Source organism: Myotis myotis, unplaced genomic scaffold (genome assembly GCF_014108235.1).
Source record: "Myotis myotis isolate mMyoMyo1 unplaced genomic scaffold, mMyoMyo1.p scaffold_m19_p_6, whole genome shotgun sequence".
NCBI classification, from domain to species: domain Eukaryota; kingdom Metazoa; phylum Chordata; class Mammalia; order Chiroptera; family Vespertilionidae; genus Myotis; species Myotis myotis.
In genome coordinates, this window is record NW_023416368.1 from 13,856,741 (window position 1) to 13,927,439 (window position 70,699).

Below are 70,699 nucleotides of genomic sequence, written 5' to 3' on the forward strand. Positions count from 1 at the left end.
AGATTCAGAGACAAAAAGGGAGCATGGGTACATAAGGCATTCTGAGCTAGGGATGAGGCAAGGTGCCTTGGGGATCATTGTAGCATGATAAGAGCAGATACTTAGTAAATAGAAATTTCCCCTGCCATATAGGTGGGCCAAGAAGAGATGATGGCCCTGGCACATAATTTCTTGAGATGACTTGCTCTGAACCCCACATTATCAACCTCACTATTGGAGGGGAGGGGCTTTCTCCTACTAGGACCTCTGGGAAGCACCCACAATGCCTCCCAGAGTTGTCCTGTTGAGAGATGGGAGGCTGAAGCCTTTATCCACTGGTCACATCCCCTGGTAGTGGAAGGCTGCTTCTGGGGCATTCATTCCCTGACTCCCAGGCTGTGCTTGTCTGAGGGCCAAGCTAGTTCCAGCTGCAAGGCTGCAATGGAGGCGGTTCTGGCAGCCAGAGGCCAGGCCGCTCTTCCCAACACAGCCGTGGCCAACTCGGAGGTAGGCTGACCCCCGGGCTGGTGCTGTCTGCTGCCTGACCCACTTCCCCCGCTAGAGTCTAAGCTCTTGGTGAGTGGAGACTGCACGTCTCTTCACTATGTATCCCAAGAGCCTAGCACAGAGTCTGACAGATAGTAGTATCAGCAAACATTAGTTACAGGAACTTAATCCTTTCATCACTCTGGGGTAGGTGCTGCTGTTGTCTTCATTTTTAGATGAGAAAATTAAGACTCAGTCTTCCTTACCTGGGTCGCCCAGCTCACTGGTGATATGGCTGAAATATCAACCCAGGCAATCCGACTCAGCTTTGAACTAAAAGAAATTACTGGAGCTATCGTTACTGAGGAATGTTATTAGACATGATCATCAAATTTAGCACTGGCCATGTAATGTTTTCAGGTACTTTTTAGAGATTGCCTTACATGGCATAATAACTTTCCTGTTGTATTAGACTGTCATTTAGATGGTTAATAAGAATGGAGAATGCAAATGGATCAAAGGCCTTGCAGGGTAAGAGAAATCCTTGCATCTGGCCAGGCTTGATCGAAGGTTCCTGGAGGAAAAGGGAGAGCACATGCTCCATTGAAAGAGAGCCTCTATGAGATGATGTATTGCAGACCTGAAACCTATATAATTTTATTAACCAGTGTCATCCCAATAAATACAGAAATAAAAATTAAACAGAGCCTTTATTGCAGTCCACAGTTGGTGCCTTACAGCAGGGTCGGCAAACCTGTTTGTGTAAAGGTGCCAATAGTGAATAGGCTTTGTGAGCCATATAATCTCTGTGGCAGCTGCTGGCCTCTGCATTGTAGTTATGGACTATGCAAACAAATGGGTGTGGCCGTGTGCCAATAAAACTTTATTTACAAAAACAAGTGACAGCCCAGATTTGGCCCACCGGCTGTCATTTGCCTTATGGGAAGGCAGTAGTCCAGATCTTCTGATTCTTCAAGAGGAGATAGAAATCAGGATTTTATGTGAAATTTCCTGATTCTGAAAACATCGTATAGGCCGCCAGTTGGCGCTCACTAATTCAGCAACTTGCCCTATTGCCTCGGAGGATGCTATGCGATCTTGGTTTGTATAAGTGACTCTATGATGTTTGCACAACAAAATCGCCTAAGGATGCATTTCTCAGAACGTGTCCTTCCTTAAGCAACTCATGACTGTAAGTGAGAACTTCAGCCTTCAGGTGCTCAGATCTAAAATCTCCGGGTCTTCCTGGTTTCCCTTCTTCACACCCCACATCTGCTCAGAGCCTATCAGCTCTAACTTCCAAATATGTTCACAATCTGGCCCCATCTCACCTCCTCCACCATTTCCACAGCGAGCCTCCAGCTGGCCTCCCTTGCCCCCCACTGTCTGTGTACCCCGCCAAGGATACCACCATGCTAGTAACACGTGAGTGCCTGGTGGTGGGAGGAGGGTGGGGTTGCTCAGGTTCTTAACATTTTAATAATGTTTTAGTAGCATTACAAGGAGTGTCATCCCAATAAATACAGAAATAAAAATTAAACAGAGATTTAATTAATTAAATAAAGATTAAACTTGTGTAATCAAAACATTTTTTTTCTTCAAATATGTGTTTATTGATTTCAGAGAAAGGAAGGGAGAGGGAGAGAGAGATAGAAACATCAATGATGAGAGAGAATCATTGATTGGCTGCCTCCTGCATGCCCCACACTGGGCATTGAGCCTGTAACCGGGGCATGTGCCCTGACCGGGAATAGAACCTCCTGGTTCATGGGTCGACATTCAACCATGGAGCCACACCGACAGGACAAAACATTTTTAAATATACGAAATATTTTTAAATACACCCTCTCCCACACTCCAGCCTCAGTGTCCCCAGGTGCACGGCTGCTACCTTAATCCTCAGCTCTTCAGCCCTGGGTCTCTGCACACCTGGAAGCTTTGGGAGCCCTTCATAGTAGGTGACCTCAAGGAGTCCCGGGGTCTGAGAAAAGCAGTGCCCTGCTGCTGACAGCCAGGACCTCCTCGCCTGAGGGGAAGGGTCCCATGGGCAGCCCCTGGCAGGCTGTCTGGTTGCTTTTTACTGTCCGTCTCAGTTTCCTTCCTGTTCATTGTCAGGAGGGGAGCAGGCTCAGGGGCTTTGAAGTTAATGGCTGCTTTTATTTCCTCCTCCTGGAGTCTGGGCAGCTCTTAGGGTCTCGCTCCATTGTTCCTCACAGAATCCTGGTCAGGCTTGAAGGCTCCTTATCACACACCTATTCCAGAGTTCACCAACTAGGGCTGATGCTGGGTGTGGCCACAAGGCGTTAAAACAAACAAAAAAAGGGCAATGCAGGAGATATCTCGATTTATTACTTCTTTGGAAAGTCTAGCAATCTGGCAATTAAGGGCCCAAATTCTGACCATCAGAGGGGCTGAGAAGTGGCTCTTCACTTTGGCTGCACCAAGAGCTTTCTGGGTGGCCACAGTCCTCACACTCCCTACTGTCCCTGGCACCTTGGTTGGCATAGCCATTGGCCATCAAATATGTGCTTGTATGTGCATGTGTATTCAGTTCATGTAGTAACAGTAGAAATGCTGCACAAAACTTACACCACATCTACAACAGCCCTATTTCCAAACAAGGGCACATTCTGACATACTGCATGCTAGGCTTTCAATATATCTTGTTGGAATGACACAATTCAACACATAACAGAAGGCAGCAGCATTCTAAGAAACCATTAATGTGAAGCATCAAACCCAGCGCCAGGCCTTTCTATGCACGGGCCTGTGAACTAGCCCCTGGTAGAGGGAGATTTATTTTTTATTTATTCCTTTTGAAACTTTAACATTTTTCTTTTATTTATTTATTAATTTTTAGAGAGAGAGAGAGGAAATGGGGGGGGGGAGAGAAAAAAAACATCAATTTGTTCTACTTATTTATGCATTCATTGGTTGATCCTTGTTGTGCACAGACTGGGATCAAACCCGAAACTTTAGTGTGTTGGGACAATGCTCTAACCAACTGAGCTACCTGGCCAGGGCTCCTTTTGCAGCTTTTTGATCTTATACTTTTTTAATTGAAAAAAGTAATATTGGTCAACTTTATAAATGTCCTAGGCTTTGAGTTCTATTTTGTTAAAATGTTGCTTTTTCTATTCTCCCTGCCTGGCCCTCAGACCTAATCAGTAGAGTTGTATCTCAAGAATTTCTGGTCAAGGATCATAAAGGATTGGGCCAATGTTCCCTTGACTTTGCAGAAGACACAGGTAGAAACAGCTTAAAAGGATGGGCTTTACCAGCGTGGTAAACAAGGCTTACATCTAAGTTTATGGCCCAGATGTCGTCCTTCTGTCCCTATAAACAGAGCCAGCCTTCATGGTTTTGACCCTAATGGGGCAATGCAAACCATTAAGACAGCAAGGAAAGCCGACTCCAAGTGTATGCCTCCACTTCCCCCGAAAAGCTGAGTGCTTGAAGAATCACATCACTGACCCCCCTGTCACCCGGGATATTTGCAGCAGTGCGGTTATGGCAGCAAAGGGCTGGAAGCCACCTGAACGCCAGCAAAGGAGATTGGTTACACATATCATGATGGAACTATACTCCGAGACTTTAGGGTAACTGCGCAGCTCTGTGGGCACTGCCGTGAAATGACTAAGAGGAAAGAACAAGGTGCAGACAGATATGCACGGTATGCTATCATTCGTGTAAAAGGAGAACAAGCATGCATGTCCATCTGGATAAATGCATAGGTCACTTCCGGAAGGACACACAGGCGCTGTTGATCCTTAGAGAGGAGAATGAGGCCTGGGATCAGGGTGAGAACATGTCCATTTATTATTTAAATATATTTTTATTGATTTCAAAGAGGAAAGGAGAGAGAGAGAGGAGAGAGAGAGAGAAACATCAGTGAAGACAAAGAATCATTGATTGGCTGCTTCCTGCACGCCCCACACTGGGGATCAAGCCCGCAACCTGGGCATGTGCCCTGACTGGGAATCGAACCATAATCTCCTGGTTCATAGGTTGATGCTCAACCACTGAGCCACGCCGGCCATGCCAAAGCATGTCCATTTAGCCGTATATGTCTGTAATGTGAGAGCTTGTATTCTATGAGAAAAACAAAAGAATAAGGAAAATTGAAGTGAGCAGTTGATAATATTAGTTTGACTTGTCCTTTGAGGAAGGTTGGAAATGTCGTTGGATACCTGGGAAAGTTGTAGTTAGGTAGGGTGGTCTTGATCTAAATGTTTGGTGCCCAAGCTGTGAGCTTAAAAGATGGGTTGGTAATGGCTCATAGTAAGCACTTGATAAAGGTTTGTTTTTGAATGAAGGAATGAACATACAGATACTTCTCAGGCTAGCTGGGGATTGAGTGGGTGGGAGAAGTAACTTCAGTCACACTGTCCCCGGCTGTCCACCAGAGGAAGCCTCTCCTGCTAAGGGCACTGCCCCCATTCCACCTGTGGATAGTGACTCACCACCAAAAACATCAGAGCAATTAAAATTACTGGGGCAACATTGGTTAATAACACTCTATAAACTTCAGGTGCACAACTTGACAATGCAATATCTGTACACTTTATTGTGTGCTCACCACCCAAAGTCTAATTTCCCAAATCATTATTCATCCTCCTTCAGTTCCATCGTATTTGACCCCTTTACCCTCTTTGTCCTCCTCCCCACCCCCCTGCACAATGTATTTTTATCCTTCAGAGATCCTGGGAAAATGAGACTCCTAAAAATGATACCCAGAGGACTGGAGAGGATGAACAATGTTTAGTAGAATCTTTTCAAAACAGTTCCTGGGGAAAAATAAGACAAAGTTTCCCCGTCCCTCTCTCACCTACCAGAACTTCTGAGAGGACTCCAAACTAGTGAATAATAAAGGGCTTTCTTCATTCAGTACAAGAAAGAAATAATACAGCTATGAAAAATAAAACAGCACCGCGAGTTATGTGACTCAGTGAAGGCCACACTAGTTAAGTCTATCATGTGATAGTTTTAAAATAGCATTCGTTCTTTTCTGATTATGAAAGTAATACGTTTCTTGCAGAAAAATTAGACAATGCATATATTCTAGAATAAAAAGTAAAATAAAATATCCTATAATAAAAAAAAAGTGTCCCATAATACTACCACTCTGATTACACAGTTAATATTTTTATGGCCATTCTCCAGTTTCTTGTGTGTGCGCGCGTGTGTGTGTGTGTGTGTGTGTGTGTGTGAATGTAGTATAATTGGGATCAGACTCTAACCTTTTTCACTTAATATATTGTGAACAGTTTCCCAAATCATTATTCATTCTCTTTAAAAAAAAATGTGTGTTTTTTAAAGGGCTAAGTCATTATTTAACCAGTCCCTATTCTAATAGCTCATTATAATAAAAAAGCATTGTGATGAGACCCCTGTAAATAGATCTTTATACTCGTCTTATTTTTTGTACAATTCTTTATTGTTGAAAGTATTACATATGTCCCCCTTTTCCCCCCCATTGACCCCCTCCAGCTCTCCTGCCCCCCCCCCAGGCCTTTAGCACCCTATTGTCTATGTCCTTGGGTTATGTCCTATGTGTCTTTGGTTGATTACCTCCCACCCACCCATTCTCCCCCACCTTCCCTCTGAGATTCCGCACTCTGTTCCATGCTTCCATGTCTCTGAATCCACTCTGTTCATCAGTTTATTTTGTTACTTAGATTCCAAATATGAGTGAGATCATGTGATACTTGTCTTTCTCTGACTGATGTATTTCACTTATCATGATTCTCTCCATGCTGTCTCAAAAGGTAAGAGATTCTTCTTTTTCACTGCTGCATAGTATTCCATGGTTTAAATGTATCACAGCTTTTTTATCCACCCATCTACTGATGGGCACTTGGGCTGTTTCTAGATATTAGCTGTTGTAAATTGTGCTTCTATGAACAGAGGGGTGCACACATTCTTTCTGATTGGTGTTTTGGGTTTCGTAGGATATATTCCTAGAAGTGGGGTGGGTCACTGGGTCAAATGGCAGTTCCATATTTAATTTTTTGAGGAAACTCCAAACTGTTTTTACGTAATGGTTGCACCAGTCTGCATTCCCACCAGCAGTGTACAAGGGTTCCCTTTTCTCCACATCCTTGCCAGCACTTGTCATTTGTTGATTTGTTGAATGCAGCCAGTCTGACAGGTGTGAGGTGATACCTCATTGTTGTTTTAATTTGATCTCCCTGATCAGTGACTTTAAGCATTTTTCATATGTCTCTTGGACATCTGTATGTTTTCTTTGGAGAAGTATCTATTTAGGTCCTTTGCCCATTTTTTAATTGGATTGTTTGTCTTCCTTTTGTTAAGTTGTATGAGTTCCTTATATATTTTGAATATTAACCCTTTATCAAATATATCATTCCAAATATGTCCTCACATACAGTGGGTTCTCTTTTCATTTTGTTGATGGTTTCTTTTGCTGTGCAGAAGCTTTTTATTTTGATGTAGTCCCATTTGTTTATGTTCTCCTTAGTTTTCTTTGCCTTAGGATACATATCTGTAAACATTGCTATGAGAGATATCTGAGATTTTTGCTGCCTATCGTTTCTTCTAGGATTTTTATGGTTTCACGACTTACATTGAAGTCTCTTATCCATTTTGAGTTTATTTTTGTGTATGGTGTAAGTTGGTGGTCTAGTTTCATATTTTTGCATGTATCCATCCAATTTCCCCAACACCATTTATTGAAGAGACTCTCTTGATTCCATTGTATGCTCTTGCCTCCTTCATCAAATATTAATTGAGCATAATGGCTTGGGTAGGATTTCTGGGTTCTCTGTTCTGTTTCATTGATCTATATGCCTGTTTTTGTGCCAGTACCAGGCTGTTTTGATTACAGTGGCTTTGTAGTATAACTTGAAATCTGGTATTGTGATTCCTCCAACTTTGTTTTTCTTTCTCAAGATTGCTGAAGCTATTCAGGGTCTTTTTTGATTCTATATAAATTTTTGGAGTATTTGTTCTAGCTCCGTGACATACGCCGTTGGTATTTTAATAGGGGTTTGCATTGAATCTGTAGATTGCCTAGGGTAGTATGGACACTTTAATGATGTTGATTCTGCCAAGCCATGAACACAGTATATTCTTCCACTTGTTTATATCTTCTTCTATCTCTTTTTTCAACGTCCTGTAGTTTTCTGAGTACAGTTCTTTTGCCTCCTTGGTTAAGTTTATTCCTAAGTATCTTAATTTTTTTTGTTGCAATGGTAAATGGGATTGTTTGTTCAGTTTCTCTTTCTGAGAATTCATTATTGGTATATAAAAATGCCATTGATTTTTCGGTGTTGATTTTGTATCCCTCATCTTATTTTTTTAAACTTCCAGATGCAGCATGGTTGGAGTAAATGATACATTTTTTTAACTTTTTGAGTTACATTGTCTTTCAGAAAGATGGTATTAATTTATATTCCCAACAACACTGTATATTTGTCAACCCTGCACATTATGTTTATAGAAATATTTGCCAAAGCTGCACCCCACTCTTTCTAAAAATACTTTTAATGTCTTTGCTAGTGAGTATGAGCATTTAAAAAATATTCATTCTTCCATGGTGTGTGGGTTCATCCGTTTCTGCATTTGGGGTGTTAGTGTTTTATGTTTTGATTTATAAGATTTATATAGTAAGATCAACCTCTGCCACATTTGTTAAAAACGTTCTCCAATTTGTCATTTGCCTTTTTGATGGTATTTGATATATCTGTCTTGCATATTTATTCAAATATGTATATTCATCCTGCCTATGGTTTCTTCCTATGCCTTAATATCTGGGCCTTCTCCTCTGAAATAATTCGCCTATTTTCTTTTAATTGTCTTGTGATTTTTGTTGTTGTTTAGTTCTCTGGGTTTGATAAGGTTAATTCATATACAGTAATCCTCCCTTATCCACAGGGGATACATTCCAAAACCCCAGTGGATGCCTGAAACTGCAAATACTACTGAATCCTATATGGATTATGGTGTTGTTTTTTTTATGATAAAGTTTAACTTATAAATTAGGCACAATAAAAGATTAACAGTAACTAACAATAAAATAGAATAATTATAATAATATACTATAATAAAAGTTATGTGAATGTAGTCTGTCTCTCAAAGTATCTTATTGTACTGTACATATAGGGTTGCTACACTGGACAAAGGGATGATTCACATCTGGGCGGGATGGAGTGGGATGGCGTGAAATTCCATCACATTACTCAGAACAGTGAGCAATTTAAAACTTATAAATTGTTTATTTCTGGAATTTTCCATATAATATTTTTGGATTGTGGGTAACTGAAACCATGGATAAAGGGGGACCACTGTATTGGGATCCACTAAATGGAGGCCCCACCCACATCAGAAATCTAAACCTAAGTCAACCTGAACTTACAGGGAAACTCTTTCAAGGAAACCTAACATACGCCAATCACAACCGTCCAACTCAGCTTTAGCTAGCTTACCTTACTCTAGAAAATAGGACCTCCTAGCCTTATAACGAAATCCCAATCTCCTAGGCAGTCATGTGTTGCCTCTTTTTAACATTCAGTAAGATTGGCCCTTGCCCCAAATCCCATGGGCCCAGTGCTCCATTGCTTGTGAGGCACGGTTCTCCCCACAAACCATGGATTGTTTTCCCTTGCAGAAAGGACATTAAAGTCATTACTAAATTGTTTTAGTTTTGTCATTGGACAGCATCATATATTGATTGATTTTGGTAATGGTGTAAATAAATTCTTGATTGTGTGTTTCCCCTTCCCCAATTAATTTCCCCAGCCGAACTTACTGAAGAATTTTTCCTTTTCCTACAAAAGTGAAATGCCACATTTATCATATGAGTAATTTTAAAGTTAGCTGTATATGTTTCTAAGCTTTCAATTATTCCACTGATGTTCATTCATCTATTCTTGTATCAACACCACACTTTCAATGACAGCTTTGCAATATGTTTTAGGATTTAGTAATATAGATCTATCCCCCCATTTAAAAAATACCTTCGCTTTTCTCACAGATATTCTTCCATTTGAGTGTTAGGAAGTTATGTCATCCCTTTCCCATCCACCCACTACCATTAGAATTTTATTGAAAGAGTGAATTTGGATGAAGTTGGTAGTTTTGCCTTCTATTTCTTCAAGCCTTTCTTAGGTTTCAACTTTTATAATTTCTTCATGAAGAGCCTGCACTTTATAGGAGGTTTATTCCTAGGTATTTTACACTTTTATGAGAGTTCCTAATTTTTCTGTTTACATTAAAACTGCCGTTTAAGCTCCCATTGAAGCGTACCAACGGTGACTTTAAATTTTTTCCCAGGTGGGTATCTGCTTGCAGGAAACCAGTCAGAAGCTAAAGGCTCTTTAGTAGCAGCTACTTACTGAGTGTTCGTTCTACGCTGAATGGCGATGATCCCTTTACACGAACTGTCCTATTTGGTGATAGCTATCTCCAGCATTTTACACAGGAGAGTTCCCAGGCTGAGAGGACAGTGAGGAACTTGGCAGGAATCGCCCAGCTGGTAGGTGGATTTGAAACAGGTCTGTGACTCTCCAAGAGTATCACAAAAAACTATCAGCCAGAGGACGCCAAGGCTGTGCCATCAGAGGCCCGGATTCAAAGGAGCGCTTTTTCTAAAACAATCAACTACGTCACAAAGACAATGCTTTCCCCCCACCGGGCCCTCCCGAAGGCCGGGTTTTCCTGCAGTGTACCGGGTGGATGTGCGCTCTGCAGCAGCACGATAAATACTAGTTGATTTACTGAGACTCTTAGAATTAGGGACTCGTCGATTACCAAGAGTTGCCTTTCTCGGGCTTTCCCAACTGTCCGTTTGGAAATCTACCTCCCCATCGCAGGACAGGTCTCCCCTCCCCCAAAAAATAGTCAAGAAGGAAAGGAAGGAAGGAGGAAGGGAAGCAAACAGAAAAGAGAGGATAGAGAAAGAGAGAAAGAGGGAAAGAGAGAGGAAGGGAGGAAGGAAAAAAGAAAGACAAAAAAAGGAAAAGAAGGAAGTAAAGGGAGGGAGGAGGGAAGGAAGGAAGTTAGGAAGGAAGGAAGGAAGGAAGGAAGGAAGGAAGGAAGGAAGGAAGGAGGGAGGGAAGGAAGGAGAGAGGGAAAGAAAAGAAAAGAAAAGAAAAAAGAAAAAGGAAGAAAGAGGGAAAACAGAAAAGAACAGGTGGAACCGACGCACGGTCTGCTAGAGCAGCGCACGCGGGAGCCAGAACTTTCCGGGGCTTTCTACCCGCGCGTTTCACGCGTGGTGCGCGCAGGTGGCGCTGCGCTCCCCGCGCTCCTCACGCAGCCCCGCGGGGTGCCCAGGAGGCCCCCGGGAGTCTCCGCCAAGGTGAGGGCGAGCTTTCCACCCGGCGGGGGAGGAGGGCGGGCAGGAAGCGGAGCCGGCGCTGGCGAAAGAAAGACTCCGATTCCCAGCCCCCCGCCCCGCGGGGCGCGGGCGCTGGCAGCGCATGCGCGCGGTCCGGCCCCCAATTCCCCCAGCGAGAGAGGGAGGCCCCCGGCGGCCGGAGGCTGCGAGCCGCGGCGGGACCCGAGCGCACGCAGGGGCGCGGCGGCGGGGCGAGCCGGCTGCGGAGGTGGCCGTCGGGAGCGTGGAGCGCGGGGCGCGAGAGCTCAGCCGCGTGCGGGCAACCGGGGGGCCGCCCCGCCTCGGCCCTGGGAGGGGCTCGGTGCCCGCAGCACCCCACGCCCGGAGAGGGATGCGTGAGTTTTCGCCCCGGCTCGAGGGCAGGATGTGGGAGCAGGACAAAGGCTGGGCGGCGGGGGAGGAGTTGGGAGCAGCGAGCTGGTGGCCGCTGCCGGAGCCCCAGCCTCGGCTGAGCGAGCGGAGTGGGCAACTTGCTGTGCAACTTTTGCAAAAGGGAAGATAAAAATTCTGCAAGTTGTTGCACGGCTTCAGGTCTCCCCCAGGTCCCACGAACAGAGGGAAGGGACACCGCAACCTTCCCGGGACTGGAGGCGACCGCCAGCTCCGCTGAGGTGGGCAGGAGGGGGCTCCCGGCCGGGGGCAGCGAGGAGTGGGATGCCCGGGGTGGGACGCAACGGGGAGGGTGGCTGCGGCGTCTGAGGTGCCCGTGTCCACGCAGGGCGCGCCCTGAGAGCCCAGTAGCCTCGGATCGCGGCGCTGAAGACAAGACGCAGTGATGGATGAGCCGTGGTGGGAAGGGCGCGTCGCCTCGGACGTCCACTGCACCCTGCGCGAGAAGGTCAGTCCCTCCCCGCCCTCGTCGCTCTCCGGCTGGGGCTTTAAAGTCCCCTTCGCTCCGGACTCCGTCTACTTAGGTTACCCCGCGGGCGACCTAGGAACTCCGGGTGCCTTTCTTTGCTCCCGCCCTGAGCCTTCTCCCTGCGAGTCTGGGTTGGAGAGGCTGCGTTGGATTTTCTGATTCGGCGCCCAGAGCTCCCAGCCAGCTAAAACCCGAGCAGTCACTGTACTCCATACGGGGGTGTTTCCCATAGTAGTGCCCGAGATTATTTTAAAAGGTGAATGAATGAATGGCCTTAAAAATATTTTAATGTGCAATTTAAAAGCGTGTATCTAGCAGGTCTTGCATAGGATAAATGATGCTGATTTCCCGTGTACTGTCGCGATGTAGCAGCTCTTGCAGGGGCTGCTGGGTGGAGGAGGGCAAAGGGTGTAATACTGTCAACAATAAAAAAGTTAAAGGCATGTACTAAAAAATAGAAAGTTACGTAAAAGTAGTGATTCAGTTATAAAGAAGGACCGCATAAGCTTTAAGACATCCCGATCTCAATGAGTGGCTGTAAATCTCGGAGGATGTGAGGAGAAAACAAACACTCCCCTGCAGTTTGCCTCTGGGGGCAGGCGGGGCAGGTGAAACGTGATCCCTGTACTCCCCTCACCTCAAAGGCAGAAGTGCTCTGAGGAGGTGGAAAGTCCAGGTAGGCTGGAGGTATGGCCACACGGTGTGTCTTGCCTGCCACCCCTGGGATCTGCGATGAGACTGGGACCCGTGGAGTGGGGAACAGGTGTGAAATAGAGCGGATGGTTTCCTAGGGCTGCCTGACAAAGTAGCCCAGGCCAGAGGACTTAAAATAACATGAATGTGCTCTCTCCCAGTTCTGGAAGCTTGAAGTCCAATGGCCAGGCCATTCCAGTCCTCAGCGTTCCTTTGCAGACCTCTCACTGCGGTGTCTGACGCTGTTGCCACCTGGCATTCTATCTGTATGTCTGTTTTCTCTTCTTAGAAGGACACCAGTCATTGAGATAGGGTCTATTTTAATCCAGCATGACTTTGTCTTAATTTAACTCATTACTGTGCATTTAAAAAAGACCCCGTTTCCAAATAAGGTCACATCTGAGGTTCCAGGTAGACATGAATTTGGGGGACACTATTCAACCCCCAGTATAGGGAGGGAGAGATCTTCTCAGTGGGGTCCCTGGTTCCCTACACAGACAGGCCCCACATCCTGTGCATTTGCACCTGGTGTCCATGGGATTCTGCTTACAAAGTCACCAGCTCTTCAGGGATGTTTCCTCATTTGGGAGTAGCTGTCTTTCAGCCAATTTACTTTTTCTTATTTTCTGGACCTGCTAAGTCCATCTCCGTCTTGTGTTGCTCGTCCAGGCTGTAACTTTCCTTTGCTTCCCTTGGGCTTTTCCCTGGGGTAGAACGGTCAAAGTGTAGCGTATTCTGGGCATCTGGAGAAGAGACCCGGTCTTGGTGGTTCCATTAAAAAGCAGGGGCAGTGGGGTGGTAGACCAGGCAGTAATGGTCCTTTTGTAGAGGTGGTGGCTGAACGGATTAGCGAGGGCTGCCCTGGAAATTGGGCGTCCTTGCTTATCATGGGCTCAGGTGGTTGCTCATAGAGTGGGAGGAATGGCTTTGACCTCATTTGCCCCTTTCCAGCAGGAAGGATTTCTAAGAACAGTATAAAAACTCAACCAGCTCAGTTACCTGAGAATCCTGTCTTTTATATGTAAGTGAGTGTGTTTTTTTCTCTCTTCCAGCCACTCAGAGGAGCAAGGCGGGCAGGTCTCATTAACTGTGCCTCACCCATGCCATAGTGCCAGATTAGTTCACTATCTTGAGGGCTTGTTCAGGTTTTACAGGTTAGAAATAGAAAACTAACTTGGGGTTGATGGTCCGGGCCCCCTGTGATTTGAAGCTGGTCCTACGGGGTGAATCCTGGATTCGTTTGGTTATAATGTCTTACCTTCCCAGTATATTGACTGTTTTTCTCCTTTATTTCTTCTCCCTGTTCAAAGAACATGCTTCTCGAGAAAAATTGGCTTAATGGAGAGAAAAGCAAAGATTAGGAGGAACCCAGTATCCACACTAGCCTCACCTTTTTTTTTTTTTTTTAAATATATTTTATTGATTTTTTTACAGAGAGGAAGGGAAAGGGATAGAGAGTTAGAAACATCGATGAGAGAGAAACATCAATCAGCTGCCTCCTGCACATTCCCCACTGGGGATGTGCCCGCAACCAAGGTACATGCCCTCGACTGGACTCGAACCTGGGACCCTTCAGTCCGCAGGCCAACGCTCTATCCACTGAGCCAAACCGGTTAGGGCAGCCTCACCTTTCTTAAGGAGTGAGGGCTGGCCTTTTATTTTTCCCAGAGGAATTTGATTCTGCTCTCCTACCTTGCCTCCCACTCCCTCCCACACTGACCCCTTTTCTCTTCCTTGAATAAGTCAAGCGCATTCGTGTCTCAGGGCCTTTGCACTGGCTGTTCCCCCCGTACTTGGAGTCAGCTTTCCTCTAATTCCGTCCCTCCGTGTCAGTCTAGCAAATCATCCTGTTGTATTTTCTTTATTGCATTTACCAGCACCACGGATTATTTCCTGTTTATTATCTTCCCCCCAGAATATATGCTGCACAAGAGTAGACCTGCACGTGCCGTGTTCAGTGCCAGGCCTCAGTGCCCAGAACAGAGCCTCCCCAGCTGGTGAGAAGAATGACTCGCCCTTAATTTCCTCATCTGTAAATTGGAGAAAATGTTTTATAGGCCGTTAGGAGAAAGTGAGAGAACCTAACAACTGTGTGTGACACGTGGCAGGGACATGGCAGGCGCCATGCCTTTCCAGTTACGATTGCTGCATGTGAGGCTACGCTCCTTCCTTGTAGTGCATGGTCGGGGTAAGGCTTGGGGTTTGTGACCACCCTCCAAGGGGTTCACGCTTGTGGCTGGCAGCCCTTACAAGAAAGACATTGCTATTCCATTGGACCATTGGTTTGGAATGTGATTAAAGCTGGGAAAGTCAGCAGTTTGGCTAAAAGTTACACACCTGCTGAGGTCTGGGACCCAGGAGCCAGACCCCATCAGCAAGGTCTCTCACCCGGATAAGGCATCCTGACTGGTAAAGGAGAGAACGGACCCTTTTTGCACCATATCCCTCTGGAGAAGTCTCTCTCTGCCCTCCCTCTCAGGCTGCCTGTATTCCACACTCAGCCTTAAACTTCTTTCATCGTCCTTCCTGGCCCATTTGCTTCTGCTGGAACATATGTAGGTCCCCCTCTGACCTTTCTGCAGGGCCTGGGGGCGCCAGCCAGTACAAGGGAGACAGTTTTCTTACCCACCACACCTGTGCCCTTGAACTTCTGCACTTACCATGGGGGAGGAGCAGATCGTCGCCAGGCTGGTCGTGACAGTGAGGCTGTTGGTGATGATGTTCTAGTAAGAAGGTATATGCCCTCATGAATATTCAGATTTAAACTAAGAGCCACCTTTTTTTTTTTTTTTTTTTTGTCCCTGAAAGATGCATCCACAAACGTTCAAAATTAATAGGGTCTTGAATCCCAACAATGGGTGGAGGGCCACCTTCTTTGTCCTCAAGCCTCTTTCCCCTCCACCGTGGTTCTCGGTCCCCAAACTCAGGCTGTTTCTCTCACAGTCCTTGTCACGCTGTGTAGTAACTTGTCCTACCCACTCAGCTGTGAGCTCCTTGCAGGCATGAGGTGTGTCTGGTGTCTCGGCATGCCCAGACCAGTGTCCCGTGTGGAGAGGGACTGGCGGGTGTCCACCGCCTCACCTGCTGCAGGCACAGCAGTGGGAGAGCTCAGAAGGGAAGGACCAGGCTCAGATGGACTCTCCTGGGGCATGTCGAATGGCTGTGCAGGAATGCTTCCCAGGGATCCTAGTCGGGTCTTTGGCATGTGCCAGGAGACACCCTGGCCTGGCTGGCTAGCTTGTGTGAATAGCTATGATGCTGGCTGTGGTGCCAGGCACAAGACCAGGTGGAGGCTGGCTCCAGCTTCCTACAGGCTTGCATCTTCTCTCAGATAATTTGGGGTGGGGGGTGGGGGAGGGGCAAGGAATGGGGGAGGGGTTAGAAATGGAATTCCTCACAAGAGCAGATTCACTGGCATTGACCGAAGTCCATCGTAGGGATCTTAGGACAAGAACTACTGGTTGGGCCCAGATCATCACCCCCAGACTTCTGCCCGAAGGTCCCATTTTTCTCCTCAAATTTTATCTCCTAATGACCTGCAAATAGAACTTGGTCTTCTCTCCTTTTGATTTACGTCCATTGGGCATCATTTTCAATCTCTGATTAGTAGGAAGCAGTTATGTGAGGAAGCAAAGAAAATGTTCAAGGACCCTCATGCTGTGATTTAAGTCTTGAGTATGTGGAAGACTTTCTGACTATGGAGATTTGCGGATCCTTGGGGGGGCGGGGGGGAATCATACCCTCCCAAAGTCATGTGACAAGCCCTACTTGGCGTGACCTGGTAGTTTTATCTTCCGGGGCCACAGGCTTCTCCTCCTCCATTGGGTGTTTGCCTGCTCCCAGGACGGGAGCCACGGAAGACCTTGGGAGCCTTCTCACCCTGCCCAGATTGGAGCTCTGCAGAGACAAATGCGCCTTTCCTATTCCTGAGTGTGCTTCCCTGCACACCTAAAGAACTGCAGCTGCGTGAGACCACATTTCTTGAACCAGTGGACAGATGAATGACATTTTTACTGATTTGCGACTGAATTTATTCACAGATCTTCCAAAACACCACCAGCGAAAAACAACGTTTAGTGATGATAATGTGTGTGGCCTCTGTTTAGTGAGCATTTACTATGTTTGAGGAAAGGTGCCAAGCACCGGAATATGTATTATCTCGCTTACTCCTCAGTGCTGGAATTGACCCCGATTTCTAGGTCAGAAACTTCAAGACACAGAGGGTGTGAGTTTGAACGTAAATTTATTTAAAAGAACATTCATTTTTTAGCAGAGACTAGAGGTACAAGGCAGGGAACACGAGCTGCCATGTGTGACTGTAGGGTCTGTGTTTCAGTTTGTTACAATGGTTCTACTAGAGCTGGGTTCTAAAAACACCATCCCGAGAAGCTAAAGCTGAGGGCTCTGGCCTTGCTCTGGGTACTGGGAGGGGCTGATTGCACAGCTTTAGTTATTGGAGCTGGTGGGTCCGGCACCTCCCCTGTGTGTCTTGCGTCTCACCTTGAAGTGATTTGGCCTTTGCTGTTGCCTGTCCCGGTGGTGGACATGGTGGGCTGTTCTGACTTGCCACCTTGGGGCCTCCCTCTGTTGCCTGAACTCTTTTTTTTGTTGTTGTTGTTAATCCTCACCTGATGATTATTTTTCCATTGATGATTTTCAGAGAGAGTGAAAGGGAGGGGGAGAGACAGAGAGAGAGAAACATCGATGTGAGAGAAAAACATCCATTGGTTGCCTCCTGCACACACCCGAACTGGGGCCAGGGAACAAGCCTGCAATCAACGTATGTGCCCTTGACCAGAATCAAACCTGAAACCCTTCAATCCACCGGCTGACGCTCTAACCCAGCCGTGGGCAAACTACGGCCCTCGGGCCGGATCCAGCCCGTTCGGCTGTTCTATCCGGCCCTCGGAGCCGAAAGAGCGGAGGGTTCTCTTGCTCTCCCCTCCGCTCCTTCACCAGCAGCAGTGTTAACATGTATTAGTTCACACAAATACTCCATCCATGCTTTTGTTCCGGCCCTCTGATCCAGTTTAAGAACCCATTGTGGCCCTCGAGTCAAAAAGTTTGCCCACCCCTGCAACCTCTGAGCCAAACTGGCTAGGGCTTGCCTGAACTCTTGACAACTGGATGTGATAGAATCTCATTCCAGCTCCACCCCTTGCCCACATTATTTTCCAGGGACCTCTAAAGCTTGCACATTCTTTTATTTCTCGCAACATTAATATTTTTTCTTCTAACTCCTCCCTTTAAATTCCTTGAACTTCCTCCTTGCAAGGCTGAGCATCTGTCTCCTTATAGAAAGTGGCAACCCAGGTCCATACTGGAGGATTTGCCTAGGTCCATGGTCGGTAAACCGGGCTCGCGAGCCACATGTGGCTCTTTGGCCCCTTGAGTGGCTCTTCCACAAAATATCGGCTCTTCCACAAAATACCAACTTCTGCGCATGGGCCACGAAGTTTCAATCACGCTGTACGTGCGCGCCCGCACGTGGTATTTTGTGGAAGAACCACACTCCAGGGGCCAAAGAGCCGCATGTGGCTCGCGAGCCACAATTTGCTGAGCTGCAGTTTGCCGACCACTGGCCTAGGTCATCCTGGATTGATTTTTCTTTTTTTTTTTGTTTTTTGTTTTTAAATATATTTTATTGATTTTTTACAGAGAGGAAGGTAGAGAGATAGAGAGTTAGAAACATCGATGAGAGAGAAACACTGATCAGCTGCCTCCTGCACATCTCCTACTGGGGATGTGCCCGCAACCCAGGTACATGCCCTTGACCGGAATCGAACCCGGGACCTTTCAGTCCGCAGGCCGACGCTCTATCCACTGAGCCAAACCGGTTAGAGCCTGGATTGATTTTTCTATTTCCTTTCCCTTCTTTCAGATTTCTGCACCCCCAGGGGGCAGTTCTTTCCAAATCATGAGGTACACCCAGCTCTACCCATAAGAAAGCATTCCAGACACTGGGGATGGCTTGCATCTGCCCAGCTTAGTTCCAGGAATGTGTCATCCAGGCTTTTCAAACTCAAATGCTGGCTTTAACAAACCCTCACCTACTGACAGGGCTGCCGTATGCTTGTGGTGCTCAAGCTGTTGTATTGTAAATCAGCGACCCGACATTAGACGCCTTAATGAGCCAAATTTTGGAGTCCTTTATTATTACACCAGCGGGCTTAGAGGAATATTGTTCCCAAAGTCTAAGCCCTTCATGGAGGGAGCTCTCTCTATTGATACTTTTTTTCAGTCATTTGTCTTCCAGATTTGGAATGAGACTTCCGGACCTTCTGGGAAAGAAGGCCTGTGTGCTGCTGAGAAGGGGCCACGAGACCATATCTCAAGGCCTGGCCTGGCGCCAGCACTGACAGCTCTGTCTGGGGCATAGCTTCTGGCCTCTCTGGAATGGGAGTGGTCTTATTTTTCCTATTATTTAAGCAAGCAAGTGTTTACAGAAGCCAAAATAGCAGGGTTAAAATTTCAAACAGCAGTTTTTACACAAGGTAGAGGTTACTATGCTTCAAAGTGACCTGAAGCAACTGGCCCTCCAGGTCCTTCCTGGAGGCGAAGATGGGGCTGTTAGTATAAAGAAGAGTTTCTTGCTGTCCAGCTTGCTGAGATGGTCTGGACTGTCCCTGGAGGTGGGTACAAACAGATGGAAGATTGGTGAGAAACGGAGTTGGGAGGCTGGAAGAGATACAGTGGGGCCTTGACTTACGAGTGTCCCGACTAACAAGTTTTTCGAGATACGAGCCGTCTCTCGGCCGATTTTTTGCTTTGAGTTGCAAGCTAAAATTCGGGTCATGAGCCAGCTTCAGATACCCCACCACTAGTTGGCGCAGCGAATGTCACAGTGAACGCCACATCATCAGCCCAGCATCATGTGTCTCACTCGTTCACTTTTTGATTTGACATACGAGTAATTTGAATTACAAGCTCCGTCACGGAACGAATTAAACTCGTAAGTCAAGGCCCCACTGTATTGTGATTCAAGGTGGTGTGTAGCTTGGAGACTCCCTGACTCCCATGCTTCACCTCTGAGGACAAAACTGAATCAGAACTTGGCATCCTCTATTGATTTCTTCGTCTTAGAAAATGAAAACGCTCAGTGTGCCCAGGACGCTCAGCCAGGACTTGGTCTCAGTGCATCTTATCTATAGAAGAAGCAAATGATCTTGGAGCCTTACTTTCATCTGCAACCCAGGACAGTGATCCCTGCCCCACCTGCCTCCCAGGTGTCCCAGGAGAAAGGGGGGGTGGGGTGGGAGCACTCGTCAACCTCAGGGGCCTCTGGGTTGTCACGCGGAGAAGGGGCTTGGCGGATGCTCTGGTTGGCTGGGGCAGACTGTCTAAGTAAGGGCAGGACTTTAGAGGCTTCGAGCTGGCGCGGTGCCCTTCACCTTGACTTGCTCTTTGTCTTCCTAAACCACACAGCCCCTTGGGTGAAGGGAGTGCAGCCAGCCATTGTCTAGTGTGTCTGAGCACCTGGCAGAAGGAGGTGACACTGTGGTTCTGCTCTTTTCTCTCTTTTCGTTTCGCCTTTTATTAAACACACACACAAGTGTGTTTTCTTGCTTGTTTAGGAAACTGCAAACGTGAATACCAGCAAACAGAAGTGAGTAAACTTCCCCCACTTGGAAGTAATCTCTGCTGGCATTTTGGTATAGATTCTTTTGGGTGTGTGTGTTATCACAGTACTTTTTATTTATTTATTTAAATTCTTTATTGGTTAACGTATTACATATGTCTCCCTTTTCCCCCATTGACCTCTCCCTGGCTGCTCCCACCCTCCAGCACATGCCCTAACCCTCCTACTGTCTGTGTCCATTGGTTATGCTTATATGCATGCGTATGAGTCCTTTGGTTGCTCTCTTACCCGCGCGCCCCCCCCCCCCCCCCCAATCCCCTTCCCTCTGAGGTTTGACTGTCTGTTCAATGCTTCTCTGTCTCTGGATCTATTTTTGTTCATCAGTTTATCTTGCTCATTATATTCCACAAATGAGTGAGATCGTGTGATATCTATCTTTCTCCGACTGGCTTATTTTGCTTAGCATAATGCTTTCCAGGTCCATCCATGCTGTTGCAAATGGTAAGAGTTCCTTCTTTTTTACAGCAGCATAGTATTCCATTGTGTAGATGTAGCACAGTTTGTTAATCCACTCATCTGCTGATGGGCACTTAGGCTATTTCCAAATCTTAGCTATTGTAAATTGTGCTGCTATGAACATAGGGGTACATATATCCTTTCTAATTGGTGTTCATCACAGTACCGTTTTATTTTGGATTTTTTTTTTTTTTTTTTAGTAACATTGGAACACTTGACTTGCTCAGAACACTTTATTTCGCAGTATACCATGCACCCATTTTCATATCATTCTTCTCCACACAATTCCTAATTATCAGACATTAGCAGAACATTAGAAATTATTGTGTCTATTTAGGATACATAATTCAAGAACATGGTAAAAAAATCAAGCTCTGTACATTGTGAATAGGCTTCCTTGCACCCCTGTCCCATTCCCCTAGTTTCCCTCCCTGAAACTTCCCATCATCCCGATTTCTTAGGAATCCTTCCGGAGTTATTCTCTATATAAAGAAACACAAATGTACCTAGCCGGGTTGGCTCAGTGGATAGAGCATTGGCCTGGGGACTGAAGGGTCTCGGGTTTGATTCCAGTCAAGGGCACATGTCCTGGTTGCAGGCTCAATCCCCAGTAGGGGGCGTGCAGGAGGCAGCCAATCAGTGATTCTCTCTCATCATTGATGTTTCTCTCTCTCTCTCCCTCGCCCTTTCTCTCTGAAATCAATAAAAATATTAAAAAAATTTTTTTAAAAAGGGAAACACAAATGTGTGTTCTAATATACATAGTAGTATAATTTACACACTTTCTTTTTGCCATTTAATTTTGTTTAATGTTTACATTTTAATAATTTAAATATTTTATATGAAACCACCAAATAGAAGCTCCATGACCAAAATCTTTTCTGTTCATTGTAACAATAAAGGTATATAGTAGATACTAAGTAAATTTGTATTTAATGAATGAATGGCATATTTCTTTTTGCTCATTTTCTATCCAAACATATACATTTTATTTTTAAAAAATGCCATCTTAGCATATTATAATTTAATTTGTTCCTACCTGTGTATACTAAATAGCTTTCTGTGTCAGTAATTATTCTTCTACAGTATCATGCATAATGTTTGAGTGCATGGATACACTATGATCTGATTAACTCATCTTGTTGGACATTTAGGTGGAGCTGCTTATTATTTTAATTGAAGTATAATTTATATGCAGTCCAATGCACAGACCTTAAGTGTGCATGCAGTTTAGAATGTACAGTGAGTTTTGACAAATATCTGCACTCATGTAACTTCCACCATAATCAAGATAGAGAACCTTGCCATCAACCTGCGGAATTCCCAGTCCCCCTGTCCATCTCTCACCCATCCTGCTCCTGGCCCCAGGCAATCCTGATCTGCTTTTTGTCTCTGTCAACTCGATATTTAGAGCGAGAGGAAGGGAGAGGGAGGGAGAGAGAAACATCGATGTGAGAGAGAAACATTGATTGGTTGCCTCTCACACACACTCCTACTGGGGACCGAGCCCGAAACCTGAGCATGTGCCCTGACCGGGAATTGAACTGGGGACCTTTCGGTGCATGGACTGATGCTCCACCAACTGAGCCACACCAGCCAGGCCTGGGTAAAGGCTCTTTTGAAGTAACAACTATGCCATTATTATACCTAACGATATTAACAGTAATTCATTTTCCCCAGTTGTCTCAAAATTGGTTTTTCTAGTTGGTTTATTCAGTCATGGTCCAGATAAGGTCCACGCATTCCATTCTTAAAAACTTATTCTTAAGTCTTTTATACTCTAATGATCTCCTTGCCTCCCATCCCATTAAAAAAATGTTTTTTTCATGATTTTTGGAGAAACCAGGTCATTTGTCCTATCCTTGATTTGGCATCTTATTTCTTCATGATATCGTTTAACTTGAGTTCACTAGTAACATTTGGTTTATATACTTCTGTGCTCTTGTGGGATTTTAACCTGCTTGTTCTCTAGCTCTCAGCTCAGACATCATTTCCTCGGAGGTGCCTTCCCTGAGTCCCAGACAGGGTCGAGGCGGGGCCCCTTGTTATATGTTCCAGACCACCCTGGGTTGCTCCTTTAGCACTCAACGCAATTTGTAATTATGCACTTATAAATACGATTATTTCATTTGGATCCAGCTTCCCGGGCCCGTGAGGGACAGGCAGGGGCTGCGTCTTCCCAGGTCTAAGCAGTTGTTGCAAATGAGCAAACCCCCCCCCCACACACACACACACACACAGACACACCACCACCACCACCAGCATCCGTATGTGCACATCATTAGCACCTTATCTGAGGTCTGTGCCTTACGGCCTACACATTGCCTTCCTGGACTCCACTGTCGAAATAGTTCTTGCATGTGGGGTAGGTAGTATGGCTGCCAGTAACTCCATCCTTCTGGTAGAGAAATGGCCTCCAAGGGGTCAGGGACTTGGCCAGGGTCCCCTTATTACGTGGGAGATCTGGAGCCTTAAAACTTTGCAATGTGCTGTCCAGAGTCTGATTTGCGACAAGCAGAGGAATTGCAACCAGCCTTGAAGTCAGTGATGGTGTAACATGAACTTCCCCTTCAGTGGGGCCGACACTCTGAGCAGCTACTGAGGAGGTGAGAAGGCCCGTGGAGGGGGTGGGGAGTGTTAAGCTGTTGGCTCTGAGCTGAAATCTCTGGTTGGCCTCTCCCTTTGCGATAACTTTCTGTTTTGAAGTAATTTCAAACTTACGGAAGAGCTGCCAGCATAGTACACAATTTTAACACATTTGCCTTACCATTCTCTTTTTCTATCTTTGTCTTTTCCCTCTGAAATGGGTCAGACATACCCCATTATCCCTTAATTCTTCAGGGTTCATTTTGTATGGTTACTCTTTTTTTTTTTTTTAATAGTTTATTGATACTTAAAAGAGAGGAAGGAGAGGGAGAGAGAGAAACATCAATGTGACAGTACAACATTAATCGGCTGCCTCCTGCATTCCCCCTGCCAGGGATCGAGCTTGCAACCTGGGCACGTACCCTGGACCAGGAATCGAACTGGCAACCTTCAGGTGCACAAGACAATGCCCAACCAACTGGGCCATGCCAGTCAGGGCTCATGGTTACTCTTAAGCTGGGGCATGAAGTAGTTTCTGGGGGAATTTTTGTCAAACCACTGCCAATATCTTCCCAGGTGTTAGGAGGCCCTTTTGGGAGGGGGAGGCAGAGGGAGTTCAGCATTCTGGTCAGGAAGGAGGAAGCCTAAGGGACTTGAATATTGCTGGCTGTGAGTCTGCAGAAGGCAGAGCTCTGGTTTATTTCCTTGGACCTCTCTGTGGCTTAGTTGGCAGCCTCTTTATCCAGCAGCCATTTACTGAGCCCCATGTGTAACCTGCAGACCCATGGGAGCCTCCGCCAGGACTGGGAGCCTCAGTGAGAGAAATGACTACTGTCCACATGAATGGGTGCTTGCTTGACATACATCCCCTTCCATTAATGAAGTCCTCAGACAGCCTACTCTAGTAGGTACTGTAATTATCACCATGCTGCAGATGGGACTTGCTAAATTTACTCGCCTCACAGGGTGATCTGATCATAAATTACTAACGGAGCAGGTAGTGGTGGGTAGTTATGCTCCAGGCGTGTTGCCTTTTAGTAAGAGGTTTATCTTTGTCTTAAGCCCTGTCCATTGTTTCTGTTTGTCTATGTTAACACACCTCAAGAGACACTTACTCTTGTTAACTGCCCTTAATCCAATCCCCCACCACCACCTGGCTTTCTATCGTCTCCATGTCGTTTTTTTAAAATATACTTTTATTGATATCAGAGAAGGGAGAGGGAGAGAGAGATAGAAACATCAATGATGAAACAGAATCATTGATTGATCGGCTGCCTCCCGCACACCTCCTACTGGGGATCGAGCCTCAACCAGGCATGTGCCCTGACCAGGAGTTGAACCATGACTTCCTGGTTCATCAGTCGAGGCTCAACCCCTTAGCCACACCAGCCGGGCTCCAGGTAATCTTCTTTATTCCCCCTTCCTTAATTTCACATGCATAAAGGAAGCTGCAGAACTGTTCATGTCTGGGTCATTTGAGACCTTGCTCCCTGGCATATGTTTTATAAATGCTTATAGAACTTCAAATAAATACATAAATAACGTATACAAGGCCACACAGCTCATAGAGGGCAAGGTCAGGATTTGAACCCGGGCTTTTAACCACTGTACCAACAGCGACATCCAGTTGCCTCGGGAAGTATGAAAAGCTACAAAGAGGAGGTGCTGTGTGAGCTGAGTACGAAGGATACGCAGAAGCCGGCTGGGCAGAGAAAGGTGTGGAGGAAGTTCATTACCAGGGCCCAGGGCAGCCTCTGATGGTCACACATCAGTGACCTTCGGGCGGCAGTCTGGTGAGTAGCCAAGAGAGGGAGCCGGGTCAGGAGCATAGTTTCTGGGGAGATGGATCTCCCTAGGTGTCTGCGCTGGTCCGCAGAGCTCATGGAGAGCTTTGAGGAGGGTTAGGTGTCTGCGCTGGTCCGCAGAGCCCATGGGGAGCTTTGAGGAGGGTGTGAGTAGGGAGGGATGGATCCCTGGGAAATGGCCTTGGCCTCGGAGACTGGGTGTTGGCAGTGAATCAGAGCCATGGCATCTGAGCCAGGGCAGGAACTAGGGAGACTCCAGAGTTTCAGGAAGTAGGGTCAAAAGGACCAGCTAACTAAGAGAGGGAAAGATTTCAGGTTTCTTACTAGTTGGAGCGAAGTGATTTTCCGTTGCTGAGCATGATGGGCCTTTGTCATAGTGAGCGTTGTTCTTAGAAAGCTCCTTTGGGCAATTGCTCATTTCTGCGTCAGTTGTGCCATTTAGGGTCGGTGAGTGCACCCCATGATGGTCCCACAATGACAGGATAGCCTCACGCGAGTTTCTCAGAACCCATCTCGTCGTTAAGCGATGCGTGACTATAAATGGTGAACAGAACCAAGTTCTCTGCCTTCGCAGAGCTTGTCGTCAAGCATCAGGCTTGCAAAGCACAGACAGGTGCCCAGGAAGTCCGGTTCAGTAAATCAGGGAATAGGGAGCGAAGGAGATTCCTCAGACTGCCTCACACTGGACGGCTTAAAACGAACAATGTTTGTTCTGTCACAGCTCTGGAGGCTAGAAGTTCGAAATCGGGGCCATGCTCCCTTCAAAGGCCTTCCTGGCCTCTTCTAGCATCTGGTGGCTGCTGGCAACCCTTGGCTTGTAGCTGCATCACTCCTTTTCTCTGCCTCCATCTTCATGTGGTCTTCTCCCTGGGTCTGTCTTTGCCTCGTCTTTCCTCTGAAGATCTGTGTCTGTTTTTCCTTTTTATAGAGACATCAGTCATTGGTTTAGGACCTCATTTTAATTTGATTGTATCTGTGATGATCCGATTTCTAAATAAGGTGATATTCTGATGTTCTGGGTAGATGGGAGTTTTTTTTTGGGGGGGGGGGGGGCACTGTCCAATTCAATACGGGGGTGGGGGGAAGGACATTTTCCCATAAATTCCCAGGAGACTCCAGTGCCTGAGGTCAACTGACTACAGTTACAGAAACCCTGAACCCTGGATCCACAGGGGAACCGAATCCCAGCTGGAGCGATTAGTGGATGGTGGTAGTGATTACTGTACTCACCTGTTTGGGGTGCATGTTGGCATCAAGGTGCCCAGGAGGCAACATCAGAGGGAATCTGGAAATTGGGGATGGGAGTCAAATGTGTGGAATAAACAGCTTTTGAGGCCACAACTTAGGAAGGATGACCCGGAAGGAAAGGAGGCAAGATCCAAGGGTCGGACCTGTCCTAGAGAACCAGCATGGAAGGGTGACCCCTGTCCTAGATAACGGGGAGGAGAAGGGGGGGCGTGAGAGAATGAAGGGCAGACCCAGCAGAGAAGCAGTGCGGATGTGGTCATATTAGGACATTGCTGAAGTAATGAACTTGGGTGGGGAGGGTTGCAAAAAGGCCGTGTGTTGTCCATGGAGGCGTTGTGGGGGCACAATGGCGTGGGTGGGAGGGGGACCCCCGATGGGGTGGGCAGACATGTCTTTGGGCACAGTTGAATGCCTGGCAGTGGCTCTGGCTCCTGGGAATGAGGTGTGCCTGGAGCCGGCCCCCCTGCCCTTTGCTGAGTTCAGGGGGCTGTGAGAGATGTGGTTGGTGGCTTGGGGTGACCTTTCTTTCTCTCTCTCTCTCTCTCTCTCTATCTCTATCTCTCTCTCTCTCTCTCTCTCTGCTTAAAGGAAACTAAAGGCCGGACGTCAGCAGTAGGGGATGTCACTGGCATTTTTTTCTTCATGTTGAAATAGTGTTCCCCAGAGATGTTAATTCTTTACCGAAAATGCTCCCTGGGTTTATGAAGCAATGGGGCACAGAGGGGAAGGGAGGTGATCCTCCGGCCTTGCAGGGCCTCCCAGGTCCGAGGTGTGTACTCCTGTGGCTTCTGAAGACCCAACCTACCCCTCCCCTTTCTTTTTCCCTTTCAATTTGCAAGTCTCCACTTCCTGTTGGTCACCTTGGTTACCTGTGGTGTTGCTTCATGTCTTGCTACTCTTTGTTCTCAGGCAGACTCAACCCTGGAGCTGTTTCCCAAGCAACTGGCCCGGTGCCTGGAGGCCCAGCCTCCCTTGGGAGGCAGCGGTGGGCAGCAGTGAGGATGAGCATGGCCGTGGCGGCGTGCGCGGAGGAGGAGGGCAGAGTGGTTTTCTTTCTGTGGCTGGGGTGGGAGAGCAGCTCGGCTCTGCTGTGCATCTTGTGCCGTTTATGGAATGGTTGTCACACCCCCTCACCTCAAGAGGGTAGGTGTTGGGGTGGAGAGCCTGAATTAAGTCACAACTGTCAGGGGTTATCGTCCCATGAGAGGGAGAAGTGGGTTGGGGGTGTGAGCAGAGATCCAAGACTGGAAGGGCAGATACCGACACATGTGCATGCTCGAAGTTATCTCCTGCTGGTGGGTTGCTGGTGATGTTAATGTTCCTTGTACTCATCTGTATTTTCTAAAATTTCCATAGTGATCAGATATTTTGTAATTGGTTCAATGTAGCATTATTTTTGGAAGGAAAAACCAAACCTAAACTATCCTGTGGAGGCCCCGAAACACAGGGTCCGAGCCTGGCTGGTGTGGCCCAGTAGTTGAGTGTTGACCTCTGAACCAGGAGGTCATGGTTCAATTCCCAGTCAGGGCAGATGGTTTTGGAAGCTCCCATTCTCTGTAAACACTGACCTGCTTCCTCCTTAGAAATCCTCGGTGCTGTTGGGTAGACTGAGGCGCGTGCCACCCCAAGGCATGGACAGAGCTCTCTCTTTCCCCTGGAGTTCAGCATCCTAAGCTCCTTGTACCTCCCTGCTGGTCTTCATGAGTGTTTGGAATTGCTTATTATGATTATTAGTTTTATTTAACCTAAGATTAGGAGCAAATAATTTTTTCTTACCTTTTCAAGTACTTGCCGTTCCCCAAATTTGGAGGTTTTGGTGATGATTATGGACATCTGTTTTGTGTCAGGTATTGGGGGTCGCAGAGCTGGACAAGATTAACCCTGTCCCTGCCCTTATGATGTGTATTATCGAGGGTGAAGAACAGTGGATGGATGGATGAATGAATGGATGGATGAATGGATGGGTGGATGGGTGTGTGGATGGATGGATGGGTGGGTGGGTGGATGGCTGGATGAGTGGGTGGATGGCTGGATGGGTGGGTGGGTGGATGGATGGATGGATGGATGAATGATGGATGGATGGATGAAAAGTTCTTGATGTTTGGGGAGTATCTGATAGGGGCATAACCAGGAAACACTCTTTTCAGAAGTGACTTTTGAGCTGAGATCTGAAGGAAGAGTGGGTTCATAGTGAGGCAATTAGAAAAAAACACAGTGCAGGATACCCAGGGTTAAAATAAAGACTTCCCTTCCTTCCCTAATATGAGTCCACGTGACCTTCAGACTCCTCTGAGGTCAGCCTCAAAAAGCCGGCAGAGCCTGTGTGTGAAGAGCACACGCTGAATCCGCCCCACCACCACCACCACTACCATCTGTCCTACCACAGTGACAGGCCGGGGTCCCTGCCCGGCAGTGCAGGCTGTGGGCTCGGGGTCTTTTGAACGGCACTTGACCTGGCCTGGCCCATACTCCCAGGCGCATCTGAGCCCAGCACAGGTGTGGAGTGTTGGCCACCTCTGCTGAGGTCAACACGGCAGGGAGGGGGACAGTGGTATCCTCGGAAGCCCTCCAGGCAGCCCCTCCCCCTCTGTCTGTAGCTGGCTTTGGGCTTTCATGTGGGTCGTGATTTACATGTCCTTGGCTTTTCTCAGAGTGCTGTTCCTCTCAGACCATCCTCTTTCTGCTCTGGACCTCCCGGGAGAGATCTTGGGCAGCAAGAAGAGTGGTTTATTTTTGTTTTTTAATCTTCACCTGAGGATATTTATTCCATTGATTTTTTTTTAAGAGAGTAGAAGGGAAGGAGAGGGGGGGGAGAGAGAGAGAAACACTGCTGTGAAACACATCGATTGGTTGCCTCCTACACATGCCCCAACAGGGGCCAGGGATTGAACCTGCAACCGAGGTACATGCCCTTGACCAGGAATCCCATCCGTGACCCGTCAGTTCACAGGCTAATGCTCTAACCACTGAGCAGCTGGCCAGGGCAAGAAGAGTGGTTTCGGAAGGACTCTAGCCTGCCTTGACTCCCACCACCTTCCTTTCCCCCAGAAGGGCTCCTCTGGTCTGGGGAACGCCAGGGCTTCCCTTTCAGGGGCCAGTTTCCCCCTCCCTGTGGGTTACCCCGGGGAAGGCTGCAGGGGTGGGTAGGGGACACCTGGGGGAGAGAGGGCATAGCAGGCCACAGGCAGATGGAGGACCCCCCCGCCCCCCCCCCCCCCCCGTCCCCCGTTGGTGTTTACTCGGGTCACACCTGTGTTCATCATGCAAAACACTCCATTCAACAGATACTCAGTAGCCCTCACTGTGCTGGTTCCGGGGGTACAGCCGGGACCAGGAGAGAGAAGTGGAGGTCACATCCTGGGGGGAGTGGGGAGAACAGTTAATAGACAGGCAGACACTTCGGTCAACAGGAACTGCTGGCTGTGGGGCCGTATGGGTGCTGATGAGCGGCCTGAACAGAGACCCAAAGGAAGAGAGACGCCCCATGTCCAAAATGGGGGTCTGGTGAAGTCACGGCACAGCCGTACGGGGAAAGGCCAGGCTGCCATTGAAACATTGTTCCCATGTGCCTGCCCCCCTTGTAGATTATGGACCCGTCTTGTTTGCCCAGAGAAGCATCTGAAGAATCCACATAAAATGTAACAGTACTTCTCTCTGCAACAGGGCTTCTCTGCGTGAGGGAATATAAGTGCTATTTGTTATTTGCCACTTTTGAAAATCTGCCAGCTGAGCACATAATTTATAATTAGTAAAAAGAAAAGGACTACTTCTGGGCCGAACCCTGGGCGCCTTTGAGGTTTGTGAGGATGACGGATGTGTAGCACAGTGGGTTGTTACCATTACAGGGTTCACTTTGTGGAAGGGATGATGTGAGGTTGAAGGGAAGCTGGGATGCATTTTGAGTTTGGCCTTAATACGGTGGGTGGGTGCCTGCATATCTAGTCCCTCTCTCTCCATTTTTCCTTTCAAACTGGAAACACAGTAATTGAAATAATAAAGTGGTTATACAGCGAATATTTTTTTAAAAATACAGACAGTGTTGAAAAGCATGAAAGTAAAAATCACACGAGGTCCCAGTGCTCTGAGATAACCAATGCTAACATTCCAGTGTGGATCTAATAATTTTTTCTACCCTGTTATTATTTTTAAAAAATGAAATAAACTACTGATATAACAAAAGATGGATCTCCCCGCCACCTCCACCCCCAAACTCCATCAGGGCCACCTGTCCCTGGGGCCCTGCCTGGTCATCTGCTCACCTGGGAGCACATGCTCTCCTGTGTGTGACTCAGATGATAAAGAGCCAGCAGCCTGGGAGGGAGTCAGGAAGCCTCTGCTGCCCCTCCACCGCTCTACCCCTCTTCATCTGTGCCCTCCCCGCAGCCTTACGCTGGCCACACTGAGAGGAAGGTCACCCTGCCTGGCTGGTTCCTGCCCCCTTCCCGCCCGCTGGCTGCTGAGCGCCTGCCAAGTGCCTGCCAAGTGCCTGCCTGATCCCAGAGCGCTTTCCAGGCCGCCCGCCCGAGCAGGCTGCTCTTTTGTTTCTGGAATCCAGGCTGCTCAGCAGAAGGGGCTGCTTCGTGCGCCCGGCTGCGGTGGCCTTCAAGCTGACTCAGGTCAAGAGTGCTTTGAGGGGAAGGCGGCTGCTTAGAGCAAAGCCCTTGTCATGAATGCCTTCCCCCCTAATTGGGTTAGGGAAGGAACCAGCTGGACCCGGGAACAAAACAGGACCAGCACGCAGGCGTCCCGCATTGCTGTTCATCTGCCAAAGAATCGCCCTCCTCTGAGTGCCGGGAAGAAGCCGAGGCTCGCAGCTCCTAGTTCCCTGTGGCTTGGGAGCTCTGCGGAGGGGACAGGCAGGGCTCCTTGCCTGCGGAGGCCCCCGGGCCCAGCCGTACACCCTCAGGGAGAAAGGGTCGTTCCACCGTCCAGAGCAGAGCCTGACAGAGGCAGAAACCTCAACTTCCCTGAGGGCTGATTGCCCAGCTTGCGGGAAAGGCCGCTAAGGCTTCACATGTATGGCAGCACGACCCCCATTTTCCAGATGAAGACACTGGGGTTTGGAATCCACATGCCCAGGCTAGTAAATAGTGGAGTTGAGATTCCACCACAGAACTGCCTGTCTCGACAATCTCTGCTAAGCTGCTCCCCCCATATGTTGGGGAAGGAGTGTATTTGGTACAGGAAGGGATGCCCCTGTATTCATTTTTGTGTATTGAGCAGAAGGTACAGAGATTTGCCATATACCCCCCAACCCCCCCCACACACACACACCTTCAGAGCCTATTATCACATCTCCCACCGAAGTAGTACCTTTGTTACAATCGATGAACCTACACTGACACATCATTGTCCCTCAAAGTTTACATTAGGGCTCACTCTTGGCGGTGTACATTCTGTGGGTCTGGACCAGCCGTGGGCAAACTACGGCCCGCGGGCCGGATCTGGCCCGTTTGAAATGAATAAAACTAAAAAAAAAAAGACCGTACCCTTTTATGTAATGATGTTTACTTTGAATTTATATTAGTTCACGCAAACATTCCATCCATGCTTTTGTTCCGGCCCTCCGGTCCAGTTTAAGAACCCATTGTGGCCCTCGAATCAAAAAGTTTGCCCACCCCTGGTCTGGACAAATGTTTACTGAGATGTATCCCTCATTATAGCATCATCCAGAGACGCTTCACTCCCTAAAAATCCTCTGTGCCCTGCCTGTTCATCCCTCCCTCTCGCCCAGCTTCTGACCACTTATCTTTTTACTGTCCCCATCGCTTTGCCCTTTCCAGAATGTCCTATAACTGGGATCCTAGAGTATGTAACCTTTTCAGATTGGCTTCTCTCACTTAGTAATATGCATTTACATTTCCTTTATGCCTTTTCATGGTTATTCATTCTTTTTCCCCTGTGCCAACATTTTTTGAGCACCTGCCTCTGTGCCAGGCACATCCTGGGCACTGGGCAAGTGGTGTAAGCAACATGGGCATGGCCCCTGCTCCCCAGAGCTAGAGTTAAGCAGGGAGAGAAACATAAGGAAATATTTGACATTGGAGAACAGCGTGCTAAGAGAGAGAACAAGGGGGCCTGATTGGGAGTGAGGAGGGGTCGAAAGCCTTTCTTAGGAAGGACAATTAAACCAGCATCTGAGGGACGAGCAGAAACGGGGATGAAGAGCATCCCAGGCAGCTGCCTGGCTCTCAGAATGCTGCTTACTCTTGAGACTAGCCTTTTCCAGGAAGCCCTGCCTGCTCACTCCTTCTTGACATGCATTGCTGCCCCTTCTGGAGGTCCATAGCTTTTGCTTCTCTGCACCGATGGCTTCCTGTGAGAATCTGCTCAGGCCTTTTCCCAGGGAAGCGTACAGAGGGAAGACCGACAGTGTGTTGCTTTGAGCTCTGTTCTCCCAGTTGGCACAAAGGAATATCCAGAAAGAGTTAAGCTTGGCTGAGTTGAGCAGGGAGGGGAGTCAGGATGCTGCATATCTGACTGATATTTTGGGGCTTTGAACTGCCTCGATGAGGGCAGTGCAGCCAGGCCGAAGTTCACTTGGCTGACTTCCAGTAGCTGCTGGGACAGAGCCCAGGAATCTGAGATTGTGGTTGCTTCTTGTCAGGAGCCTTAAAGCCGTAGGGCTCAGAGGAAATGCACCAGTAGCCTGCAAGCTCGAGGGGTGGGGAGGCGGACTGCTGCCCACATTGGCTGCTGCTACTAGCTGTCAGGCCATGACCCAGGAGGAGGCTGGCTGAGAGATCATGCTTGGCCACTCTATCCCTGTGGACACCCTGCTCTAAACCCTTCGGTGGCTTCCTGTTACCTTCAGGACGGGACAGATATCTTAGCCGGGCATGCAAGCTGGGACCCTGCCACCCTCCCAGCCTGCTTTGTCCGGGCATACCCCGCCTGTCTGGTTGTTCCACGCGCTCTAGATTCCCAGATGGAACACCTGTGTGGCTTTGCAGGTGCTGCTTGTCCTGCTGGGCGTTCTTTCCTTCCTGCATCCTCAACAGGTCAAGTCCTAGCTGTCCTTCCAAACCTTGGCTGGATAGATCTCTTTTGCTTGAAGTCCCCACTGACCTGCTGCTCTCTGCAGACCACCACACCTTCCTCTGAGCGCCCTGGGCACTGAGTACTCACCCCTGCACGGCTGTCTACCTGCCCTCCCTTCTCCGCCCCCTCCCTCCTTTCAGTTCCTCATTCATAGTTATTGGGCACCTCACCATGTTTCAGTCACACTGGGTGATGGGAGTTTGAAGTCCCATGGTTGCTGAATAAATTCAAATAATGAAGATGGCCCTAACCCAGTGATGGCAAACCTATGAACGCGAACTCATTTTTTTGGTTGATTTTCTTTGTTAAATGGCATTTAAATATATAAAATAAATATCAAAAATATAAGTCTTTGTTTTACTGTGGTTGCAAATATCAAAAAATTTCTATATGTGACACGGCACCAGAGTTAAGTTAGGGTTTTTCAAAATGCTGACATGCTGAGCTCAAAAGGTTCGCCATCACTGCCCTAACTGGTTTGGCTCAGGGGATAGAGCATTGAACTGCGGACTGAAAGGTCCCAGGTTCGATTCCAGTCAAGGGCATGTACCTTGGTTGCGGGCATATCCCCAGTAGGAGGTGTGCAGGAGGCAGCTGATTGATGTTTCTCTCTCATCGATGTTTCTACCTCTCTATCCCTCTCCCTTCCTCTCTTTAAAAAATCAATAAAATATATTTTTTAAAAATAATGAAGATGGCCGAAACCGGTTTGGCTCAGTGGATAGAGCGTCAGCCTGCGGACTGAAAGGTCCCAGGTTCGATTCCGGTCAAGGGCATGTACCTGGGTTGCGGGCACATCCCCAGTAGGAGATGTGCAGGAGGCAGCTAATCGATGTTTCTCTCTCATCGATGTTTCTAACTCTCTATCTCTCTCCCTTCCTCTCTGTAAAAAATCAATAAAATATATTTAAAAAAAAAAATAAATAAAATAATGAAGATGAAGAATACCCAAAGAAGTCAACCCACAGAATGGGAGAAAATGCTTGGAAATCATACATCAAAAAGAAATTAAGCTGGAATAAAAGCTTCTCTCCAGGCTTATAAAATAAATGAATGAATAAATAAAAGGTTAAAAAAAAGAAGGATCCACTGAAAGACTCCCAGTCTCGGATCTGTTGCTAGTTAAATAGAGCCGGCGGGAGGTGGGGGAGTGCTGTTATAGGACTATTTCAAACTCAGGTTCTTCCTATGTAAACATAAGGCGAGGAACTAATTAATTCAGGCTTTGAGCACTTTCCATGGCAAAGTTCTGGGCTCGAGAGAGAGCTGTGCTTTGGCGTCAGGCTCTCTGGGGGGCACAGCCAGGAGAGAAGAGATCCCAGCATGCATCTCAATTCCAGCCTCACTTTCCCAGGGGAGACCTCCCAGTCCTCAGAGAAGATGGGCCTTCTCACCGTGGACAGAGCTTTCCTTCCTAGTCCACAAATTCTGTCAATGTCTTAGTTGCTCACCATCTCTCCTACCGGCCCATAAACTCCTTGCGAGTGAGTGATGTGTCCATCTTATGTTTTCATAACAGCTTTACTGAGATATCATTCACATACCATGAAATGTACCCTTTTAAAGTCTACAGCTCAGTGCTTTTTGTACATGAGTATTTGGGAGTTCTTTGTACTATTATTTTAACAGCTGTTGTACGTTGAATTATATATATACATATATATATTTCAGAGAAGAAGAGAGGGGGCGAGAGAGAGAGAGAGAGAGAGAGAGAGACATCAATGATGATGAGAGAGAATCATTGATTGGCTGCCTCCTACACAGACCCCCACTGGGGATCGATCCCGCAACCCGGGCATGTGCCCTTGACTGGAATCGAATTTGGGACCCTTCAATCCACAGGCCTACGCTCTATCCACTGAGCCAAACCGGCTAGGGCTGTACGTTGAATTTTTTTAAAATTGTCTCTCACGATCCCAGCCACAGAGGGAATCAAGCTGTGGACCCTGAGAGGTTCCTGTGTGCTGGGTGCTTTATATGCATCTTCCATTTCATCCTCAGCTGCTGAGGAGGAAACAAGGGTGAAGACAGGTGACCGGGGGGCACAGCCTGTTTGGGCAGCAGAACCCGAATTCAGATGTGGGTCTCCTACATCCTGTTGTGGCCTGTGTATCTCCAGGAGTTATCCTTTCCCTGGGAATGGAGCTGGCTGCCTCCTTCACTGGCCCCTGTCATCGGGAAGGTGCCTGACACTTTCTGAGCCTGTGCTCGGTGAGGGTGGATGGGGCGCGGTCCAGGAGTTCCTGGAATAGAGGGGCTGCCATCCTGGGACTCGAAGGAACGCGAACAGGATGTGGAGGGAATGGGTGCCCTTTAACCAGCCAGAAGGCAGGCTCGCGCTCTCACCTTTCTGGGACATCCTAGGCTCTCGGGAGGTGGCCCTGACCACCCTTCTGCCCTGCCCGTTCCAGGAACTGAAGCTGCCTGCCTTCCGGGCCCACTCCCCGCTCCTGAAGAGCCGGCGGTTCTTTGTGGACATCTTGACCCTGCTGAGCAGCCACTGCCAGCTCTGCCCCACAGCCCGGCACCTGGCCGTCTACCTGCTGGACCACTTCCTGGATCGCTATAACATCACCACCTCCAAGCAGCTGTACGCCGTGGCGGTCTCCTGCCTCCTGCTCGCAAGTACGTGGAAACCGCTCCTTCCCCTGGGCTGCCGCCTCCTCCGTGAGCCTGGGTGCTCCCAGGTCTTTGTATGTCTCTGTGGTCTCTGCACGTCTTCTCTGCTCATCCCAGCTGAATGGGAGCTAATGTTATTAGTAATAATCATCAATATTTTCTTTAGCATCTGTAATGTACCGGGCTAAGTGATAAGGATTTTAGCATCTTGATCTTTTATTTTTTATTTCATTTTTTATCCCCACCCGAGGATATGTGTTTTTTATTGATTTAAGAGAGAAAGGAAGGGAGGGAGGGAGGGAGGAAGGAGGGAGAGAGAAAGAGAGAGAAACATCAATGTGAGAAAGAAACATCAATCATGCCAAAACCGGTTTGGCTCAGTGGATAGAGCGTCGGCCTGCGGACTGAAAGGTCCCAGGTTCGATTCCGGTCAAGGGCATGTACCTGGGTTGCGGGCACATCCCCAGTGGGAGGTGTGCAGGAGGCAGCTGATCGATGTTTCTCTCTCATCGATGTTTCTGGCTCTCTATCTCTCTCCTTTCCTCTCTGTGAAAAACCAAAAAAAAATTTAAAAAAAAAGAAAAAAAAAAAAAGAAACATCAATCAGTTGCCTTCCGTATGTGCTCCAATGGGGGAATCGAACCCACAACCTTTTGGTGTATGGGACGAAGCTTAAACCAACTGAGCCACCGGTCTGGGGATCGAGCCATGTACTTTTAATTAACACCCACTTCCTTATTAAACAGTGAGTTTCAGGGAGGGAAAGGAGCCTGAGACATAGTAAGGCCTCAAAAACATACATATTTATGGGATAAATGACATCATGGAGCGAGGGTTTCTTTAAAGCTGGGCTTCCATACTTCTCCAGGTTGCCCTTAGTATAGATACAGGTGGACTGACAGCGGAGCTGAATGCCCCAAGGTGGCCAGCGGCCATCATAACATCCTTGGATATCTAGTATTTTCCCCTTAAAATTCAATCCGATTTTACAGTTTCCACCACAATATGTGATTATCCTGTTCCCCCACCCTTGGGTCCTGCTGTTGCCCTAAGGAGACAGCACCCGGTTTCTCCTGTTTCTCCGGTGGCTCTGTCTGCTCCCGGCAGCCTGCCATGAACCCCCACGGGCACGGGCACGGGCACGGGCACGGGCACCCAGTTCCAGAAGCTTTAAACTTTTCAAAATTACGCCTTGTTTTCCACACTGGCACCTTCCACCTGCTGTTGTTTATCATCCCTTTAGCTGCGTTGGGCTCACAGCCTTCCCGATTCGTGATTTTCTCTGCCTTGAGCCAGCTGGGTTTCCCATGCTACACAGAGGAGCCAGCCTGGCTGAGTCCACCCTGTTGGCTGCCTCAAAGTCCCCATCAGCATGCAGCTCTCTTTGGTCTTGGGAGGAGATGTGGGGCGTGTGAGGCATCCCTGTCAGCGGAGGGCAGAATGGGCATCGCATTTCAGGCGGCCCAGGAGAAGCCTGCGCCGTGGCCTTTGGCCTGCCGCTGTCTGTGATCTGTGGGCTGCATCGAGGCCCGCCGGGGGCAGGGGACTTAGATTTCCATGGGACCACGCAGGCTCTCCCCCAGCGACTGTCTGGGGAGCCGGGACACATGAGGCGCACACTGGAGACTCCTTTGTGCTGCTGGGGCTGTGGCCGATGGAGGGGGCCCTGCAGACAGAGAGGCAGACGCCCCCACCCACATGTCTGAGGGCAGCAGCCAGCCTGGAGCGGCAGGACGGGAGTTTTCAGGATACCTGCCATATGCTCAGAGGCCCAAGGGAAGAAAAGTTTCCATGACAGCCTGAAATCCTATTCACTCCTCCCTGCCCTCTCCCCAGGCGGACTGTCAGCCCCAAGGGGGGTCACCTTGCCGCAGGGCGTTTGAAGTTCTGCGAATTCTATACCCAATAATTCCCAGATAGATAAGAGGAGCCACAGTTCTTCCTGCCCCCACCTGTCAGTTCTCAGGTTTTGAGAGCTGCTTCCAGACAAGGGCCTTTGCACAGATGGAACCTTTTCACCTGTATACAGGCTCGTCTGCCCCATAAAACGGGCGTGGGTTCAGGACCCATATTTATAGGCCTATGGAAGGAGGTGGAAAGAGAAACAGCATGTAGGTTGTTCCATAGTGGACCAGTGGCAAAGCCACCCCATTGTCATATCTGAGTTAATTGTTTGGATTTCCCCTACTTAATACAGGACAGACTAAAAATAGTCTAGCTATAAATATATTATAAATTGAGTAGACTCCTTGTATCTTTCATCTCATACAGCACCCCTCTTCCAACTCTTTTTTTTGTTGTTGTTTAAAAGGATCATTTGAGCCTGGCCAGTGTGGTTCAGTGGTTGAGCATCAACCTACGAACCAGGAGGTCAAGGTTTGATTCCCAGTCAGGGCACATGCTGGGGTTGTGGCTCAATCCCCTGTAGGGGCCGTGTAGGAGGCAGCCGATCATTGATTTCTCTCTCGTCATTGATGTTTCTCTCTCCCTCCCTCTCCCTTCCTCTCTGAAATCAATATATATATTTAAAAGGATCATTTGAAAATATGGAAACCTCACAATTTTCAGGTGAGTTGATTGGGACAGTGTGAGATCATCCTGTCATTCTGGCGACAGCAGCTTCGTTGCTTACCTGCATACCCAGTCCTGCGCCCATCACTTTACACACATATCACAGGCAATCCTCACAAGCAGCCTGTGTGGTTGTGGTGTCATCTCCTCATTCTATAGGATCAGAGAGGCTGAATAACTTGCCCAAGACCACATAGCTCAGAGTTTTATTTTTATTATTTTTAATTGATGTAAAATTCAGACCACAACATAAAATTCACCATTTTAACCGTTTCAAGGTGTACAATTCTGTGGCATTTTGTACATTCACATGGTTATGCACCTGTCACCTCTGTCTCCTTACAGAGCGTGTTCATCACCCCAAAGGGAACCCTCGGACTCATTAAGCAGCCACTTCCTGTTCCTTCCCAGTCCCTGGCAACCACTCATCTGTTATCTGTCCATGCAGATTTGCCTATTCTGCATAGTCCACATAAAAGGAATCATATAATATGTGGCCGTTTGTGTCTGGCTTCTTTCACTTGATGTTTTCAAGGTTGTCTGTACTGTAGCAGGTATCCATACTTCATTCCTTGTGGGTGAATCCTGTTCCATTTTATGGATGTACCATCTTTGTTTATTCATTTGTCTGTTGGTGGGCGTTTGGGCTATTAAGAATAGTGCTGCTATGGACATTTAGGTACCAGTTTTGTTTGAAGACCTGTTTTTACTTCTTTTAGGTATAAACCTAATTGGAAGTGCTGGTCAACTGGTAATTCCATGTAGAACTTTTCCAGTAAATTGGAGGTTTGCTTTTGCCTGGTTGTTGCTGTTCAGAGATGGCGGAGTGTTGCATCCTTAGCGCCAGGCAGGAAGCAGCTAGAGGAAGGACAGAGGGTGGGAGAAAGCCAGAGGGCAAGAGCAGTACCAGTGGCCTTTTTGCTAGGATAGCATGGCCTTAAATGTAAGACCTTATTATTATGATATAAGAAGCGTGAAAAATCTTTTTATTGTAAAAAAACAAAAGGTAGAGAACTACCTACTATAAAAAATTAGTTTCCTCCAAAACCCATAGTCCTATTTCCACAGTTTGGTATGTATTTTTCCTGTCCTAGATATACTTATGTGTTTTCATAATTGGGAAAATTTCTTTTCATTTACAGGGATGGGAGGGGATAAATCTCATATTATACCCATAGAAACCGCCCAGTAAACAAAATTGCCAGATTCTCTTCCTTCCTCATTCTTCCTCTTTCTCTCCATCTGTTGCCTATCCCAGTCTCTAGAGATAACTTCTGGGAGCAGCAAGTTCTTGTGTCTTCTTCCAAAATGGATCTATTATATTTTCTAGAAATGTTCTGAGCATATACAAACACAGTCAGGCCTCATGATTTGAAGATTCTGTACCTGCAAATTCGCCTACTCACTGAAATTCAGTTTTAAACCCAAAACCAGCACGCCTAGAACTCCGGCAGCCATTCAGGGACATTGCAAAGCAGCAAAACATGTGAGGCGCCCAGCTTGTGTGTTCCCAGCTGAGATGGAACGAGGCAGCCCACTGCTTCTTGTCTCAGCTCTCATAAGTCCTTTTCTCAGTCTGTTTGGTGCCATGTGGTCTCATTTTTCTTATGTTGAATGCGTGCATGTAATGTGCCAATCGTTGACTGTTTCCCCTGAAAGCTGCTGCAACATCGGTGGGGCACCTTCTCCTCCCTGGCATCTCGGTGGCGGTCACCCAGCACAGGGCGGATTGGAAAAGGTGGTCCGTCACGTGAGGGCCACGCTGCACAGATCCGGGCCCTGGGCCGCAGGGTTACAGCGCAGCGGGCGAGGACATGGTGATTTTCCAGTTCCTGTTTCCGTCCCTGCAGACTGGCAGGCCTAGAGTTATTTGGGGGGAAGGACTTTGTGTGTGTGCCTGTCAGACAGCTGGCTGGGCTGGAAACTCAGAAACTGTGCAGTTTGTCTTAGCAAGTCTGCTGCCCAGACCTGTTTGTCCAGGGCCTGGGGTTCTGGGCTCTCAGGGTTGTGGTGTGTTTTTTGTGTGTAGGGGGTTGGGGATCTTAACCTGCATGAGTTCATTGAACATGCAGTGTTCAGGAGCCCTTGACCCCACACAGGTAAGTCATCCAAGAACATTTATTCGGCCTCTGCTATATGCCAGACGCTGTGTTCAGCGCCGGGGAGATGGCAGTGAATGGAAGGAATGTATACAGTCTTTGTCATCGAAGAGGATTCTTTTCACACACATGTACCTACTATGTGCTGAGCCTGAAGACAGTGGAACACATCACAGACCAAGTCACTGTCTGAAAGAAGCAGCCTTCAGTCCAGGCATTGCCCACAGGTCTCTGAGTCCATGCCAAGAATAAGCTAATTGCCCTTCTAAGAAAAACCTAAGTGTCCTTCCTGTTAGGAGAACAGCCTGGCTCACCCAGTTAGCGGGAAGATGACCGGGACGTTGATGTCAGGCACCTATCTGCTCATCGTGCTACATGCCGTGTGGCTGCTGGAGCTGGGAGTTTGTTTTTGTTTGTTTTTTATTCGCTTTAACCTTGAACTCTATCTGTAGTGAATGCTTGTGTCTTGTAGGACCTTCTCCCCTGTTCACACACGCCCAGGGTTGCGTTATACCCCTTCTCCTGCTCTTGCTGATGTGGCGGAGGACCCTGGAGTCCTTATTCGTTAGGTCCTTTGTTCCCTGGGAGACCCACCCAGAGGGTTTTCCAGTGAATGACTCATCCTTGCCTCACCTAGGGGACTCCCCTCGGTGGAGAGGTCACTCCCCAGGTCACGACAGCCCACCCTTCGCTGGGCACCCACAGCCCGGTCAGCATTGGTTGTGATAGTCCCAGCAAGGCAGCCTCGGCTGGTTTAAAGCCCCTCGCAGACCCGAAGGAAGTACACCAGCCTGTCACACCCTGGGAGGGGAGAGGAGGGAAGAGGTTGTTTTTAGGGTAGTGGTGTTTGCCTGAATTTTCGAGGCTGTCTTCAAGGAGCATGCCTCTCCCTGCCTCCGAAGTCGTCGTTTTAATTATAAGCATTTCAGTGTCTAGACAGGAAGTTTCTTCTTTGTCACTGACAAGTTGGGTTTCTGGAACTCTTCTAGGAAAGTCTGAGACCTCCTGACCTGTGGGCACTTGTAAAGCAGATTTATGCCAGGATAGTCTTGGACTAGGGCAGACCCACGTTCCAGAACCTTCTTTCGCAGTTACTCTGCCAGTTCTGACTTCTAGGGTCCCTTCAGTTGCTTCTTGTCTTCTGAGAAGTTTAAACTCTTTTTTCCATAGTGGGAGAGTAATATTTATTTCTTGTAGAAAATGGGAATATAGAAAAAAATATAAAGAATAAAAGAAAAATTAGTTGCAAGCTCAGTACGGTTTTTTAATATATAATCAGAGTTTGAGGGAGGAGAACAGATTCTGGCCTCAGTGATCATGGAATGGCTAATATTTAATGCATGTTTATGTGCCAGGCAGTAGTCTGAATTCTTTGCATGGATTTACTCATTTAATCCCCAGAACAATTCTATGTAGTAAGCAGTATTATTTCCCCCAGTTGACAGGAGGAAACTGAGACCCTGTAAGTTAGATAACTGGCCCCAGGGTGCATGGCTAGGATGGGGACCCATGGAGCTGTCCCTGAGTTTTTTTTTTTAATATGTTTTTATTGATTTCAGAGAGAGGAAGGGAGAGGGAGAGGGAGAGAGAGGTAGAAACAACAATGATGAGAGAGAATCATTGATCGCCTGCCTCCCGCACACCCCACACTGGGGATCGAGCCCACGACCGGGGCGTGTGCCCTGACCAGGAATGGAAACCATAACCTCCTGGTTCATGGGTCAGTGCTCAACCACTGAGCCACACTGGCCTGACAGAAAATATATACCATATATTTTATTGTATTTTTTAAAGTATTGCTTTATTTGTTTGCAAGACTGATGTTTTCCCCTCCTTTTATTGGTCGGGCTGTCTCTGAGCCTTTGTTCTCAGTCACTGTACAAGAGTGGCCTTTGCCGTAGCAGATCACTTCCTAACATGGCTGCACCGGGAAGACTCGGCCAGCAGTGGAGAGGTTGCTGGGGGACCCTGGCTCCGCTTTCTGAGCCACGTGGTAGCTGACCTGGATGGAAACTTTAGCCCTCAGCACCGGGTCTCGTGTCTGGAGCGGCTCCCCTCCTAACGGGAATAGCCAAGATTGCCTCTTCTCTTCCTTTTCCTGCTCCCAGCAGAGGTTGGAAAAAAGGGGCCCGGGACCTGTGATGCCCACGCCTTTGGCACTGCCCAGAGGACTCACTCTCTGCTCTTCCTGGATGCACGGCCCCGTCTGGTCCAGAGCAGCCCCCACGGAGCTAGGCGTGAACATTCTGCACAGCAGTGACTTTCCTAACAGGAGGCAACTCTGTCTCCGCACAGAGCCCTGGCTCGACCCTGGCTCCAATGCTCCAAACCATTTATATGACAAGTGCCCCCTGCCCCGCAGCCCCTGCTTTTATTTTTATTTACGTATTATTTTCCTCCTCACCTGAGGATATGCTTATTGATTTTAGAGAGGGGAGAAGAGGGGAGGAGAAAGGGAAAGAGAGAGAGAAACACTGATGTGAGAGAGAACATGGATTGACTGCCCTCTTTACGTGCCCCGACTTGGAACCAAACCCAAAACCCCGGTATGCACCCTGACGAATTGCACCTGCAACCTTTCCGTTTATGGGATGACACTCCAACCCACCGAGCCACACAGGCCAGGGCCCACAGCCCCTCCCTGCTTTTAGGCAGTCAGTGAAATTATCTGGGTCCCGTGGAAAGCAGAGCACAGAGGAGTCAGCGATTCGCTGGGGCCACCATGTGAAGTCACCGCACCAGTTGCTCCATCCTGAGACAGGGAAGCCCTCAAAGCCAGCAGGGAAGCCAGCGTGTGTGACCCAGCTGGCCGAGTGCAACCTCTGACCTGGGAGGCATTTTTTTACAGCTTCTTCTCGAAGGAAAAAGTGACCTGCAACCTCAACTGTAGCCTATTTCCAAAGTTGTACTTAGGAATTGATCCAACCTGTCAGACATGTGCATTCATTCATTCATTCATTCATTATCTGTCAAGGACTACTGTGTCCCAGATTCCAAGATGCAGCCTCAAACAGGACAGCCCTACTTTTAAGAGGAAGGAGTGAGGCACAGTAAAGGAGCCTTTTCTTTGTTTCCTGAGGAGGGCAGGGAGCTGAGCCTGGGATTGGAGGCCTCTTTCTCCAGGACACTCCATAACTTTCAGATCCCTGGGGTGGCCATAGATCTCTGTCATTCCTGCAGCAGGTGTTTCAGGGCAGAGTGGGGGGATGCTCCCTGCTCCCCATTCCTTTGGTCTTCACAGCTTCCTCCCTTCCCTGAAGACTGCCATGAAAATGCTCTTGTAGCTGGAGGGTTTGCCTCCTCTGTCCCTGGCTTTCTCTCTCCCCCACATCAAATCTTGTCTGGAAACTGAACTGTCTGCGCCTGTGACGCTGATGGCTCAGTTGGTCCTGAACCGAGCGGAGGTTTATAAAGCTGAGCTGGATCCCGTGTTGCTGAGCACTGAGCACTGAGCACCCTCCTCAGCACGCTGAGCCCTCATGCCATCCTCACCACAGTTCTGTCTGCTTCTGTCCACATTGCACAGGCCCCAGAGGTGGAGACTTGCCCCAGACCACACAGCTGGCAGGTGGCCGAGCCTCCTAGAGCCCAGATGGTCATCGTCAGAGTGCGCTCTGCCCCTCTGTGCTGCATCGCAAAGTGAAACAGCCTTTTAGAGGGGGCTGGCCTCCGAGTAGTTTCCTGGCTTCCCCATCAAATTGATTTAAAGCTTGTCTCTTTTGTCTGCTGAAGGCGTGAGCAGTTCCCCCTTTGGGGATGAGTAGGAAGCACCCCTCTGCCCTCTGATAACTACAGAAATCCAAAGAGTTGTTTTGTTTTTGTGTGTGTGTGTTTTTAATATATTTGTATTGATGTCAGAGATTTCAGAGAGAGTAAGGGAGAGGGAGAGAGAGAGAGAAATATCAATGATGAGAATCATCCATCAGTTGCCTTCTGCATGCCCTCCTATTGGGGATTGAGCCAGAAACTGTGCCCTGACCAGAAATGGAACCACAACTTCCTGGTTCATAGGTTGGCACTCAACCACTGAGCAGCACTGGCCAGGCTGGTTTGGGCAGCGTTGGGTATCCTTTACTATAGAAAGTATATTGGTGGAGACTCACTCTTCAACTTCAGTTCTCTCATTGGAAACCAAGTCCTATTGACCATGCAGCCCCTTAGTGGACAAGTTCTGGGGTTGAATGACTTTACAGCATGAGCAGAGGGCAAGGTGAAGACAAGAGTATTTGTGGGGAGCAGGGCGGTTAGATGGAGAGGGGCTGCAGCTGGCCTGACCCCCTCATCCCTGGGATTTCCTTGTGGAGACACTGGGATTTCAGGGATCCTCGTGACTATATTAGAGATGTCCTACTTGTGGTTTAGAAAACTCTGAACTTTTGGAGGCATTTATTCATTCACTTAAATCCCCCCTCTCCCCCCTCCCCCCCAAAAAACACAACTTTATAAAGTATTAACTTTATGCCAGTGGCTGTGCTAGGTGGAGGAGATCTGGGATGTTCTAGAAGACAGATGTGGCCCCACCCTCACGGAGCAGACAGCCAGACTTATTTTAACGTTGTCCCTTACCAGCCAGCTGGATGAGGGGGCAAGTCCACCTTTCTGAGCTTCTGATTAATGTGGAAAAACACTGCCAGCCCCGGGGTTGTTAGCAGAATGAGCAGAGTGTGCTGTGTAGGGCATAGAAACCAGTCCTCTGAGGCTTCCCCTCCCTGGGGCTGCTGGGCTTTCAGCTGCCTGAGGGCTGTGGTGGAGCCTGGCCTGCAACTGCCCTGCCCTCTGGAGCTCACATCCTGGTGTGTGGACTCTCTGCCTCTTTTTTTTTTTTCATTGATTTCAGAAAGGAAGGGAGAGTGAGAGATAGAAACATCAATGATGATTGGTTGCTTCCTGCATGCCCTCTACAGACAGTCCAGAATAGGAGACCAGTCTTCCGGTCTTGTCTTTTTTTTTTTTTTTTTTTTTTTTACAAGACAGTTGGCCTGGATTCATCCAAAGAGTCAGTGTCATGAAAAACAGAGAATGAGACTAGAGACATTTGCCAAGTAAAACAGCCTTTTAGAGGGGGCTGGCCTCGGAGTAGTTTCCTGGCTTCTCCATCAAATTGCTTAAAATCTGTCTCTCTTGTCTGCTGAAGGCGTGAGCAGTTCCCCCTTTGGGGATGAGTAGGAAGCACCTCTATGCCCTCTGATAACTACAGAAATCCAAAGAGTTGTTTGTTTTTGTGTGTGTGTGTGTTTTTAAATATATCTTTATTGATTTCAGAGAGAGAGAGAGAGAGAGAGAGAGAGATAAAAATATCAGTGATGAGAATCATCCATCATCCAAGACCCTATGTGAGCCTCGTTGGATCCTATATCTTTTTAAAAAAAAAATTATAAAGATATTTTTGGGTCCCTTGCAGAAAGTCAAACATGGATTGACTATTAGGAAATGTTATTGCATTAATGCTGGTGTTCTTAGGATTGCTAATAGCATTATGATTGTGTAGGAAAATGACCTCAGGATAGATGCTGAAGTATGGGAGGAGAGGGGGAGGGAAGCATGTCACATCTGCAACTTCACATGAAATGATTGAGCAGAACCAGTATTTATATACACACTTTTGTGCCGCGCGCACAAACATACACACACACATCAGTCAATTAGTGAATCGGGGTGAAGGGTCATCTCAATTCATAAATCTTTTCTGTGGATCTGAAAATTTTCTAAATACATCGAACAAGTTGAAGAGAATCTGTGGCTCTTGTCTGACTTGGAAAGACAGGCTTCTGTCCCCCATGCTCCCCTGGGGGGCCTGCCGAAGACTTCCAGGCATCTGTGCTGTTTGTCTTGTCGGTCAGGAGCAGGCAGCCGAGTGGCAGCGCTTGGTGGCGGCGGCGCTGGGGACAAAGGACTGGCCCCACTCACAGTCATGGTAGAAGGGGAGGAAATGTCCGCCAGGCACGTGCAACACCAGGAAACTCATAAACTCTTTTCTGGCTGTGGAATGTTTGGTGCTGGGGAATCGTCGCTGAGCTGTGGGCAGCTGGCCAGCAGTTAAGAGCCGGGGCTGTGAGGTCGCTCCCAAGTGTGGAGTCGAGTTCTCAGAGCGCTGTCTCTGAGTCTCTGGGGGTGTGAACAGAACCTACCTGGGGGGATGCAGTGGGTGTCGAGCACGAAGCACAGTGCCCAGCCCAGCCTAGGACTCCAGCCGGGGGCTCGGGGCAGCTCTGCGTGCTGGGCATGGAGGCTCTTTCCACTCCGCATGGCCACTCCATCTGCACCTGGGCGTGCTCCTGGGTGGGAAGTGGAGGCCTGTGGAGTTCAGTGTGTTAGGTTCAGAGCCAGCACACTGCGGATTCAGACCCCCCTCTGCCTGGCCTGGCCTGTAGCATGGTGGGTCCCCAAGAAGCAGCAGGTGTGGTCAGGCTCCTCCGTAATCATGGCCCCTTCCATTTCCGGGTATTCCTCTTGGGCCTGGTGGCTGGGGAACAAGCAGAGCTCTGAAAGGTTTGCAAAGCACCAGGGGCCGGGAGGACACTAATCTGATTGATCGCATCTGCCAGTCGGAATAGATTGCTGGCTGCCAGCAATGCCACCCCCAGCACAGGGCATGTTTCTGCTGGTACTGTGACCTTCACCACGCCTCCTTCTGCTACTGGGAAGAAAGAGATCCGATGTGTCGAGTGTCTGTGAGTAGTTCAGTACAAGGTTCAGGAAAACATTGACAATTTTGCACACACACAAAAAATAATAATTTAAAACTTAAAAATTTTTTATATATATATTTCTTTTTAAATTGCACAAAAGATACATGATTATAAGAAAAAAGGTAGAGAATACAGATAGAGCTCATTAGAGGACAATTCAAATGGCCTAAAATTTCAGCCCTAACCGGTTTGGCTCAATGGATAGAGCGTCAGCCTGCGGAACTCAAGGGTCCCAGGTTCGATTCTGGTCAAGGGCATGTACCTTGGTTGCGGGCACATCCCCAGCAGGGAGTGTGCAGGAGGCAGCTGATCGATGTTTCTAACTCTCTATCCCTCTCCCTTCCTCTCTGTTAAAAATCAATAAAATACATTTTAAAAAAAAAATTTTCACTATCCAGAGACAACCATTCCTTCTCTCAGTGAATACTCATTGGGTACCTACTGTGTGCCGGGGACTGTGCTGGGACCTGGGGGCACAGCGGGGAATGGGCGGGACATGGTTCTGTCCTCATGAGGCTTAGACCTGCTGCCCAGGAATATTAATGCTCAATTAATATCTGAGCGTGAGAAGTGCCTTGGTGACATCCAGTGGCCTCCGAACTGAGCTCTGGAGCCCAGCCTGTGTGGCTCAGTGGTTGAGCATCCATGAACTAGGAGGTCACAGTTCGATTCCCCAGTCAGGGCACATGCCCGGGCTTCAGGCTTGATCCCCAGTGGGGGACATACAGAAGGCAGACGATCGATGATTCTCTCTCATCATTGATGCTTTTCTCTCTCTCTCTCCCTTTCCTGTCATTGAAAGTCAATAAAAACATATTTTTTTAAAAAAAAATGAACTGAGTTCTGGAGGACCCATGATAAGGTAGGTGAGGGGACCAACACTCCCAGCTGGAGGAGGGTCTGAGTTCCATGGAGCTGGATCCTGTGCTTGGGATGGAGGGCATGAGGCGAAGGCCAGGCCCCCCCCAGGGTTTTAGCTGTACTAGAGGCTCTTCCCCCTTGGGCCTTGCCTTTACCTGCCTGAGCGGCCCCTACATGGACGGCGAGGGAAGGTGTGTGTGTGGATGGAGAGGGCTCCGAAAGGAGATGGGGTGTAAGCTGCTCAGGAAGCGGTCCGCAGTCTTCTCCGCTCCTCACCGTGTTGTGCATTTCCACTCGCTCAGCTCCTCCCTGTCAAAGGCCAGAGGTTGGTGTCATGCCACCTTCGTCCACTTAGAGCAGTGGTTCTCAACCTTCTGGCCCTTTACATACAGTTCCTCATGTTGTGACCCAACCATAAAATTACTTTCGTTGCTACTTCATAACTGTCATGTTGCTACTGTTAGGAATCGCAATGTAAATATCTGATATGCAGGATGGTCTTAGGCGACCCACAGGTTGAGAACCGCTGACTTAGTGGGTGTTGTCGGGCTCGCCAAGAAGATGGGCACACAGGCTTCTCAGTGACATCGCCTGAGCCTTGCTGAGGACTTGTCGCATCTGCTGCAGGGCAGCCTGCGGTGGTTCCCTCCTTCTCTCTCCTGAGCGGCGCGAAAGCCCCGTGAGAACTGGGTCGGCAGTGCCGGCGGTTGTGCACAGGTGTGCGGGCACGTTGGCTGCTCCCTTCGTTGGCAGACGTGTGCTTGAGCACAGCTGCCTCTTCTGACACTCGCTCAGCAGCTGCTCGGCACCCAGAGAGGTTGGGCTCGGGGGCCACAGGTGACCCGAGCGAGGCTGGGACGCAGGGCTTCCTGTCTGATGGGGGGTCGGGCAGAACGTGGGGACTGTGGTCAGGGAAGGCTTCCAGGAGGCAGTGACTCTGAAGGTGGAGAACGAGGTGAGGTTGGCCGAATGAGGAGGGGGTGGGGCAGGGAACTCGAGACAGAGGGCTGTGTAGACGAGGCTCGCAGGCAAGGAGAGCACGGTGCCCTCAGAGAATTGCAGTGACAGAGGCCCCAGCCGGGTGTGAGCAGTTTCCCCAGTGTGAGGGGTGTGAGGCCGGGAGGTCCCCCGCAGCCCCACCTGCAGAGCCTCCCCCAGTGGAGGCTGCCAGTTCCCACCCACGGCCCCAGCACCTCGACCCTCGGTGGGCCAGACCCCCAAGGCCACCGGCTGCTTCTCTGTCCTGAGGATGCCCGCCGGGCGTTCCCTTGACCGAGGCTCAGGTTCTACATTGTTCCTCAGAATTTCTTGTAGGGATTGGCTCCGGGTGTCCACAGTGGTGATGCGCTTGATGCAGGACCCTTTGGGGCTTATTCTCTTTCCTGTCTTCTCCCACCTACCAGTCTTTCCGAGGCTCACCTCCCACACACTCTGTTTCTGAGAGCACCCTAAATAAAAACCCACGGGTGGAGCTTAAACTCAGTCCTAAGAACAACGGGGAGCTGTTGAAGGGCTTTTCCACATCTGGGGAGGGGTGGGGGAGGACAGGGTCATTGTGACTATGGCCTGACCCTCTCAGTGGTTCTCAACCTTCCTAATGCCGCGACCCTTTAATACAGTTCCTCAGGTTGTGATGACCCCCAACCATAAAATTATCTTCGTTGCTACTTCATAGCTGTAATTTTGCTACTGTTATGAATCGTAATGTAAATATCTGATATGCAGGATGTATTTTCAGGGGTCGCGACCCACAGGTTGAGAACCGCTGCTCCTGGGGTGAATTAGTTACGAGCAGACGGGAGAGCCCACCTCATTCCCCAGGCCCTCGCTGTTCTGACTGCTAGTGAGGACCTTCTGTGTTCCATGTGCTGTTCTGAACTTTTGGAATGCATTTTGTCATTGTCTCTGGGGGTCTAGATTCCACTTTACAGATGAGAGTACTGGGGCACAGAGAGGGTGAGATACCTGTGCCTGGTCACACAGCTGGAAGTGGTGGCTTGGGGATTTGAGCCCAGGTTTGACAGGCCCAGTGTCTATGTTCGTACTTGCTCGGCAGCGGGGCCTTTTGGTTCTCCATCCTCTCTGCCGGCACCGTCCAGGCACTTGAAGGTGGACCTTTACTAAATTCCTGTGTGCAGGCCAGTGCTGTCGTCCGGTGACCCCTGCTTCTCCCACAGGTAAATTCGAGGACAAGGAAGACCACGTGCCCAAGCTGGAGCAGATAAACAGTACGAGGATCCTGAGCAGCCAGAACTTCAGCCTCACCAAGAAGGAGCTCCTGAGCACGGAGCTGCTGCTGCTGGCGGCCTTCAACTGGAACCTCTGCCTGCCCACGCCCGCCCACTTCCTGGACTACTACCTCCTGGCCTCCGTCAGCCAGAAGGACCAGCACTGCCACAGTTGGCCCACCACCTGCGCGCGCAAGACCAAAGAGTGCCTCAAGGAGTATGCCCACTACTTCCTCGAGGTCACCCTGCAAGGTGGGCCCAATGTTGGGACCTATGACCCCTCCCCCACCACCCAGGGGCCAGGATCAGGTGGCACCAAGAGGCATGCATGTCCCATCTAGGGAGTTCTTACCGACGGGAGCCCATCCACCCAGATCACTCCCATTTTGCAAGGGATAAACAGGAAAGGAACAAAGATTCACCCAATGTTACCAGTATTGTGTAAAAGAGAAATAGCAGCCTATTACAGGCGACTGGTATTCTATAACCTTCTGGTCGCCTGTTAGTGTTTCTTATGGTAACCTGCAACTTGCAGATGATCTAAATAGGACAGATGTGCAGATAGGTCAGTCTGGAAGAGCTGTCATCACACAGATGGGTGGGGGAGGGGGCTGTGTTTACGTCTGCTCTAGCAATTCAGTTACCCTGTTTAGGGGCTGGTATTCAGATCTCACTCTTCCCAGTGTCTTAAAATCTAGGTGTTAGGTGAAATACTGGGTCAGAAATACAACTGATACAGCCACCCAGTAACCCACCACAAACCAAAATTTGTCATGTGTAACAGAATCAGGAAGTGTGATATCCAGTATTAATTGAGTGCTTACTGTGTACCTGGCACCTTATTTTAGTGCGCTGCATACATTATCTCATCCGAACCTCCCAACAACTCCACATAAAAGTCATTTCTGCTATTCAGTTTCCTCAACTGATGCTCAAAAGGTGAAGTAACTTACCTAGAGTCATTGCTAACATTTGAACCTGGGGAGTCTTACTCTGTGACTGATTGTACCTGTAACCATAATACCACCTTGACTAATTTCATACTATAACAGGCAAGTATTGAAATCATTGAAAATCACAACTTAAGGCAGCATGACAATGCACTGATAATCAAGTATAATTCAGGAACATTATAGGGATTTCAACAGTTTGCCTTTGCATGTAAGTAATACAGGCCAAGTCACAAAATATCCTAGTGGGACGTTAAGCTTTCTCAGATCATTTCATGGGGTCTGCGTATATGAAAGCATCGCATGGTACACCTTATTCACATGATCTGTTTTTATTTGTCATTCATACTTCAGTAAAGCCAATTTGAGTGAGGAATATCAAACTGCTATAGCTACTCATTCCTACATTCATTTATTCAACAGATTTTTATTGAGGGCCTACTGGGATGCAGGCTTTGTTGTTATTAATAAGTAGCTTCTGAAATGACATGTCATTCACCCCTAACAGCCACAGTAAGGACAAATGTTTTGTAGCCCATCAGCAAACCCATTGCAGCCCCCAGGCTGACATCAGAAGTCCCAGACTGAGAGCCAGGGTGCTTAAGATTCAAGAACTTCATGCTGTTTCCACTTTTTCATCGAGAGAGAGAGAGATAGAGAGAGAGAGAGAGAGTGTGTGTGTTTGTGTGTGTGTGTGTGTGTGTGTGTGTGTGTGTGTGTGTGTGTGTGTGTCACAGCAGTGAATAGCCTTGAACCTAATCATTTGTCTACCGATTTAGGGGGCACAAGGCAGGCAGGGCACCGGGCTTCCAGGCTTGGCTTTATGATGCTGACTGCCTCTGTTTCTCTTTCAGATCATATTTTCTACAAATTCCAGCCTTCTGTGGTCGCTGCAGCCTGCGTTGGGGCCTCTAGAATTTGCCTTCAGCTTTCTCCCTATTGGACCAGAGACCTGCAGAGGATCTCAGACTACTCCCTGGAACATCTCAGCACATGCATCGAAATCCTGCTGGTGTAAGTTCCCCTTCAGTCCTTCCGGGTTTCTGAAATGTTGAGGTCCCACCTGTCCTGAGGCCCGGTTCAGGCGATTTCCTGAAGTCTGAGGCTTATGGTGGGTCTCCCTGCTAGTGTCTCACGTCATGTGGGCCGTGGTGACTCCTGATAGAATTGGGGTTTGGGGAGTTGGTCCTTCTTATTTTGGTTAGCTTTGGGTTTGCAGCTTTAAGATCAAGGAGTGAGGGAGAAGAGGGGTTGTGTGCATGTCTGGGCTCTTTGATCTGAGTCTCAGGGTGTCAGTCAGCCTTATGGATGATCAAAATTCAGGGACTCTCATTATAAGTTGCTTTCTCAGATGTGGCCACAAAGCTGACCACAGCTAAGCCCAGAGTGGCTTCACGTAAGAGGCCACCACTTCCTTGCAAGGATCCCTGGGAATCTTGGGGAGAAAAACGTTCAGTGTGTCAGAGAAGATGCTTAAAGGCATCGTAGACCCAGCACCATGAAACTGACATCAGAGTGGAAGAGCTCAGTGGCGAGCGACCTCAGGAGGACAGATAGGACAGAAAGGTCCTACCTGGCTGCACCCAGTCCCTCTTGCACCTGACAGGTGGCAGCATCTCCTGTGTGCACAGCCCCACTGAACCCGGGGCCAGGTCCCTAAAGAGTCACCTCTTGGTCTCCTCATGTGGGAAGCTTTGCCAGTAGCTGCCCGTGTCTCATTCCTCTGAAATGTCAGTTTCTCATGCCTCGGGCCTTGTTTTAAAACCTGTGCCTTCTATTTTATATATTTTTTAGTTTGTTTTTTTAAATATATTTTAATGATTTTTAGAGAGAGAGGAAGGGAGAGGGACCCAGAGAGAGAAACATCAATCGGCGAGAGCAGAACATCCATCGGCTGCCTCAGGCACGCCCCCTATTGGGGATTGAGCCACAATCTGGGCATGTGCCCTGATTGGAATGGGACCGGTAACCTTGTGCACAGGACAGCACCCAGCCAATCAAGCCACACTGGCCAGGGCTGAAGCCAGAGAACGCGGTCTGGTCTGAGTGCTGTCAGGTGCTCTGGATTCTTAGCCGCCAGCCCTGCCTCTTCGTGGCTGTCACACTGGGATGGCCCCCTTCTCCGACCTGCTGCAGCCCCTATTGGCTCCTTTCTTACATTCCCCTTTACAGATGGAGAAACTAAGGCCTCATGGGCAACTTGCTTCGGGTCTGCTAGCTCAGGAGTGACCTGGCTGGGTCGGAGCTGCCGGGAGGGCCTTGAAGGCAGAGGTGGTGCTCATCTAAGCACTGGGAGCTCTGCCCTTTTGGCGGGCACTGCCAGGTGTGGTGTGCAGGGGGGAGCGGGAGCAGATGGGCCCTCCCTGTTGGAGGTCACACTCGGCACAGTGGGGAGCCAGGTAGCAACCTGGAAGTTATCACCTGGAGTGTTAACTGCGAGGTGGGGCAGTGCAGGGGCTGCAGGACAGCAAGGCTAGTTTTGAGGGCTCAGAAGAGGTTTTTATAAGACGTAGATCCACGCTGAGGTCTGGGGTTAGTCGGACGGTCACTGAGGCAAAGCTGGAGGCAGTGAGCACAGGCTGGGCAAGGTCCAGCGGGAACAGCACACAGATCCCACTCAGCAAGGCAGGTAGAGGCGCTCAGGTGTCTGCCTTTAACCGCCGGGTCTCACCCAGGCCCTTCCCTTTCAGAGCCTATGACAACGTCCTCAAGGATGCCGTCGCGGTCAAGAGCCAGGCCTTGGCCATGGTGCCCGGCACATCCCCAGCCCCCACCCAGATGCTGTTTCAGCCCCCTGCCTACCCCGCCCTCGGCCAGGCAACGCCTGTGGCCCTGGCGCAGTTCCAGACGCCTGTGCAGGACCTGTGCTTAGCCTATCGGGACTCACTGCAGGCCCACTGTTCGGGGACCCTGCTCTCTGGGGGCACGAGTTCATCTGTCCACTCCCCGTACCCCTCCCTCCAGCCTCTGGACGTGTGCCCCGTGCCCCTGCCCGTGTCCCTCAGCATGCAGATGGCCGTCGCAGCCGAGCCCAGGCACTGCCTCACCACCGCCTACAGAGGCAGCTACTTCAGCGGGAGCCACGTGTTCCCCACAGGCTGTTTCGACAGATAGGGCCCTCTTGGGCTGCCCAGGGGACCTTGAAGACCCAGGCCGAGGAAGAAGACATTGATGAGGGAGCTCAGTGGAGCCAGGTGACTGGGAGGCCATCCCAGCAGAGCCTCATTGCCCTTCGTAAGGAAAATGGACCCAGAGCAAAACGGTCCCTGAGATACCTCACCCAAGAGCATTCCTCTGGAAAACGCCTTTCACAGGTGCCTGGGGTGCAGGGGCGAGCCGAAGGGCCGTCCCCTGGAGCAGGGCCCAGAGAATGGAGAAACCCCCGGTAGGAGGCCGGGAGTCTGGGAGCTGGATGCAGACACCAGTCCACAGGCACGTCCCGTGCTTAGCATCAGAGACTCCCTTATTCTTTGCCGATGGCAGCTACACCACTGAAGAAGAAGGGGAAGCCGGACATGTTCTCGGGACCCCGGTAGATGTCGGATCGGGTGCTTTTGTCTCCCTGGCTCTGTGCCGGGGCGTGTGTGTGTGTGTGTGTGTGTGTGTGTGTGTGTGTGTGATGCCTGAGCGTCTGCTTTCTGAGGCACGGTGCGCGGCTGTCTTGCCTCCAATGTCGAACCTAAAACCTTATTCACCCTTTTAGACATTTCACGTGCTGCTGCTTCCCGAAGTGACCTAGCTTTCTGTTCAGTAAGAAGTCTTGTTTACATACTGTATCAGGGATTTTGTGATACTTGAACATTCCCTAGGAGAAAAACAATGCCGATTGCCGCACTGCCTGTCTCACGCCCGGGCTGTTCCTTTTAACCCCGGCTGGTGGCTGACCCGAGGGTAGTGGCAGAGCTTCCTTTGCAAGAGCCTAGGGCTGGGGAGAGCCACTTTCCCGCCTTTCGGTTCCAGAAGAGTCCGCACCTTGGACGCTGTGTTCTCCTGTAGAACTTCAATAACCACCCAGAGGTGAAAGTTGAAAGGCAGACTAAGGTTTAAGCCAGCATCCTCACCTCCCTCTACCTGCTTCGAGTGCGTGAGGGTAACCCATCCTCGGCCTTGAGTGTGGCTAATAGCAAAGGGTAATAATGTGGAATGTGTGCTTAACGCCAGCTGGATTTGGGGAGCGGGGGTGGGGGCGTGTAGGACACCACCAGTGACAGGCAAACGATCGGTTGGATCAGAAGCCCGTATTGGGGTGTCTGCCGCGAGGGGCTCTCAGGGCCACTCTGATGGCCATGTGCAATATGTGTTTATTCCGACTCGTGGCTGGTACTCATCGTGGTTGTGTGTGGTTTTTGTTGGACTGGGATCGGGGAACACACTGTTCACCCAACAGAACTGGGAGGTGCAGAGAACCACGGAAGCATTTGTTTGTTTGTTTTTTAAGAAGAACCCAGGTCGGTTTTGTTGACTCACTTGCCCGTCAGGTGGCTGCCAGGATGGCGGCTGCGGAGTCGGTCCGAAGGTGATGTTTCAAGCAGGACAAAGCCTCCGCGTGGAAGCGGGATGAGAAGAGACTGGACGTGGGTATGGCGCTGCCACCTTGTCACATTCGCATAGGAAACTGCACATTCGTTTGTTTTTCTCCTTTTCCTTTGCCAACCTCCTATTTATGTGCGACTGGTTTGGATTCCAAGTTATTGTGTCTGTTTATTCTGTGGCTGGGGGCTTGTGAGGGGTCCCCAGAAACAGGCGTCTCGCAATAAACACATCACCTGCTCTAGGTCTCCGAGTTCTCTTCCTCGTCCTCTTCTCTCAGCCAGCTGCGCCCCACTCCCTTCCACATCAGCCCCGAGGGCGTCTCACTCATGCTGAGAGCTTGTGGGGGATGGGCCACGGCAGCACTGGCTCCTGTGGAGCTGGGCCTGGCCCTCTGGGGACTTGGGCAGCTGAAGTGAGTAAGGGTTGACACCCCGGCTCCACCACTGAATCAGTCAGGGTTCTCCGGAGAAACAGAATCATATACACTGAGTGGCCAGATTATTATGACCACCTGACGTTTGTAGGCAAATTAGCTATAATTTCGCGCTTAAGTTGCTAGAGGGCCAGAGCATTATAAATAGGGAAGCAAGTTGTTTACCACGACAGTAGAAGGGATTTTTTTCTGAAGATATGGGTAAACAATGCGATTTAACAGCCCTTGATATATATATATATATATATATATATATATATATATATATACACACACACACACACTAGTGGCCTGTTGCACGAAGATTCATACAATAGGCCTTCCTTCCCCTGGCTGCCGGCACCCAGACCTTGAGGCTTGGCTTCTCCGCTCCAGCCGCAGCAGCGAGGCTTGGCTTCTCCGCTCTGGCTGCAGCGGAGAAGCCAAGCCTCTTCAGTCTTCAGTCGCTTTCAGTCTTCAGTAGTCTTCAGTCTTCGCTCTGCACCTGCATATGCAAATTAACCGCCATTTTGTTGGGTTAATTTGCACACTCATCCTAATTGGCTGGTGGGCATAGCAGAGTGACACCAATTTGCATGTTTCTCTTTTATTAGTGTAGATATATATATATATAATCTCAAGTGAGATTTATTTTAAGGAATTGGCTCAGCCTTGCAAATGCCCAGCTTAGGGTCGATGTCAAGGTTGTACTTCGCCCTGTCCTCCCGGTTCCACGTCCATCTCTCCAAAGCCACCTGTTCTCATACCCGAATTCTCTTCTCTGTTTCAGGGATTCTCAGCAGGGCTCATTTTTGCTCCCTGGGGGACATGGGGCAATGTCTGGAGATATATTTTTTTGGTTGTCACAATTGGAGAAGGGGCATGGCTGGCATTTAGCAAGTAGAGGCCGGGGATGCTGCTCAACATCTTACCATGCAAGGACAGCCCCCACAATAAAGAATTATCTGGCCCCAAAATGACAGATAATTCCAAGGTTGAGAAACTTCAACTCCTATGTCACCTCCCAAAGAGGTCTCTTGTAATATCCCCCAATCACTCTATCATTATCCCCTTTTATTTTCTTCACTGTAAAAGCTTCTGAAATGACCTTGTTAAAAATGTTTACTTGGTTAATGGTAGTGTCCTAAGCTATCTACCTCCAATAGAATATATAGAGTATCATTGCCTGGTGATGGCGGCACTAATCATAGCAGCTGGCATTATTTTAATTTAAATTCTTTATTGTCTAAAGTATTACATGGGTCTCCTTTTCCCCCCATTGACCTCTCCCCAGCCGCTCCCTCCCCCGCCCCCCCAGCACACGTCCTTACCCCCTCCCCCGCCTTCTCTCATAGGTTGGGCAGCTGGCATTATTGAGCATTTATTGTGCTAGGGACTTTGCTGGCCTTTCCTATAATCATCCTAGTAACTCTACAAGGCTGGAACTTTATTAGCTGTATTTTGCAGGTCAGAAAGTGGGGCAAGGAGAGGTTATTTGCCTAAGGACAGCAGTGGTGAGGGAAGGATCCATAATTCAAACCCAGGCAGTCTGGAGGTGCCCCGTGGTGCCTCAAGGGTTTTGAATGAGTGAAAGACTCTATAGCAGTCCCACTCACCGGGTGGGAAGACATGACAGAATAATGGATATGGGTTCATAAAAGAGAAGGGTTGCCTGGTGTTCGTGCTCCTGGTTTACAGAGTGGCAGGCGTTCTTTCAGAGCGTGCTCACCAGCAGACAGAAATGCAGAAACATCGGTTCTTGCACATCTGCCACAGGCTGTGATCTACGCTCCATCAGTCTGCCCCCAATAGGCTCTGATCTGGGAAGGGTTCCCAAGCCCCATCTATGAAGGTTGAGATCTGGGACCGGCTTAAGAAATCCCTGGCACCGAGTACCTGGAAAAGAATCTAACAGCCCCCATCACCACATTCTCTGTTCTGCAGGGAAGACCTTGTGACTTGGATTTCAGCAAAAAGGCCATAGCATTTGACAGGAGTCTCAAGTCCAAATGCCCACTGGGACCAGGCAGGCAACATAGTGAATCACAGTGGTGGGGAGTGTTGAAGCCAGTGTCCTATAGAGCAGGGGTGGGGAACGTGCAGCCCTCAGGCCGTATAAGGCCCTCAAAATCATTTGGTCTGGCTCTGCCAAGGCTTTAGGAGTGAGTTAATTAAATGCTTGACCAAATATAAAAGGCTAACTTTTAAGTTGATAATTTTGTATGGCCCACGAATTATGTTATAAATAACCAAATGGCCCTTGGCAGAAAAAAGGTTCCCCACCTCTAATCTAGAGGATATGGCTTCTACTCAGCTGTGGACAATAGTACCTTCCAGGGATGTAAGCTTTGTGTTGCTGAACCCTCAGATTTCCAGGAAAACTGGAAGTCTGCATTTTCTAGGAAATCTAAATTTTTCATTTAATTTAAAACTTAAACAAACAAAAAAACATTTTAACGCAATAGAAGACCAATATAATACGTTGTAGGTTAGAGTGGTTCTTGGCTGGAAGCTTGCAACATCTAGTACTATATGGACAAGAACATTGGGCCCAAGAAGTGGAAGGTCTGAGTTTGTCTGCTCTTAGCTAGTTGACCTTGAGAAATACCACCTCTCCACTCTGAGCCTCTGTCTCATTTGTCAGTCAGGAAAGTTATCAGCCTTCACTTCAGGTTTATGGTAAGAACGCATGGAATATATGGTATCATTATTCAACAGTGAGTTCTATAAGACATATTGTGAATAAATGGGCTCCTCCTTTTAGGGGCTCAGGTGAGCCTCTGAGCTTCATCTCCTTCCAACTCAGCTCTAGCTTTGAAGGAAGATGAACTCAAGTGGTCAGCCGTCTGCTGGGCCAGCTCTGCCCAAGTGCTTCAAGCCCCCGACCTTGCCAGAGACACAACAGGCAGGGTATACAGGGAGTCAGGCCTTCTGCTACTCCATAGCTGTGTGGACGGGGGCAGGTCGTTTCCCTTTTCTAGGTCTCGGTTTTTCCATCTGCAAAACGGAAGGGTTGAAACTAGGACAGTCTCAAGGTCGTGCCTGGCTGAGGAGCAATTCACAATGATAGCTCCCTGGCCTTTGTACCTTAAAGAGCTTGATTTCAGCAGGTCTAGGGTAGGGCTTAGGCTATCCTTTTAACAGGAGATAGCACATGCACAGCCAGGTTTGCTCTAAAAGCTCTGACCCCATGTGTGCCCATCTTTGCATAGAACCAACCAAGGAGGGCCCTTATATCTGTTTACTGAGCACTTACTATGTTCCAGGCCCTATACATGACACTTCCCTCGTGCTCTCTTATTCCGCCTACTCTTATTTTGCCCTCACAACACCAGGAACTAGAGTTAACACCATTTTCCAGATGAGGATCCTGAGGTTCAGGGAGGCTCAAGGTCTCACCATGGGCAAGTGGTGGGAGTGGGTTTCACACTTAGATATGCCTGACAGGCAAGCCATATGGCCTTCAATGCCTTATTACCCCAAAATAGCACATACACACCAGCACCAAGGCCCAATCACCTAGGATTTCACAGCTTGATCCCCTTTATAGACCCCCACCCCCAGTCCCCAAAATACACTTGCATCTTGGTGCCCATAGGCAGCAGGTGCATGGTGGAGTGCCACCTAGTGGTGACCTATACAAATGCTTTGGGCAGTTCCCTGTTCACCAGATGATCTTGTCAGAAGGAATGTGGTTGCCTTGGCAGAGTGGAAGAGGTGGCTCCCAAGGTCAGGGTGAAGGTCATAAAGAGCCTTAGTAAAGGGTACCTGAACTGAGAGGAGAGTCATTACAAAATCTTGAACAGCACAGCAAAATGATGAAGCTCCTCTAACTTTGGAATCCACTAGTGTGGATGTTTACCCTTTATCCTTGCAAATCCTCTGTTTTCCAAGGGAAGGTCTGATTAGTCCACTTTACACATGGACAAGATAGGACTCTGAGCAACCCAGTGGCTTGCCCATGTGCCTCACAAGTAATGGAAGCTGCATCCCTAAACCTTTCATCACACTGGCTTGAGAATGATGGTGGTGATAATGGAGATGATTGTGGTTGTGGTGGCAGCAGCTACTATTTAGTGAGTTTGTAGCATGACCACTTTATTAGGTAAGTACAGTTATTATCCCCATTTACAGGTGAAGAAATTGAGGCTCTAAGAAATGGATGGCCAAAACCGGTTTGGCTCAGTGGATAGAGCGTCAACCTGCGGACTGAAGGGTCTCAGGTTCGATTCCGGTCAAGGGCATGTACCTGGGTTGCGGGCACGTCCCCAGTGGGAGATGTGCAGGAGGCAGCTGATCGATGTTTCTCTCTCATCGATGTTTCTAACTCTCTATCTCTCTCCCTTCCTCTCTGTAAAAAATCAATAAAATATATATTAAAAAAAAAAAAGAAAAAGAAATGGATGAACTTACCCAAAGGTGACACAGCTTCTGGGTGCTAGAAGAGGGATTCGAACCCCAGCAATGCGACTCCAGCATCGAAGCTCTTAACCACCGTCCCTTCTACTCTCTACCAAGATGTGAGCAAAATTGGCACTTTACTCACCTCACTCCATTTACCCTCGTAAGCTGGACCCAGAAACTAGCCTTCATCAGCCAGCAATCCCCAACTGCACATTACTCACAGAGACTCACTCTTTGCTGTGTGACCTCAGATGAATTTCTTTCCCTCTCTGAGCCTTGGTTGCCATATCTGTGAAACAGAATGTAAGCTAGGTGAGCTCTGAGGTCCTGCTATTCCATGAGTGTGTGAATCTATAACAACACTGACTTAAGAATGTCTTCCCTGCCAATAATTTGAATTTGTTCTTGAATCAGTTTCCAAGGTAAAAACAATCTCTCCATTTTTAGCCCAATTATGGTTAACTCGCTGTTAGAGACCTATTATCCAAGGTCATTATGAGTATTTAGTCTGGAGGGGAAACGTCCGCACTGCTAGTTTAATTTAATGCTTACCTGGTTCCGTTAATTAACAATAAGTCTTGGCAAAATGATGGAATTCATGGGGTCCTGGCGGTGGTGGGTGGGTGGGGCAGGTTGAGTGCTGTTCTTGGAAAGATAAACAAGCTTCAGGGCAGAAGGAGGGAGGAGGCGAGGGGTGAACTGTCAGTGGGGTGGGCCGTGCCCTCTGTCCAGGCCGAGGTTGGACCCCGAGATTACAGGCTGTAGACTACACGGGCTGCAAGAATGTTAGGTCAAGTAGCACTTACTAAGCACCTGATGTGTGCACAGACCCTTATTTCATATGCCCCATGTGTGAGACTTGTATATTCAAGGTAATTTAGATAATTCAACTCTTTCTTTTTTCTACTTAGGTTTTTTAAAAATAAATATTTTTATTGTTTTCAGAGAGGAAGGAAAAGGGAGAGCAAGATAGAAATATCAGTGATAAGAGAGAATCATCCATCGGCTGCCTCCTGCACGGCCCCTACTGGGGATTGGCTCCCGGGCATGTGCCCTGACCCGGAATCCAACCGTGACCTCCGGAGCCACGCCAGCTGGGCGGTAATTCAACTCTTATAGTTATTTAGTAAAACAGTTCCTTATCTGCAGTTTCCCTTCCCACAGTATTGGTTACCCCATGGCCCACCACCTCCAAAAATAGTCTATGAAAAACTCCAGAAACAATTCTTGTTTTAAACTGCGGGCCATCCTGAGTAGCGGGCTGAGATCTCGCGAGGCCCACTGGCTCCGGCGAGAACGTGACGCAGCCCTTCTTCCCGCGGCGTCGCTGCAGCGCCCGCCCTTCACGCAGCCGCAGGAGCCGCCTTGGCTCTCAGGTCTGTCTCGGTAGCAGAGACAGTACTTAGGTTCAGGTCCTGTTTCTTTTACTTGTCATGGCCCCGAAGCTCAAGAATAGTGATGCTGGCAGTTTGGACTCGCCCCCGGAGTTCCGTGTCGTCAGGAGGTCAGTCGCTGCCTAACGCTACGCCACAGCCTACGTCACTCACCGCATCGCGTGATGCCAGCGCGTGATGTCATGCGGCATCCTCGCGAGAAGGTGAGTCCAGTCCACAAGGAGAAATGTTGAGAGGAAGAGACACCACATTCGCGTAGCTTTTTATTACAGTATATTGTTATAAGTGCCCTGTTTAATTATTATTAATCTCTTACTATGCTTAATTTGTAAGTTAAACTTTTTTAAAAAAACAATTTTATTCTATTATGTGTCTAATTTGTAAGTTAAACTTTTTTTAAAAAAAAACAATTTTATTCTATTTGTTTTAATCCTCACCCAGGGCTATTTTTCCATTGATCTTTAGGGAAAGTGGAAGAGAGGGAAAAACAGAGAGAAACATTGATGTGCGAGAAACACATCGATTGGTTGCCTCCTGCACGAGCCCTGATGAGGGTCCGGGTTGGGGAGGAGCCTGCAACCGAGGTGCGTGCCCTTAACCGGAATCGAACCCAGGACCCTTGGGTCCGCAGGCCCACGCTCTATCCACTGTGCCACACCGGCTAGGGCATAACTTAAACTTTACGTATACAAATAGGTGAATTGTCGTGCAGAAACACACGGGGTTAAAAAGGGATCAAGGCGGTACCCAGATGTGGCGCCACTCCCAGGAGGTGGGAGAGGAGGAAAGGCCCTTCCGCGCCCTGGGTTAGGGATTATCTTGCCCACTCCCAGGGCCTGGCGGATGCAGTCACCAGGCAGGGACATCTGCTCAATCCAAATGCTGCCTCGGCACCCTCCCTGACTCCGGGCTTCAGGCACCCGCCAGGGGGTCGGAGTGACCCCCTGACCACCTTCCCCAGCCCACCACAGCCTCTCAGTGTCTCCCAGGCACCGCTGCCCAAGCTGCTAGTCCAGACCATGACACCCCCGTACCTTCCTGTCACTGTCATTGCCCCTTTGCCAGCTTATGGGCCATCATTTTTCCTCAGTCCCTCACCGGTTCTCCTGGCCCCCCTTTGTACCAGTAGGTAAACTGAGGCCCAAAGGAAGTTAGTGGCAGAGCCAGGGACGTGTTGTGCAGCCTTGTAGCCGAGCAGCAGGGACCTTTCCTGGAAATGCCATCCCCCCCCCCCCTTCCCGCACACACACACACCAATTCTGATATGCTTGTCCTGTGGCCCATCTCAGAGTCAGTGTGTCACCCCTCCCAGGTGGCATTTGTCTCCTTAGAGGATTATCTCCACCCACACAGTGGTGGGTAGCAGAGTGGGATGTGGGGTACACAGAGGGGTGCTTCTTGAGCACCGCCTTTGGCCTCTTGCAGGGGCTCAGGAGTATCTAGTCCACACACAAGGCTCCCTCTGCCACGACACAGGTCCCACAGGGATCTCAGGGCCAAGGTCTGGCCTGTGTACCCATCCTCAAGGGTTTCCCACCCTCCCCCAGCCAGAAACTACCCCCAGGACTCCAGAAAACAAAGACAGAGAGGGTCTGGGGTGAGCAGAATGTCCACTCTGGGACCAGCTTTATTGGAGGCTCTGGAGCCCCTCGGAGCCCCCCCTGCTCGCTCAGGCCAGCCTCTTGCTCACACGCTCATAGGTCACGCCTCCGATGGTGGAGATCTGAAAGAAAAAGCAGAACAGAGGGCATCAATGCAGGGATCCCAGGGTGACCATGGGGCACAGCCTGCAGAAGACCAGCCTCCAGTCCCAGCCCGGAGTAGAAATGACTCAGTGGCACCACTTCTCTGGGCCTGTTTTTCAAGTTGTTACACGAATCACTGTGCAGGCTCAGTGTAGCAAAAGTGCTAAGCAGATGACGCTGCAGGATAACTTTCCACTTGTTTGTTCAGTTCAGTTCCCCAGGCCAGTCACTTCCCTTGCATTACCCCACTGAGACCTCTCAGCAGCACTGCGAGGTTGCCCCCATTGTACAGATGAGAAAACTGAAGTTTAGAGAACCTCTAAGGTCAAGAGGCCACACGCAACCTCTGCACCATTTGGTATGTGTGGCACCCGTGCTTGGTGATGGGCAGGTGTGGCTCCTGCCCTCAGGAAGCATAAGGTTTTGTGGAAGAGGCAGGCAAGAGGATACTGTTCAGTGAAGGCCCCTGTGTGCAGTGCCAGGGCTCAAGGCCACAGAGACACGCTGTCATAAGATGTGCATGTCGGCAGCTGTTCTAATGTTCTTCACAGGAAAGCAGCAAGCTTTCCTCTTAACTTCACCTCCGTTTCTCTCCCCTGGGGAACATTGAGGAGCCCCAGGTTTGGGGGGTGGGGGCTAGAAATGGAAGTGAGATGAAGGGCATCCCAGGACAACATTTCAACCTCTGTTTACAGAGCATCAAGTATGGGAGGGGTCAGTCCACAGGTGTGTGTGTTAGCCCTGCCAGGATTTTAAAAAACATTCCATTAGTTGTCAACATTTAATCTGGAGATTTCACAAAGAAGTGCACATTTCCAGCCTCTCTCGAAAAATCAGAAGATCTAGCTGGAGCAGAGTGTTGGTCCTGGCAGGGTTCTCCTGGACTTGCCCTTCATTGACACTCGAGGAAGGTCCCATGGGCTTCCAGGTGTGGGCCTCTGAGGTCGCTGAGTGTGAGCACCGGAGTCACAAATCCCAGCTTCATCATAAAAGCTATGTGCCCTCCAGCTTATCACTTAGCCTCCCCAGGCCTCAGTCCCCTCACCTGTAAAATGGGGATAAAAATCCCTACCTTCCAGGGTTATTGTGAAGATCAAATGAGAGCACAAGGCCTAGCACACAGGAAGTCCTTATAGAGCCAGCTGCTCAGAGGCCCGCCTCTCAGGGGCCATGGCCGGGGGCAGAAAAACACTCCAGTCCCCCCAGGATCCAGCAGGACACTCACCTCCACCAGCTTGCCACCCACGATCTCCGAGGTCTGGTGATAGTTGGGGAAATCCACCACCACCTTCCCGCCTTCCATCTGCACAGTGGCCTGGAAAGGAAGCATAACTCTGAGTGTGAGTGGGCAGAGGTCCCCAAATGCAGGCCAGACCCTCAGAGTTATTATGTAACTCTGCAGCCCCAGCATTCCTCTCTGGGAATTCACTTACTTTACACAAACCAAAGATACAGATCACTTGCACAACTCACTCAACCTTGCTGTGCCTCAGTTGAGCATCGCTAACATGAGCTAGTAACTATACCTACTTCATAGAGCTATTGTGAGCAGCAGGTGATTTAAGATGACACATGTAAAGTGTTTAGAACAGTGCCAGGCACTGCTGGTAGTGATCATCATTATGAGGATGATGTTGTCCAAGGGTGTTGCTTGCAGATTGTGACTGTAAACAACCTAAATATCCAACCTGGGTTACCCACTGGTAAATAACCTAAATATCTAGTGATGAGGGAGTGTTAAATAAATGACAGCATTTCCCTACCATAGGATACCGTGCGGCCATTAAAAAGAATAAGACAAATCAATATGTACTACTGACAGAGAAAGACATCATGAGAGATTGTTAACTTTTTAGAAGAGCCAAGTGGCAGAATATGAATAGGATGACTACTTATTCTTCACATGGCAGCTTGAAGAGCAAAGTACTCATGGGCATGGTTGGGGGGCTCCGGAGGGGACCCAGAATGGGTAGAGGACCTGAGGGACCAGTCTGGGCAGGATGGGAACAGCCAGCCAGCCACCTTTCACTTCTTTGCTACCTAAGAGTACAGTTTCAGACCCAGATGAGTCTGATTCTAGTGTCTACTTCAACTCTAGGCTACCCAGAGGCAGCATAAAACATAGTTATGCTTTCTGGAGCCAGACTGCCTGGGTGTGAAGGCCTGTCCCTGCTGTGTGATCGGGCAAGCTATTTAATCCCAGGGCTCAGACCAACATCCCCATCGCTAATAATTGTGGCGACCTCATAGGATTAACTGCATTAACGTGTGAAGTATTCAGCAAGTGTCTGGCATACAGTAAGCTCAGTAAATGTTAACAAATTCTATTATCATCATATTATTTATTATTGACAGTAGCATTGCTGGTAAAACCAAGGAGTGTGTCAACTGCCAAGGAACTCAAGCTCTTACTGCTGGAGACTAGACTAGAGAAAGACACCTCAAGTTGGGGAGCAGCCCCACGGTACCTATTTGAGACCCAGAAGTTAGCTGGAAGCCTGAGGAAAGAGGGAGGGGAGGAGTGTCCAGTGGCTTCTCACCTTGAACTTCTTGCCTCCCATGGTCTCCATGTCGCACTCCTTGCCAATGGTGAACTTGTTGGTCATGGAGTGGCCCCCGGGGTAGTGCTGGGACCAGGTGAAGTTCTGCCCATCCTGCTGGACCTCTGTGACGATCTTGAAATTACGGCCCTTTTCAATTGCATCGCTGGGGAGCCCTGGCCCGGGGGGACAAGCAGAAAGGCCATGTAAGAGCTGCTTACAACATGTGGCTTTGGGAAAGAGCTCGCCTCCACTGGGGCAGGCTACCCTGTCAGTTAAAAGCACAAATTTCAGTTCTACCATGAGCCATTGCAGCTTGGTCAAGTACCTCTCTAAACCTCAGTGTTTCCATACAAAATGGGGATAAGAAGGCCCATTTTACAGGGCTGGTGTAAGGATTAAAGTGTGTCTTGTAAACTCCTGCCATATAGTTTATACTCAATAAATAACAGCTGTTCTTCTGATAGTGACATAACATAATTATCACAGAAACTGGCCAAGCTCGCAAATTTCTAGAACGAAGGGGACCTTCAAGACTACCTTCACAGATTAGGAAGTGCAGACTCACGGGCAGGAAAGGGGCCTCCCGGCATCTCAGTCGAGGTTCCGGGCAGCACCAGGTCTAGAACTGGGACTGGCTCCCTTCTATTGCCTCATTAGACTGCTGCAGGGGAGGCCAAGTCACTGTGCCTCAGGGCCACTCCCAGCAATTGACTCAGAAGGGCTTTGGTCTCCCCAAGGCCCCAGGGCACATGAGCACTGCTCTGGGGGCCTCTCTGTCACCAGGATGAGGGCACTGGTCTCTGACAATAGCACTGCCTCAGTATTAGAGCGCCAGGATTTCTGCAGGGTTGTTAATTCCACTGTCTCATCGGTTCCTCACAACCAGTGCTGCAGATCGAGCAAGTAAGAGGCGTGGGGTCTTTGATCTCTGCCCAGAGAGCCTAACACAGTAAGAGGCCTTTGTTTGTTGAATGACTGAATGAAGAAGGAGCTTCTCAAACCTAGTCTTTGGTAACTCCTTGTCACCTCTTACAAGGCATGATGTGGGGACATCACTCATCTCATCGTAAGGTCCTGGGTGCTAATATCCTCTGCCAGAGACTTACCGTGACCTTGGGCAAGAGCTGTGGTGGCCCATCAGGACCAGTGAGTTGGCCCTAGCCATACAGTAGGTGTTCAATAAATGTTGGCATGAATAAACCAATCAAGTCTCTACTTCACCAGGTTCTAGCTGTAGAACCTTGGACTAGAGACTCCACTTCTCTGGGCCTCAAGTTTTCTATCAGTAAATTGGAGATACTAATATTCCCTAAGAGCTTTAAAGCCAAAGAGTCTTCATGGTTCTTATTAGCCCGAGAGCCTGGGATAGAGGCTCAACAAAGGAAGGAGTAAATGAATGAGTAAAGGAAGTCCTGTCCCACTTTACCCCAGGAATTTGGGTTCCTGGACCAGTGCCAGTTGTTACAGACCAGCCCAGGAAGATGTTCTTAGGACCCCACTCACCAAGGCGCTTCATGAACTCGTCATAATTCTTCTCACTCTCGATCTCGTACTTGCCGTTGAAGGCCATGCTGCCGGGAGACCTGGAGGCCAGGGAGCAAGAGGTGAGGAATAAGGTTCGTGGTGCTGAAGGGCCTGGTGGCCCAGCTTATAAACCCTCCCAGGTGCTGAGGCTCAGCCCCTGAATCACCCCACTTCTCCCTCCTGCCCCTGAAGAGGAAGTGCTTGATGTTTTATGATGTGGGCAAGGCCTGGAGGAGCACAGCCCTGAGGTTATTCACCCAGGGAAGTGCTGGCTGCAATCCCATTGCTGTTGCAGTCCCATTGCTATTGCAGTCCCTTTGCTAGTCCCAGCGGAACCAGGGCCAGCATTGCCACAGGGGCTGGGGTGTCATCCACTCTGCCCATCCCTCCCTCCATTCATCCAGACCCTGCCCTCCGTCCTTGCTCATCATCCCTCATTTACTCTTTTACCCTCCCATTCATCAACCAAAGTGCACAGAGCACCTCCTGCATGGGCCGGCACTGCAAAAAGACTGAATGAGACATACACCCTTCCCAAGAGAGCTTCCAGTCTAGTCCAGAGACAAAACACACACCAGCAAACAAGATGAGATGCGTCCTGAGAAAAGTGCAGATGTGTGGTCCAGGGTGTGGGGAAGGATCAACCTGTCCAGGTGGCCGGTGCATCTTTGTGTAGAAGGCATTTGATACAGGTCTTGAAGGAACAATAGGATTTTTTTTTAGAGAGGCAGAGAGAGAGAGAAACATCAATGATGAGAGAGAACCATTGATTGGCTGCCCCCTCACGCCCCTCTACTGGGGATCAAGCCCGCAACCTGGGCATGTGTACTTGACTTGAATAGAACCTGGGACCTATCAGTCCACAGGATGATGCTCTATCCACTGAGCCAAACTAGCTAGGGCAGAACAATAGGATTTGGATGTTAGGACAAGCAGTAAGATTGGAGGAAGCTAAGAACATAGGAAAACAACATACCAGGATAAGGGAACAGTCTTCAGTCTCCAATCTTGGAATTTCTTACCCCAACTAGGAGTCTTATTTTTAAAAATAAAAAACATAGGACTGTCAGTTGCTCCGAAATATGAAATTTTAATATATATATATAATATAGCATCAGAAAATCCATGATGATGATGATGATGATGATGATGATGATGTGTGTGTTAGGGGGTGATTTAATGTGTGTTTATGTGTTTTTTTAATTATATTTTTATAGATTTCAGAGAGGAAGGGAGAGGGAGAGATAGAAACCTCAATGATGAGAGAGAAACATCATTGATTGGCTGTCTCCTGCACACCCCCCATGGGGGATCGATCCCATAACCCAGGCATGTATGCTGATCAGGAATCGAACTGTGACCTCCTGGTTCATAGTTTAGTGCTGGCTTTTATATATATATATATCTCATATCCTTCTTAAGAGCTCCAGAATACTTTATTGTGTATATGTTTCATAACTTATATAGCTATTGCTGGATCTGTAGGTTATTTCCAATCTTTTTCTATCATAATTCTGAGATAAACATTCTCGTTCACCCCCCTTATTGTACATGTCAGATTATTTACTAAGATTATTTTCTAAGAATGAATTCCTAGATATGAAGTTCCTGGAACAGAAGGGTTTCATATTTACTAGTAAAATGTTTATATCTATTACTCTCCTGCCTTTCTGAAGGTATTAATTAACAGATTACATTTCCACCTAGAGCATACAAGACTTTCCCCTCATCTATAATAATAAAAGCGGCAGTCAGACATCCCCTGAGGGGTCCCGGATTGCAAGAGGGTGTAGGCTGGGCTGAGGGACTGGAGTTTATAATAATGACGGAATAGCAGTGACACTAACAGCTAACATTTATTGAGTGTTTAGTATGCATTGGGCACAGTGCTGAGTGTTTTATATGCATTTTCTCATTTAATCTTCAAAACAACTCTATGAAGTAGGTACAATTGTTGTCCCCAGTTTGCCAAGAAGAAAACTGAGGTTCAGAGAAGCTAAATAACTTCTCCCAAATCACAGAGCTCCTGTGTATAGTTCATATTTACTACCAAAACAACTTTCAACATCATTTAAGGACATTTCCAAAAATTCTCCATAATCTCATTACCCTAGCACCATAACTTTTTTTAAAAAATATATTTTATTGCTTTTTTACTGAGAGGAAGGGAGAAGGATAGAGAGTTAGAAACATCAATCAGCTGCCTCCTGCACACCTCCTACTGGGGATGTGCCTGCAACCAAGGTACATGCCCTTGACCGGAATCAAACCTGGGACCTTTCAGTCCGCAGGCCGACGCTCTATCCACTGAGCCAAACCAGTTAGGGCGCACCATAACTTTTTATTTTTCCTATTCTCTTTTCTCCCTCTTTCATTCTTTTCTCTCCTTCTCTCTCATCCTTGCTTTCTCACTGACTCTAATTATAAAAGATATATAATAGCCATACTCTCCATGCAAATGCAATATTTCATTCTATTTTGCTTTGCGTGGCATTAGTTTGTAAACACAGTCCCATGTTTCTGAGAAGCTGCCATTTTGGTTGTTAGAAATGGCTACGTAACGTTTGCTCTTGGACTTCTTGGGAGGGGATCCCAGCTTACCTCATTAATAGTAGGCCACAGTGAGCTTTTTATATGCAGAGGATTTTTTTTTTAAGCATTTCCTTGAGCTAAAGCCCCAGGTTGGGATTACAAAGTTACGAGATCTGGAACATTCATACAGCTCTTAACATCTTTTGCCAAGTTGGAACTAAATTGGTTTATGCACAGCTTGCCTGGGTGCTGAATTTCTCGGGACGCAGAGTTTAAAACATCTTTGGTACTTCCCCCAAACATTCTGTCCAGCGCCATCACAAATTGTGCCATCTCGAGAATCTATTTCTTTTTTTTTAACCTTTATGGGGAAAAGGCTTTCAAATTTTCTGATTATAAGTGTAATAGATGCTCATAGTAGAAAATTTGGGAGAAGCAAAACA

At 48.6% G+C, this 70,699-nt stretch overlaps 2 protein-coding genes across 2 annotated transcripts; one reads left to right on the forward strand and one right to left on the reverse strand.

Annotated features, from left to right (window-relative positions):
* The first annotated feature begins 10,989 nt into the window (after window positions 1-10,989).
* Window positions 10,990-55,940, forward strand: CCNJL (cyclin J like). The gene is made up of 6 exons (XM_036315496.1): window positions 10,990-11,160; window positions 11,544-11,663; window positions 35,564-35,777; window positions 50,169-50,471; window positions 52,024-52,183; window positions 53,860-55,940. Exons 2-6 carry the CDS (start codon window positions 11,601-11,603, stop codon window positions 54,281-54,283), a joined length of 1,164 nt encoding a protein of 387 aa, XP_036171389.1. The 5' UTR covers window positions 10,990-11,160; window positions 11,544-11,600; the 3' UTR covers window positions 54,284-55,940.
* Window positions 55,941-63,513: 7,573 nt separating this feature from the next.
* Window positions 63,514-67,832, reverse strand: FABP6 (fatty acid binding protein 6). The gene is made up of 4 exons (XM_036315222.1): window positions 67,704-67,832; window positions 66,198-66,373; window positions 64,883-64,972; window positions 63,514-63,635 (listed from the first exon to the last, which is right to left on the reverse strand). The coding sequence occupies exons 1-4, from the start codon at window positions 67,768-67,770 to the stop codon at window positions 63,582-63,584; spliced, it is 387 nt and encodes a 128-aa protein (XP_036171115.1). The 5' UTR covers window positions 67,771-67,832; the 3' UTR covers window positions 63,514-63,581.
* Window positions 67,833-70,699: the final 2,867 nt, after the last annotated feature.

Excerpts from the sequence above, each read along its gene's own strand:
- FABP6 (XM_036315222.1), bottom strand. The coding sequence starts at position 67,770 with ATGGCCTTCAACGGCAAGTACGAGATCGAGAGTGAGAAGAATTATGAC. Across the intron at positions 66,374-67,703 it reads CGAGTTCATGAAGCGCCTTG|GGCTCCCCAGCGATGCAATT; the intron begins GTGAGTGGGGTC and ends CCCCCGGGCCAG. Across the intron at positions 64,973-66,197 it reads TGGGAGGCAAGAAGTTCAAG|GCCACTGTGCAGATGGAAGG; the intron begins GTGAGAAGCCAC and ends CTTCCTTTCCAG.
- CCNJL (XM_036315496.1), top strand. The coding sequence starts at position 11,601 with ATGGATGAGCCGTGGTGGGAAGGGCGCGTCGCCTCGGACGTCCACTGC. Across the intron at positions 11,664-35,563 it reads ACTGCACCCTGCGCGAGAAG|GAACTGAAGCTGCCTGCCTT; the intron begins GTCAGTCCCTCC and ends TGCCCGTTCCAG. Across the intron at positions 50,472-52,023 it reads CCTCGAGGTCACCCTGCAAG|ATCATATTTTCTACAAATTC; the intron begins GTGGGCCCAATG and ends TTTCTCTTTCAG.